At 34.0% G+C, this 72,089-nt stretch overlaps 4 protein-coding genes across 10 annotated transcripts in view; 1 reads left to right on the forward strand and 3 right to left on the reverse strand.

The window, feature by feature from the left end:
* Window positions 1-29,813: 29,813 nt before the first annotated feature.
* On the reverse strand, window positions 29,814-41,863 carry LOC131947793 (transformer-2 protein homolog beta). 5 transcript variants are annotated; one of them, XR_009387924.1, is made up of 10 exons: window positions 41,727-41,863; window positions 35,563-35,633; window positions 35,062-35,163; window positions 34,799-34,880; window positions 34,550-34,678; window positions 34,292-34,351; window positions 34,031-34,140; window positions 33,370-33,560; window positions 31,014-31,636; window positions 29,814-30,719 (listed from the first exon to the last, which is right to left on the reverse strand). XR_009387924.1 is itself a non-coding variant. In XM_059309116.1 (9 exons), exons 1-8 carry the CDS (start codon window positions 41,742-41,744, stop codon window positions 33,362-33,364), a joined length of 771 nt encoding a protein of 256 aa, XP_059165099.1. In that variant the 5' UTR covers window positions 41,745-41,863; the 3' UTR covers window positions 30,956-31,636; window position 33,361. The 5 variants fall into 5 exon arrangements, 3 of the variants coding, with proteins under 3 accessions (XP_059165099.1, XP_059165098.1, XP_059165097.1); XR_009387923.1 differs by having other exon boundaries at window positions 33,361-33,560; XM_059309116.1 differs by lacking the exon at window positions 29,814-30,719 and having other exon boundaries at window positions 30,956-31,636; window positions 33,361-33,560.
* Window positions 41,864-46,425: 4,562 nt separating this feature from the next.
* On the reverse strand, window positions 46,426-50,725 carry LOC131947803 (membrane protein FAM174A). The gene is made up of 3 exons (XM_059309135.1): window positions 49,921-50,725; window positions 48,909-49,052; window positions 46,426-48,798 (listed from the first exon to the last, which is right to left on the reverse strand). The coding sequence occupies exons 1-3, from the start codon at window positions 50,487-50,489 to the stop codon at window positions 48,795-48,797; spliced, it is 717 nt and encodes a 238-aa protein (XP_059165118.1). The 5' UTR covers window positions 50,490-50,725; the 3' UTR covers window positions 46,426-48,794.
* Window positions 50,726-51,139: 414 nt separating this feature from the next.
* On the forward strand, window positions 51,140-59,693 carry LOC131947779 (ras-related protein M-Ras). Of its 3 annotated transcripts, none has more exons than XM_059309080.1 (6): window positions 51,140-51,214; window positions 53,050-53,384; window positions 57,311-57,464; window positions 57,581-57,680; window positions 58,027-58,106; window positions 58,725-59,693. In XM_059309080.1, the coding sequence occupies exons 2-6, from the start codon at window positions 53,189-53,191 to the stop codon at window positions 58,783-58,785; spliced, it is 591 nt and encodes a 196-aa protein (XP_059165063.1). In that variant the 5' UTR covers window positions 51,140-51,214; window positions 53,050-53,188; the 3' UTR covers window positions 58,786-59,693. The 3 variants fall into 3 exon arrangements, with proteins under 3 accessions (XP_059165063.1, XP_059165064.1, XP_059165065.1); XM_059309081.1 differs by lacking the exon at window positions 51,140-51,214 and adding an exon at window positions 51,228-51,339; XM_059309082.1 differs by lacking the exon at window positions 51,140-51,214 and adding an exon at window positions 51,257-51,278.
* Window positions 59,694-66,647: 6,954 nt separating this feature from the next.
* LOC131947780 (calpain-8) overlaps window positions 66,648-72,089 on the reverse strand; it is a 19,873-nt gene continuing 14,431 nt past the window's right edge. The window contains exons 5-12 of the mRNA XM_059309083.1: window positions 71,849-72,042; window positions 71,091-71,259; window positions 70,727-70,890; window positions 69,586-69,758; window positions 69,287-69,400; window positions 68,638-68,765; window positions 68,039-68,256; window positions 66,648-67,824 (exon numbers count right to left, since the gene is read on the reverse strand). Coding sequence (XP_059165066.1) covers window positions 67,791-67,824; window positions 68,039-68,256; window positions 68,638-68,765; window positions 69,287-69,400; window positions 69,586-69,758; window positions 70,727-70,890; window positions 71,091-71,259; window positions 71,849-72,042 — 1,194 coding nt within the window. The 3' untranslated portion in view covers window positions 66,648-67,790. The remainder of the gene's footprint in view (window positions 67,825-68,038; window positions 68,257-68,637; window positions 68,766-69,286; window positions 69,401-69,585; window positions 69,759-70,726; window positions 70,891-71,090; window positions 71,260-71,848; window positions 72,043-72,089) is intronic.

Below are 72,089 nucleotides of genomic sequence, written 5' to 3' on the forward strand. Positions count from 1 at the left end.
GGTGTGATGGGCCAGCGGCTGCGATCAATACATTCCCATTAAAACGGGCAGCGGTGAGAAAACTTCGCGGGCGGGTCGATACGTAACAGCTGTGGCTGATCGTTATCTTTAATGGATGTTCTATGTTTGTAACGTTCGTTGTGGCGGAGAATTTAACCTGTTTTTTGTACACGGTCGTTGTAGGGGAGAATTTAAAACATACATACAACCAAATAAACAAACCAACAAATTAAACAACAAAGAAAAGAAATATATCAAATAAATAAATTAAACAAAGTAATTAAAATCAAATTACGTAACTAGTTAATAATAATTTAACTAATTATAAAATAAAATTAAATTAAAAATAAACAAAATAAAAATAATTAAAAAGTAAACAAATAATCAAATTACGTAACTCGTCAATAAAAATAATTAAAAAGTAAACAAATAAGCAAATTACGTAACTCGTTAATAAAAATTACACAATATAAACAAAGTAATTAAATTAAACAACAAGTAAACAAACAAATTAAACAAAATAAAAATACAATCAAAGTAATTAAATTACGTAACTCGATAATAAAAATTAATTAAAAATTTAAAAATTAAATTCAAACTAATTAAAAAACACATTAAAATTACGTAACTAGGTCAAAAATTAATTAAAATTTAAAAAACTCATTAAAAAACGCATTAAAATTACGTAACTAGGTCAATGATTACGTCACAAGGTCACCGGTGGTGACCTACTGACCTACTCCCCCACCTGCTCACCCACCCTAGGGTGGGTGAGTATTTTACTATATCTCATTGTACATCCTGCTCACCCACCCTCACCCACCTGCTCACCCAGGTGGGTGAGTATTTTACTATATGTCATTGTACATCCTGCTCACCCACCCTCACCCACCTTCACCCAGGTGGGTGAGTATTTTACTATATGTCGGTGTACCTCCTGCTCCCCCAGGGAGTATTTTACTATATGTCGTTGTACATCCTGCTCACCCACTCCACCCAGGTGGGTGAGTATTTTGCTATATGTCATTGTACCAGGCTGGGGGAGTATTTTCCTATATATCCTTTGCTCCTGCTCCTGCTCCTGCTCCTGCTCACCCAGCGCCTGCGCCTGCGGATACGACCCAAAAGTGACCTAATATACTACTAAGGTTTTACCGTCAGGTCAAAGATGCAAGAAATTTATTTTTTTAACTATAAAAAAATTATTATGGTCGGCTACGGGCCCCTAAATGGCGTGGGCTCCCCCGCATTGCGGGGTCTGGCGGCACTGTAGTTCCGCCCCTGGCGTGTACCTGTAAAAACATGTACCGGTCAGCAGGCAGTGGGCAAGCGAGATAGCCGGTTGCAGGATAATATAGATATGACTATTATGGCAACAGAAAGTATCAGATACGACAGCCGTCACTAGCCTAAGGTAGATATGGCAGCCAACAGTTAAGATCAACATGACAGCCAACAGCTAAGTAGCAAAGCTACCTTACTAGAAACATTTTAGTCCTAATCTAACTTTGACCTTGTCGAACTCCACCAACGAGCGCTAAGTTATCGGCCCTGACTACACCAACGCCCGCTAAGTTATCGGCCCTGACTTCACCAACGACCGCTAAGTTATCGGCCCTGACTTCACCAACGAGCGCTAAGTTATCGGCCTTAACTCCACCAACGCCCGCTAAGTTATCGGCCTTAACTCCACCAACGACCGCTCAGTTATCGGCCTTGACTCCACAACGACCGCTAAGTTATCGGCCTTAACTCCACCAACGACCGCTAAGTTATCGGCCTTGACTCCACAACGACCTTGACCCCCCACCACCGACCAGAAATGTATCGCTCGTGTAATTGTTAGATCCGATATAACCTTCTCATTAATTGAACAAGTCCTCGGTCTAATCAACCACAAAACCGGATCACCTGATCTACCACACTGTGCCGCTCGCCCGGAAAACTTAGAGCCCTGTTTAATAATGAATAGCTAATGCAGTAATGGTCTACCACCCAATGAGCCACTCCATCCAGGCACAAGTATCATCACCTACCACCTGCAGACCACAATTTCGATGCAGGCAATCAACAGCTGAGAGGATTAAATGGAGATCATTTTTTGGATAATCTCATGATTCTAGAACGACATTGATAACTTAATCATTCGGTTGGCTATTGAGTGAGTCACATGATTAGTCGAATCTAACAGTATATAAATTACATGATCAGCTGTACTATCAAGTGGAATCTACTAGTATATAAATTAAAAGCTACCAAGTAGAATCTATAAGTAAGTAGCTACATCAGGTATTCCTGAAAGTGAAACCAATTTACAGTCTACAAGCTCTGGGTCTGGGTCGTCTATAAAAGATGTCACACTCCTGTGGGAAGGGGGAGGTTCGAGGAAGAGGGATGAAGTCATGTGTGGGGGGGGGGGGGGTCTTGCTTTTTGTGCTGTGTGACGATGGTTATGGTGAGGTAAAAGTCGTCCCCAAAAAGCATGACGTCATTTATGTTAACCCTCTCACCCATCTAATACAGAGAACTTAAGTTTGGCTTAAGCACCCCCTCAAAATAACTTATAAATAAAATAAAAATTCTTAAGTAATATTTTTACCGACTTCTGGGGGGGGGGGGGGAGGGGTGGAGTAATCTAAATATGAAATACATGCATTTAATTCAGTTCTGAACTAGACAAAAACTAGAAAACTAAATAAGTTTAATTCTATTTCCCCAGATTTAATCGAAATTCTAAACCGTTAGGAGAAACAGGATATGCATTCATCACGCAGGCATCAAGTTGGTTATCATCTTACGCTTCCAATTGCATGCCGGAGTACTTTATTATTTGCAAATAGATGATCGACTTTCTTATTTCAGTTATTAATTATCTAATTTGTGTAGTACAGCGGTCTGTTATAGAATAAATAAAACACTGTCTATTCCACTCTTACTACAGCATCAATGTTTAAGTTAGAGGCTCAGATCTGACGTTAGGGAGGTTGACGGTTTTACTTTTGTAGGGTGGTGGGGGGGGGGGGGGGGGTGAGGCAACAAGGGATGTAACTCTACTCAAGGGACAGAAGCAGAGGGAGAACTCATGGATTGTCTCTTGTGTATTTAAACAACAGTGCAGTCTGCTGCCTGTGGTCAAGATATTTTAATCAATGTATGTACTTGCTCTGTTTCATGCTAAATGCTGATAGTGGTTTATATGTCGTTTTTGTTCTGTATAATGCGGTTTGTGTTCTGTATTATGCCGTTACTGTTTTGTATAATACCTTTTTTGTTCTAAATAATACCATTAAGGTTGCTTATAATACATTGCCGTTAATGTTATATATAATGCCGCCAATGCTCTATATAATTGGATTCCTATATTGTGTAATACCAGTGCACAGCTTTTATAAAGACACCTTAACTGCGTACTAAAGTGCGTACTATCTTTGTACAACCTGCATAATGATTCCTAAGCTGTGTACTATATCTACAGTTCACCTGTTGATTCTTAAAACTGTGTACAATCAGTTTATAGGTCTGTCTTTCGAGGATTCCTGAATTGTGTACTATTATCGTAAAACGCGCACGGGAATTCCTAAAGTGCGTACTATCAATCTAAGTCTCTGTTGAAGATTCCTACTGAAGAACCCCTAGCTTGAAATCATCAAGGCCGGTAAGAAAACTAGCCACTCCACTGACTAGCAAGTACCCTCTGTCACTCCAGCGTTAAAACAAACTGATGACGTCACACGAGCCTACTTTAATACACACGGTGAGTGGTGTCTCTGTTCTTTTGACAAGCTAATTTACTGGAGTGACGGACAACACAATGGGCGTGGTGATTGCTCTAGGGATTGGGTCACGTGATCGTCAACACATGCGCCAGTGTGTTCACAGTATGTTCACAGTGTTTACAGTGTGTTTACAGTGTGTTCACGGTGGTTCTCAACTTGTTTTACTAGAGGTCAGGTCACGTGATCGCCAACACATGCGTTAGTGTGTTCACGGTGTGTTCACATTGTGTTCACGGTGGTCCTCAACTTACTAGAGATCAGGTCACGTGATCGTCAACACATGCGTCCGTGTGTTCACGGTGTGTTCACGGTGTGTTCACATTGTGTTCACGGTGGTCCTCAACTTACTAGAGATCAGGTCACGTGATCGTCAACACATGCGTCAGTGTGTTCACGGTGGTTCTCAACCTGTTTTACATGTACATTATAGTCAAACCTTACACACCCAACTACTAAAACATACGATACCATGGGATCTGATATATAATTTTCAATTGATGGTAAACTTGAACAAGAATATTCAGTTGGAATGATATAAATATAGTGGTAATTAATAGAATAACTGATAGATGTAAACCTTAAACGAAACTTTTCAAAATGTTGCTTCCCTCAATAACTCGCCGGAATGAAAACATTATCATTACATTGTTCCTGGTTAAATGTACGTGACATTGTTCTGGCTATTGTCACGTGATAAAATAACTAGTTGGACACAGCAACTGAAAGAATATTTCTACAAACTGGTCTATGGCTTGTGTGATTGATGGCATACAGAGCTGAGTTGTTTTGTTTTTTTTACATATAGCTAACTACTGTATGAGCTAACAAATGCCGGAACTATCAGAAATCAGAATAATGTGCTGATCGATCTATCAGATGCCGGAACTATCTGATGTTGGAACTATATGGTGGAACTATCAGTTGCTGGAACTATCATATGAGGAATTATAAGCTTACGGAACTATCAGATGTCGGAATTATCCAATACCGGAAGTCTCAAATGCCGGAACTCTCAGAATCTGACAGTATCAGCTGCCAGATCTATCAGCTGCCGGAACTATCAGCTGCTGCAACCATAACTTGTAGGGGCAACCCATTAGGCAAAAACCGGTTGAAATAAATGGCAATTTTTTGCTGGAAAATGTCTGTTTTTAAAACTTAATTGCATTGACAACTTAATAGCAGGAACCAACGTAAAAAAAAAAATAACCACGCATTAACGTCATTGGAAAATTAATTTTCACCTTCTGTCCATGTTTATTTTAAAACTAGCGTAAAGATATTTTAGTCGATAAGAACTACAGAAATAACCGGGGAAAATAGTTTTTGCTAACGGAATAATTAAATTTGTAAGCGACGACAAACGGAAGAGTAAATTGATTCAAGTGAGACAAAATGGCGACTTTAGATAACCCATTTTTTGCATGCTGCCCTCAGTCACGTGACGCTGAAAGAGCCCTCGAGGCCCACACAATTACCCCAGACGGCTGTGGGGCAGCAGACGCGAGCCAAAAATCAAATCAATTTGAATGTTTCACTTCATTGGTTTACCGCCATTGAGTGGTCTGGCAGGGAGACAACTTGAAGGAGTGCTCTCGCTTTACACTGACATGGAGGGGAGATAACCCACAGTTTGGCGCCACTTCCTCGTCCCATCGTCTGCACTGCAGTAGAGTGCTATCGTATGTTTTACATCGTACGTTCTCTGTGACACTCAACATGATACATGTTCCCTGGACATTCAACATCATACATGTTCTTCCCTGTAACTGTGATTCTCAACATCATACATGTTCCCCCCTGTGACATTTAACATCATAAATGTTCCTTTCAGTGAAATTCAACATCATACATGTTTTGTGACACTCAACATCACACATTCATACATGTTCCCTCCTGTGACATTCAACATCAGACGTTTTAGTGAATTCAACATTCGATATGTTCCTTGATATCCTACACCATGCATGTTCCTCTGACATTCAACTCGATACATGTTCCTGTGACATTCAATATTTAAACAGCTTGATGCTGTTTTTAATGAGCTACAGAATTAAAACACAAAAAACTATCGCATTAGGTTACATGTAAGTCGTCCCTCATTACAATGTCTAAAAATACCCTGCAGCCTGTCTAAATAGAATGTGTTCCTGAAAAACTTGTCCATATATGTGGAAAAGAAATGTATTCAAGAATCAAATGTTGTCGTACTTGACTTCCAGCAATATATAAACGTCTTGTTTGAGTGAGTGATGACAGTTATGTGTAGCACTGAATGATGACAGGTGAAGCACTGAATGATGACAGATAAGTGAAACACTGAATGATGACAGATAAGTGTAGCACTGAATGATGACAGGTGTAGCACTGAATAATGACAGATAAGTGAAACACTGAATGATGACAGATAAGTGTAGCACTGAATGATGACAGGTGTAGCACTGAATAATGACAGATAAGTGTAGCACTAAATGATGACATATAGGTGTAGCACTAAATGACATATAGGTGTAGCACTGAATGATGACAGATAAGTGAAGCACTGATTGATGACAGATAAGTGTAGCACTAAATGATGACATATAGGTGTAGCACTAAATGATGACATATAAGTGTAGCACTGAATGATGACAGATAGGTGTAGCACTAAATGATGACATATAAGTGTAGCACTGAATGATGACAGATAGGTGTAGCACTGAATGATGACATATAAGTGTAGCACTGAATGATGACAGATAGGTGTAGCACTAAATGATGACATATAGGTGTAGCACTAAATGATGATATATAGGTGTAGCACTAAATGATGACATATAGATGTAGCACTAAATGATGATATTTAGGTGTAGCACTAAATGATGACATATAAGTGTAGCACTAAATGATGACATATAGGTGTAGCACTAAATGATGATATATAGGTGTAGCACTAAATGATGACATATAAGTGTAGCACTAAATGATGACATATAGGTGTAGCACTAAATGATGACATATAAGTGTAGCACTGAATGATGACAGATAGGTGTAGCACTAAATGATGACATATAAGTGTAGCACTGAATGATGACAGATAGGTGTAGCACTGAATGATGACATATAAGTGTAGCACTGAATGATGACAGATAGGTGTAGCACTAAATGATGATATATAGGTGTAGTACTAAATGAAGACATATAAGTGTAGCACTAAATGAAGACATATAAGTGTAGCACTAAATGAAGACATATAAGTGTAGCACTGAATGATGATATATAAGTGTAGCACTGAATGATGACATATAAGTGTAGCACTGAATGAAGACATATAAGTGTAGCACTAAATGAAGACATATAAGTGTAGCACTGAATGATGACAGATAGGTGTAGCACTAAATGATGATATATAGGTGTAGCACTGAATGATGACATATAAGTGTAGCACTGAATGATGACAGATAGGTGAAGCACTAAATGATATATAGGTGTAGCACTAAATGATGACATATAAGTGTAGCACTAAATGATGACAGATAGGTGTAGCACTAAATGATGATATATAGGTGTAGCACTGAATGATGACACATAAGTGTAGCACTGAATGATGACAGATAGGTGTAGCACTAAATGATGATATATAGGTGTAGTACTAAATGAAGACATATAGGTGTAGCACTAAATGAAGACATATAAGTGTAGCACTAAATGAAGACATATAAGTGTAGCACTGAATGATGACAGATAGGTGTAGCACTAAATGATGATATATAGGTGTAGCACTGAATGATGACATATAAGTGTAGCACTGAATGATGACAGATAGGTGTAGCACTAAATGAAGACATATAAGTGTAGCACTAAATGAAGACATATAAGTGTAGCACTAAATGAAGACATATAAGTGTAGCACTGAATGATGACAGATGTGAAGAGCTGGGTACTCCGTTACGTGAAGCATAGCGAACATGAGATTTTATAAGCGGCAGAATATGTTATGATACTACTTTTCGACTGTTTCAATTGTCTCCAAATGCTAATCAAATAAAAACATTACAATTAACATGGCGTTAGCGCGGGATTCGGTACTGCCTGAGTCTTCTAGGTTCTAGTGCTGTAATTTTCTCATCCCACTCTAGGGGTGGAGCCAGCGACAAACTGGGACGAGGGGATTCCGTGTGAGTCTTTAAGAGGTTCCGAGCCCACGCCTTGCTTTTGCCCCTAATCCTCTTGTTAGCAAACGCAATTAGTGCATGGACCGGTCGGACAAAAGCTAAAAGCACCCAACACTTTAGCACCCAACTGATTGACCCACTAGCCACAGTAATTTGGCCTCAGTTCGCTCGCTCAACGAGATTCAGTCCAGGTGATGTTCACGACTAACGTAGGTTAACGTTCATAAAAGTGGTTTACTCTTACACTTTCAGCCGCTTCTGTTAGTACAATTTGAAAGCTGTTATATATGGATATATATATATATATATATATATATATATATATATATATATATATATATATATATATATATATATATATATATATATATATATATATACATTTATACATATACATATATATTTGTGCGTATGTGTTTGTATATTTGCATGTGTATGTAAGTATATATGGTAATTGTAAAGTGATGTTAATTAAGCAAATCAATAATTACTTCATTAAGACCAATTTGATATTATCATTCTTAAAGAACGATGTTGACACATTTCAATAACAAAAGTACATGATTTATATACCGAGCCATTTATTTCCATTACTCGATGTTCAAGCCATTTAAATGCCATTATTTGTTAAATAAAATCTGACGCTAATCCGTGTCGTTACCAGAAATCCAGTTAAAGAAACATCTCATCCTTTCAAAAAGTCGTTAGAGTTTTAAACTGTTTTAAATTGTTTTAAACTTTAGAACTGTTACAAGAAAAAAAAAGAAAAATGATGAGCTTGTTTCTCTTCTTTGATAGACATTGCATTTAAAAATGGCGGACACAACAACGAAGTATATGATACATCAGGCTATCTTTTTCAAAAGCTGAAAATACTTGACCACAGTAAGAACGATAACTGACCAGTGAGTCTCTCTATGACATCAGGCTTCAGCCCGCTCACCTTCCAATCGAGAAATTAACTATTTAACATGTAGGTTCACATCGATAGTTTGCTCCGTTCGAGTTATTGATCTCAGCTATTGATTTCTTGTTGAACAAATAGGACTACGACTTAACCTCAAACATCAGAAGCCTGGGGCATTCAAAAGTCAAGACACCGTGACATACAGGGAAAATTAAAGAGTAATAAAAAAAACATTCGCGAAAACCTTCTTAAAACCAGATTTAAAGTCTATTAATAAAAATAAATAAACATAAATTTTATTTTGCTATATATTTGTAACAAAAAATAAAAGAATTTGCTTCCGACAGATACACAGGGAGATACTATGACGTAAGATAAACTAGTTAAAAAAAATCTGGAAAAAAAAAATTTTAAAAGTTTATGATTGGGAGTAGCGCTCAATGCAAGACATGAGTAATTCTATCATCTTCAGGCTAGGTCAGCCCAGCCTTTTCTCGAACTAAATCAAGACGGAACTCAATCGATGAAAGATCAACATAAACTAGGATTAGTTCACGCACGTTTGGGCACCCATCTTTCATCCCTTTCACTCCTAGCACCTAGCATCATCTCCCACCCCCTACAATCTTTCATCCCGCCTCCCCCATCCCATACTTACTTCAACCACCATCAATCTTTATCATCAAAACTGACTCATTCTAACGCCGCTTCTTATATATATATATATATATATATATATATATATATATATATATATATGTATATATATATATATGTATATATATATATATGTATATATATATATATATATGTATATATATATATATATTTATTTATTTATTTATATATATATATATATATATATATATATATATATATATATATATATATATATATATATATATATATCCATGTGTGCATATCAAATCCTCTCCAATATCTTTTTTTCTTTTTTTCCCCACTGGTATCGATGTTTAAAATAGCATTCAATTTCGGTTTTAAAGATCCACCCCCAAAACCCATTCTCGTTACAGACCCACCCACATGCGCACATACACACACACACACACGTATGAGAATCCTACGCTTTTACTGCTGACATTTGCGAACCTGTTCTTTTTTTTAAAGTAACCAATTATTATCGCAAATATAGAACGTGTTTTCTGTTAACGGTGTTTTTTTTTAACTTTTAATTTTCACATGTTTGCCGTATTGATCATTTGATTTCCCCAGTGAGATAAAACACATTCTTCAAATGACAATGTGTTAGAAGTGATCAAATAACACACAGCTTTTCACATTTTTGTTTTGTTTATTCCATTACCATAATAATAACACCCGTGTCATTAAACACGGGGAGTTATTTGATTTTAAAAGCTGGTTCTCTCCCTTCGTTAAAATGAGCACAGCAGTAATTACTAGTAATTCTAATTATTCTAATCGTTGTTTATAGATTAACATATTATTTCTAAAATGGTCCATACTAAAATTTCAAAATGTAATTATAATAACTTCTTAATTATAATTTGTAACTAATGAAGAACTATAATTAATTTTACTTCTTTTGACAAATACGCCAAAGATATATTCAAATATATCAACAACTAAAAAATCGTATTTTTACTTAAAAAACGATTTTAATATATTGCTTTTTTTATGATATGCAGGTCGACTGATATTCTATCTAAATGTTTTTCCCAAACGGAAATTTCCGTTTTTTCTTAAGTCCGTGACCAACTTCTCCATCCGATATCCCAACATGAAATCAATAAAAAACAAACAAGTACAAGCGTGTCCGCCGTTCCGCTGGCGAGTGAGCAACCACTCTAAGCCAAAGTTCGTTCCTTGTTAGGTTTTTGTTGAGTTTTTGTTACGTTTTTGTTGGGTTTTTGTTACGTTTTTGTTGGGTTTTTGTTACGTTTTTGTTGGGTTTTTGGGGCTTTAAAACTGGATGGGAGTTTTGTGTAGCACGCGATATACAAAAGACAAGTTCTTCGTGAAATATTGAACGCTGTTTTAAATGTACAAGTAGGATTTCGATTGTGTGAGTTTATCTAGAAAAGTTATTTGAATCTACAAAGAAAAGGCAATTGTGTTAAACTAAAAAAAAGTCATTTGAATGTAGAAGAAGAAAGGCAATTGTGTTAGCCTAAATAGTAAAGTTATTTGTATTTACAATGAGGAATGTAGTTGTGTTTAAAGCGCTTGTCAGAGGTATGTTTAAGGCACTAATGTTAGCTACTTCACTACACAATGATTTTTTTTTCTAAAACAATATTTATAGACAAAGTACTTTTAAAAGAAAACATTAATAGTTATTGCTAGCTATTTATCTAACGGAAATATGATTGTATTCGAGAAAACGCTGATCGTTCCATTATTTGTTTGACATTCAATTCCACCAGACAGTGAGCACAATTATGTTGATGAGAGTTGGAGAGCGAATAGACCTCGGGAGAGTTTAGGTGGGGGAGGGGGGGGGGAGTCTCAGATCTACACTCTAGCCCTAGTGGTCATCAGAGACAGCCCTAGCAAGAGACCTGGAGTTATCGGACTTTATTCACCCCTGAACCAGCAGCTGAGAAAGATCTTTCCGTTATTTTAGAAACCATTCATTCCCCCGCCCCCTCCCTTCCAAGAACTTACGCCCTATGTTTATTGAGCTTCTGTATGACCCACTGAAGCAGAAAACGTTTACTACATTACATTAACTGGAGTAGTGAGCAGAGTGAGCCAAGACTAACTAGTTAGAAGAGCGAGAGGAGACTCGGGTTATGTACAGTTAGAGTGATATCAAAGGCTGTGAAACAGGGTAATGTTAGAGTGATATCAAAGGCTGTGAAACAGGGTAATGTTAGAGTTATGGTCTGGAGATGGGCCTAGAGGGAGCGAATGTCAAATCTTATAACCATAGGGCGTTGATAGAAAAGTACACAAATACACATTTGGTCTGAAAACTATGAACTACACGCACAATCACACACAATTTGTCTGAAAGCTGTATGAAGTCAATTACATAAAGCTACACACACACACACACAAACACACACTCATACACGCACGCACTTTCTATCTGATGAAGTTTTACTTATATAGAAGGCTTACAGACACACGCTCATGCACATGTCTGAAAAATTTATGAAGTGTATTATTACAAGAGTACACACACACATACACACACACACACACCACATGCTACCAAACACACATTTTGAGTGATAACTTTATATAGTGTACTTTTATAGGAAGCTAAATACACGCACACACAAACATCCACTAATATTTTGCCCATAAATCACGTCAGACTCGGCGGTTTTGACTTTAGTGACGGTGTGGTGTTTTCAAATACTGTGTAACAGTGTTCCCGAGAACAACCTACGCTTTATAAATGCATTACAATTTACGCCATCAATATTTACAAGACGGTTTCTTCGTTGCACTTTCAACCATTTTTTAGCTGCCGAATCTGGCCACTCCGTGGTCCCAGTGGGAGAACCATTAAAAGTTGGCGGGGGAGGAACTGAAACTAAATTACATCTAGATTACCCCAAGTGTCGCACGGGCTATCTGTGAAAGATCACTTGTAAATAGTGCCGTGATTTTTAAATACGATATTGTGTCAAGTAAAAGTCTACAAGTCTACAGCGGGACGGGACGGAGACAGGGGAGGGGGGGGGGGGTACAGCGTGGTCTGGCAACACATTTAAAACAAACTTTCAAGATCATTGCCTGTGTTTGGTAGCCGTACTGTAATCCGCAACGCAACATAATTCCAATTATGTTTTTACATACATGTTCACTAACATTGATAGCAACAATTCGATCAAAAAATCAGATTCATTACATAAACTAATATTGATTGCAACAATCCCATCATAACATCATATTCATTACCAGTGTTTCTTCCAGACTTTTTCTCCGGGGGGGGGGGGGCACTTGAAATTTTCGGTGGGGCGGTAGACTTTTTTCGGGGGGGGGGGGGGGGCACTATTATAAGTATATATTTTCTATATAAATTTCATTTCGTTCGGGGGGGGGGGGGGGGCGGAAGACTTTCCTTGGGGGGGGGGGGGGGGCGGAGAGATGCCTGAAAGAAACTCTGTTCATTACATGCACTATCCTTGATGAAATGAAACAAACTACCCATGCCACTATCATTACACAACCACCATTTAGGTGAAGCTGATCAACAGTTCACCTTTCATCACCACCCCACAAAGCTACCAAACGGTGAGACAAGTCACCAACTGGCCGTTACGGTGACGTCCATTTATGTGGTATCCTGACAGGTCTGATTAATTTTTTAGTCACTCATTATCGAAATCTATTACTCGTTTAACTCATGCCCTTTTATTGAGTCAGTTATTTATAAGATCATGTTAGTGTCTCTATTTTGGTCTATGTGGTGTCTATTTTTGTCCAAATACATGGCATGAGGAAATGGCAAATATTATCTGTATTTTGTCAAGTGACTAGTGATATTTCCTGCTGGGTCGTTCAGTCTATACCAGGGAGAGGCTAAGGAGGGGGAGGGGGTGCGGACTTTGGGGGGGGGGGGGCGCAAAAGGCTTAATCAATAATATTTAAAAGAACACATTTTAAGCTGCATTACTAAATTCTACACAAAAATAGAAAGCTGTATGTCTTTACAGGCTGATTTAACTGTTTTCTGTATCGATTGTGTCGTAGCGAAATAAATATCAATAAGAACCAGTGACCGGTCCAAAAAAAACCTCCCACATTTTCCGGATTGGGATAGGGGGAGCGGTTTTTAGCCAATGTAAATTGTAAGGATTCCAAACGCTAGAATGTGTTGCCGCCTCTGTGAACTATATCATCGTCACATTTATTTATTCGGTAAACAAAGTTATAAATAGCCTAGATGGGAGAAACCAATGGGAGCCAAATGCAGTGGATATCTCGCTCGTTAACGTTTTGTAAGTGCTGGGTAACGAGATTCTCGTCTTAACGAATTTCTTATCTGAATTCATGTGGTAAGTGACAAAACAATGCTATACGTTACATCATTAGCAACTTGGCCATTTGTTTCATTCAACTCATCGAGTGCTTCAGTCAATGTGCTAGGATGTGTTGATACAATGCAGCGTATGTTTTAGTCAATGTGAAATAAAGTGTTAAACTTATAAGAACAGCCATAATCGTTGTTAATTAAAAGTGGACTTGAAAGCTTACACTTTTTTAATGTAGAGAAAATATAAGTTTGTCGCGACACACATTTTCTCTACATTTGTTGAAGAATTCGTCTCCGACTGCATACTATTCTTCATTCCAGAAAACACATCTTATCTTTGTAATGTAACTGAGATGCTTGCCAAGCTACCTCATACCGTTTAGGGGGATGGGGATTAAGCAATAATATTAAAAGTATTATATTTTCTGAAATGGAAATTTAAACCTATTTAGAAATTAGGTCAACCTGGCTCGAAGTATTAGAAATTTTCCGACTAATCAAACTTTTAGTCGATACTAGATCTAATTATAGCGTGTTAAAGTAATAGCCGGAGTGTGGCTTGGCGTCATTTAATAGCATAAGACACGATTTGTTGGACCGTACGACCGTCCAGTCAACAACGAACACAAACTTCACTTCCTAAAACAAAATACTTCGGACAGCTACGATAAATGGAATACTTAATAGATAGATAGATCAACTTACATTATCCACGTTCAGATGATTCGATCTAATTTGTGGAACATTTTGTAAACCTAATAAGGTTAAGGTAATCTAATACAACAAACAACGAATCACACCGAGAAATGTAGACGGGGGATTAAATTCAATATTTGCTAAATGCGTTAGTTTGTAGGAGAAGATTGAAACAGAAACCGCAAACATTTAGTCGGTGTTATACAAATATCATTAAAAGAATCAATATTAATGTAGCCTTCAACCCAAGCCGAGCTAAAAAAAAAACTGCAACTTGTTTTTTTTCTCACTTGGTGTGTAGGGCCGACATTTAAGAGCTCGGCTACATTAGTAAAGGGCTAGTTTTGTTTTGTTTGTAGTTCGGGTTTATTTCCCGTGTTTTCGGGAACATCTTGTAGATTCCAGATACACTATCTTCTACACTAGAACATCTTGTAGATTCTAGATACGCTATCTGCTACACTAGAACATCTTGTAGATTCTACATACACTATCTTATACACTGAAACATCTTGTAGATTCTAGATACACTATCTGCTACACTAGAACATCTTGTAGATTCTAGATACACTATCTCCTACACAAGATAGATAAAAATGGGAAGGCATGGTCTGGCAGCAGAGCACATGAATATTGACCCGTAAGTCTAGAGTTCTGTTCACTAGTTTATCATGACGTCGCTGAGTTCACCCAGCTCCAATAGATACCCGACATTAGTAGAGGAAAGTAAACCATAATCTTGTTTCAGATGTCCGATCACATGATGAATAAACAGATTATAAACACAAAAATTGTGCATAACTAAGAGATTATAAACACAACAAGTGTGTACCAGGACGAGAAAGCTGTATATGAAGGCAATAAGACACTCATGGAAGATATTACAACAGGAAACGAGTTTCAGTATAATTAGACTAGGAATAAAGTTGTAACGTTATTGAGAAAAAACGGACAGATTATATTCACGAAGATATAACCATATAGTTTTAGATTTCACCATTCGATTGTTCCTCTCCATATTTCAAGATTTTATGTATGGCTAAATGACTGCAAGTTTGTTTAAAGATTAGGTTGTATCAGTTACCACTGCCGAACTACCGATAGTTGGGTTTATTTTATTTTTTTGTTTTGTTTTAGCTGGGCTTTAATTTCCGTTAGATAAAATTTGTAAATTAAAATTAAATACAGACTTTACATTTTATAAAATATGTTCGTATGTAATTAGTATTAATTTAAAATTTTGCATATCACTTTTTTTCTAATATTAAAAATGCGGATAAATGCGAAACTTACCAAGAAGAGCTATGGCTAGAATCAGACATAGTGTGGAGATGTTGACCAGAGCAGAAGACATGGCGCGCTACTAGTGTTGTAACGGTGTGGAGAGCAAGTGTTCAGAGATCAATACCAGAGTTGCTTGTCTTGTCCTGGAGTTATCTCCCTTCTGCCCCTGACCGAAAGACTTGAAAGATGGACTGAGTCACGCGGTGAAACTCATAGCGCACATATAGGGGGCATTTATCTGTCTGTTTATAACATACAATCGAACTTAAAGCCCCTCCCACTGCACGTATTCCAGCTAATCCCTGGCCCGATGTTGCACCTAATCGCGGAGGAAAAATTAGCATAATGAGGAAGTGAGCTGGCCCGCCGGCCGAGACAAAGCGAGGGTTAAGCTGTAGTGTTCACGCGAACCCTGGCTTGATTGAAAAGAAATAGCCAGCACTTCATCAAAATTTAATGCGGAGAAAACGGCAAGAATGGTGTAAAGATACTAACAATTTACAGGTCAACCTTCATGAAATATTGGATACAAAATATATTGTTAGTGTGTGTGTGCGTGCGTGTGTGTGTATGTTTGTGTGTGGGGCGTATGATAAAAAGGACAACTACTAATACGAAAGTCTCGAGTTCGGTTCCATGAGTAAGAAGCTCGCCCTTGAGTCCACCCAGCTCTGATGGTTACTCACTCTTAGCTCACATCGTTATATGCCGAGGTCAGTGAAACAACTGTACTCTATTTGATCTGCCAGATGTGTCTTGGGCACTGACACGAATATATGGTACCAGCGTTAGATTTCAGTTGTGGACATCCACTCAGAGACCACCCCATTACCCGTCCACAAAAGCAAATTGTCTTTGTATGACTTACATGAATGAACACCTAAATTACTCATAGCGGCCCACAAGAACACTACTAACTATTAACGCACTTATGCATTTATATAACTTAATTAACCAGCTTCAATATCTCAGCTGCTTTTATATATATTTTTATATAGTTGTTTTATTTTTATTTTGTTTGTTTGTTCTTATATTTTTTGTCAGGTTTATTTCCCCTTAAAATGTAGTTTCCAATCAGTCTTATAATATCTATCAAGATGTACATTTTCCTACGTGTGTTATGGTAAATAACTCGTTACGAAAACAAACTCCATTTCGCTCAAGATGAAGCTGCTTAGGGTAGTTGATTACAAATGGAGACCTAACTTAGAAATATGTAAAGAGATTATATTACAGACTACAGTATCAGCGATGGTTTAAAAAAAAAAGATGTATACGACACACCCTTAACACCTCACTCCTCGACTTTCATCGCCAAAAATTTTTAATTGTCCCATCGGAAAAGTATGCCTGAAAGAAACCCTGAATAGACTTATATGTGACTATTATTTTTGTATTCGCGGATGACGATGCAGAAGAATATTGAGTTGTCTTCCACATTTACTTGATATAGTTCAATATGTGTAGCTTTAGTAGTGTTTGCACGACAAGATTTGTTCTATGGAGCTCACATAGCCTTGTGTAAGTTAGCTGAGACTCGGTGGAAGAATGACATTGCAATAGACTTACTTGAGTTTCTACAGGCTTGAGAATTTGATGAGACAGCAAGCGAGCATGTTACATTAAACTACGAAATGAAAGCCTTTCAGTTATTATAGTACAGGTCTGGATTTTCCCATTTTATATTAACATTGGATGGTAAACAAAATTATATACGTGGACACGAAATAATTTTCTGGCATTTAGAAGTTGGCTACATCTGGTGTATATCAATAAGAGCTGGATCTAAACTTGACAAGGCTCTAAGCTATTTCAAATATTAAACCCCACCCTAAGGAAAGATATTAAATACGTTAACAACGCTGTTTCAATGAGACAAATAACGGAGCAGTATATTTATGTATACTGACTACCGCTCACTCGGAAAGTTTAATTCATGGTGTATAGGAAATATTTCATTTCAACTTTTATTAGATCTACCTTTTTTTAAACTTAAAGATAAATACTTGATAAAGCTAAATATGCAATAAAAACTTTAGATACAAATAATACTTGAAAAAAAATGAACAAAACCAAAACCAGCAAAAGAACTGAGTATCGAGTTAGTGGTGTGGTTGTACCCCAGCCCGAGAACTGGAGCACAAATCATCAGCTTTAGGCTCTGTTGATAAAGTCATGGTTTTACCCACACCACCACGGCTCAGTCCGATAGCTGGCTTGTATTTGATAGTTTTATGTCTACGACACGAGTGTGGTGCAATATTTGCAGTCACACAAATAGAACGTTACTAATTTTCTAAATATATTTTGTAAGGGAGGTAGCTGAACATTTATAAGAAAACGAAGATTAGCCTCCCTTTGTAAATCTCCTGGCAAACATCCCCAGCCTAATTCCAGCCTAACTCTGCCATCATTAGTAGGCTTATAATTTGATTAAAGTAATAAAAATCAGAGACGATCGCCTTGGTATTTCATAGAAAACAATTTCGTAGGATTCGTGCATATGTTATAACGTAGGCCTAGGCAGGAGAAATTTGTAATTGTTTAGTTACAGGCCTATTCTGTTATATTTATAATGAGTTGGCTTACGGTACTAAGCAATGTCAAATAAATCTTTCTTTAAACTATACTTCAAAAATTGTTTAACCACCTCCAGCTGTATCCACACACGTATATGAGGATATACCTGAAAATTAAGGAGAACTCACTGTCGCTTTATTGTGGATGAAACTTGTTGAAATCATATTTGAAGCCTTCATTTATGATTTTGAAAAAGACATCAACAAAAAAAAAAAAAAAACAGGACAGTGCAATGTATTTTTTCTGCACATCTTCGTGATTAGCTCTCCAGTTTCCGCCTCCACCCCCCCCCCTCCCCCAAATAAAATATTAAAGTACTATAGTTTACCTTTCTTTATTCCTGTCTGTCCCACTCCTTCTATCGAATGTTTTAAACGCCCCCCCCCCCTACCCCCGCAGCAAAAAAGTCTTAACAGTGACCTTAACCATGGGGTAGCACAATTGATATATCGCAGTTCTCTCTAATTGTATTATCTTTTTTTCAATGGAATATTTGGTTCTTTTTTTACTGTAATTCCAGCCAAATGCTTCCTTTCTCTTACTCCGATTGTCTATGGCAAAATTATAAAAAGAAAATGTTCTGAACATAATTTAAAATCGAGTTTAAAAAAACAAGTTAATTAAAAAAGTCTAGTGACATTTGTGCGCAATTTCCTTATGTTATCTAACAGGGATGTGACCAGACCAGGAAAAAAAATTAGGAAATTTTCTTCGGATAATAACTCAATATGTTTTAGGATAATAACTCAATATGTTTTATCTACTTTTTATCGCGGTTAAGCAGATTCATACTGTTACTGTACTAATTAATTGTTTAATGAAGTTAATATTTTAAATACAAGAAGTTTATGTTACTCTAAAATAACATTGAAAGTCTTGTTTTATTGCAATTTAATGTTTACCTTATAAACAACTTTTTAAAATTACAATGTAACAAAAGTAGCAATTAAGTTTTATTTTACCATTAAGCTAATTTAAACTGTAGGCCTACTAATCTAGTGTAGACTAGATTTTTTTGTTTTTTGATTTTTTGGAATAGCTGTAAATTGTTAGGGGTCATCCACGTTTTTTTGACGATATTTACCTCCCCTCTATCCTACAAAATCCAGACCCCCCCTATAATGACGTCACACCTCAGCGCCCCCCCCCCCCCCCTCGAATTGAATTAGAATTTTTTTTAAAACATCGATTTTTTTTTCTAAAATATTGACTGAGGTCGACCAACATAGGGTATCTTATTCAATTTCTATGTTTTACAACAGTTTTCTAAAACTCGTAATAGCGGCTAAAATGCAGTTGTTTCTATCATTACTTTTTTTAATGCAAAAATATGACGTTACACTATCTTACAAGTGTGACGTTATTTATGTAAGACTCATTAAAAATTTAAAAACAGTCTGTACGTATTTTTTCTTCCACAAACAAGACACGGTCGTAGTCACGTTGAGTTTAGTATTTTTTTTTTAATCTGTAGGCCTACGAAGCATAGGTATTGCAAGAACAGCTATTTGAAATTGACTGTGACGTCATTTTTTTCCCCACAAGCAGTACCGAACACATTCTTGGGGTCAAGGTGAGGTCACAAGAGACACCGTTAGTACGAGGTGGGGCGGGTTAGTCTAGTCCTCATAGTCAATTTTAGCAAGGATTTCCATATTAATTTGAGATTGCGAAATAAAATAGAATCAGAGAGAAACTGTAGATTTAGGCGGGTTAAAATACCGATAGATAAATTAGGCTATATCGATGAGATGTAAGTTTTATTTGAATAACTGCATTATTTAAGATTACCTTTTCCCGTGTTTTTGATAATAGTTAACTAAAAATATCAGCAGAAAATTTGGACTAAAAAGTGTGCTTTGAAAAATTCGTAAGTCCGCCGAAATTCCGAATCTTAATCTACATTTAATCTTGATCTAGCACCGTCAGACCTAGCGCAATCGACCAATCGAAAAGAAATGCGCATATTCGAGTGTCCGTTTGACCTAAGAACAGTAGTTGTCGATTTAAATTTAAATACGAATAAGTGGAATGAGCATGTCGGCCCTTTCCGTAGAAGACATTTCCGTTTTTTTTCCTAATTTTTAAAACTTCGTAAAAAATCGACAAAAATTGAAAGTCGGCGGAAAAATTCGGCGAAAACTAAATCAGCGGAGGAAAAACGCAACTGAAACGGAAATATCGGATTTCCGCTAAAATTCGGAAAAGTCACATCCCTGTATCTAAAAATAGCTCTGCCGTATAATGTTGGGGTGCGTTCAAGCTAGAAGAACAATCGGTTTGTAGGTGTTTATGTAATTTTAAAATTTGTGACCGAACGAGAGAATATTTTTGAAAACTTTCTTCGGCAATATTGTTCTAAATTATGACAGGAATCGATTGGTACATGTTTCAAGTCGCTAAGTGGTCTGGTTGCCGAGATATGGGCCAAAAACTGCTTTTTTTCGAGATTTTTTGGCTTTTCTGGGAAATCCATGAAAGAAACCCGGAATTTTTATGGCCTATGTTCATCCTCGTAACTTGCTTAACATAATTGCTTTTGGAACTAGTCATCGATATTGCTTCGTTGAGGAGGAGATACGACTTAAAGCTGCGGACACACATTCATCCATCCATCCATCCATCCATCCAGAAATGACGGGTTAATAAACGCAATTCTCCAGAATGGAAATTGCGATAAAAACTTTAGTCATTGTCTTTTTTTATACAAAGGGAGGCTAATCTTTTTCTTATAAATGTTCAGCTACCTCCCTTACAAAATATATTTAGAAAATTAGTAACGTTCTATTTGTGTGACTGCAAGTATTGCACCACACTCGTGTCGTAGACATAAAACTATCAAATACAAGCCAGCTATCGGACTGAGCCGTGGTGGTGTGGGTAAAACCATGACTTTATCAACAGAGCCTAAAGCTGATGATTTGTGCTCCAGTTCTCGGGCTGGGGTACAACCACACCACTAACTCGATACTCAGTTCTTTTGCTGGTTTTGGTTTTGTTGATTTTTTTTTTCGAGTATTATTTGTATCTAAAGTTTTTCTTGCATATTTAACTTATCAAGTATGTCTCTTTAAATAAAAAAAGGTAGATCTAATAAAAGTTGAAATTAAGTAATTCCTATACATTATGAATTAAACAACCTTTATTCTAGCCTAATTCTGCCATCATTCATAGACTTATAATTTGATTACAATAATAAAAATTAGAGAAGATTGCCTTGGTATTTCATAGTAAACAATTTCGTAAGATTCGTGCACATGGCATAACGTAGTTCTACGCAGGAGAAATGGATTATTGTTTTAGTTACAGGCTTGTCTATAACTATACTTCAAATTTGTTTTACCACCTCCGGGTTTATTCGCACACGTATTATTTCTATAGGCAATCCCACTGGAAGAGCCATCCCAACACGTACATGATGATATACCTGAAAATTAAGGAGGACTCACTGCCGCTTTATTGTGGATAAGACTTGCTAAAATTATATTTGAAGCTTGTTTAAGTTTAAGCTTTTGAAAAAGACAAAAAAAAAAAAAAATAACCCACAGGACAGCGAAATGTATTTTTTTGGCATCTCTCCTTGATAATAGCTACCCCCCCCCCCCCCCCCCCATAAAGTATAAAAGTACCGTAGTTAACCTTTCATGAGTATTTCTGTCTGTTCCACAACATCTGTCGGTAGTTTTAAATGCACCCTTCCCCGATCAAAATGTCTAACAGAGACCTTAGGTAAGCACAATTATTATATCACAGTTTCTCTCTTTGTGTTATTATATTTTTCGTTCAATGGATTATTGGGTTCTTTGTTGAGTGAAATTCCATCCCAATGCTTCCTCTCTCTCTTACTCCGATTGTCTATGGCAAAATTTGAAAAAAAAAAGTTCTGAACATAATTTAAAATCGAGTTTAAAAAAAACAAACCTTCTGTCATCTTTTTTATACGAGCCTATATTGTATAATAAAACAGAATATTAAATTAAGGTAATTTTTGCCAACACTATACCCTGAATGCATTTGGGGGCGGGGTGTGGGTTTGCCAGGATATTTATAATGGGAGGCTAATCTTATTTTCCTTATAAATGTTCAGCTACCTCCCTTACAAAATATATTTAGAAAATTAGTAACGTTCTATTTGTGTGACTGCAAGTATTGCACCACACTCGTGTCGTAGACATAAAACTATCAAATACAAGCCAGCTATCGGACTGAGCCGTGGTGGTGTGGGTAAAACCATGACTTTATCAACAGAGCCTAAAGCTGATGATTTGTGCTCCAGTTCTCGGGCTGGGGTACAACCACACCACTAACTCGATACTCAGTTCTTTTGCTGGTTTTGTTTTTGTTGATTTTTTTTTAAAGCATTGTTTGTATCTAAAATTTGTATTGTATATTTAACATTATCAAGTAGGCCTATTTATCTTTAAATTTAAAAAAAAATAGATCTAATAACAGTTTAAATAAAGTATTTCCTATACACTATGAATTAAACACAACCTTTATTCCAGCCTAATTCCACCATCATTTCATAGGCTTATAATTTGATTAAAATAATAAAAATCAGAGACGATTTCCTGGTATTTTAAAGAAAAAAAATGTCGTTGGATTCGTGCACAGGTTATAAAATAATCTTACGTAGGAGAAATGGATTATTGTTCAGTTACAGGTCTATTCTGTTAAATGGATCAAGAGTTGGCTTGCGGTATTCAGCAATGTCAGATAAATCTGTCTATAAACTATAGTTCCAATTTTTTTTTACAACCTCCAGGTTTATTCGCACATGTACCACTTCTATAGGCTGTTCTACTGGAGGAGCCATCCACACACGTATATGAGGATATTCCTGAGAATTAAGGAGAACTCACTGCCGCTGAATTGTAGATGAGACTTGTTAAAATTATATTTAAATCCTCCATTTATGATTTTGAAAAAGATAACAAAAAAAACCCACACACAGGACAGTGCAATGTATTTTTTATGCAAATCTTCTTGAATAGCTCTCCACCACCCCCTTTTGCCCACCCAAATAAAATATTAAAGTAAGCCTGCTGTAGTTAACCTTTCTTTATTTCTGTCCGCCCCACTCCTACTATCGAAAGTTTTAAACGCCCCCCCCCCCGCCTCCCGCAGAGCAAAATGTCTTAACAGTGACCTTAGGGTAGCACAATTGATATATCACAGTTCAATCTCATTGTATTATCTTTTTTTTCAATGGAATATTGGGTTCTTTTTTACTGTAATTCCAGCCAAATGCTTCCTCTCTCTCTTACTCCGATTGTCTATGGCAAAATTATAAAAAGAAAATGTTCTCAACATAATTTAAAATCAAGTTTTTTCAAACAAAACTTTAGTCATTATCTTTTTTATACGAGACTATATATTGTATAATAAAACAGAATATCAAATTTTGGTCATAATTACCACAAACTATCCCAGAATACTTGGGGGTTTAGGAGGGGGGGGGGTGGGGATGTTTGCCAGGGGATTTACAAAGAGAGGATAGTCTTCTTTTTCTTATAAATGCTCAACCACACCACTAACTCGATACTCAGTTCTTTTGCTGGTTTTGATTTTGTTGATTTTTTTTTCAAGTATTATTTGTATCTAAAGTTTTTAATTGCATATTTAACTTTATCAAGTATGTCTCTTTAATTAAAAAAAGGTAGATCTAATAAAAGTTGAAATTAAGTATTTGCTATACATTATGAATTAAACAACCTTTATTCTAGCCTAATTCTGCCATCATTCATAGACTTATAATTTGATTACAATAATAAAAATTAGAGAAGATTGCCTTGGTATTTCATAGAAAACAATTTCGTAAGTTTCGTGCACATGGAATAACGTAGTCCTACGCAGGAGAAAAAGATTATTGTTTAGTTACAGGCTTGTCTATAACTATACTTCAAATTTTTTTTACCACCTCCGGGTTTATTCGCACACGTATTATTTCTATAGGCAATCCCACTGGAAGAGCCATCCCAACACGTACAAGAAGATATTCCTGAAAATTAAGGAGAACTCACTGCCGCTTTATTGTGGATAAGACTTGCTAAAATTATATTTGAAGTTTTGAAGCTTTAGTTTATGCTTTTGAAAAAGACAAAAATTTTTTTTTTATATCACAGTTTCTCTCTTTGTGTTGTATTTTTCTTTCAATGGATTATTTGGGTTCTTTGTTGACTGAAATTCCATCCTAATGCTTCCTCTCTCTCTTACACCGATTGTCTATGGCAAAATTTGAAAAAAAAAATGTTCTGAACATAATTTAAAATCGAGTTAAAAAAAAAACCTTCTGTCATCTTTTTTATACGAGCCTATATTGTATAATAAAACAGAATATCAAATTAAGGTAATTTTTGCCAACACTATACCCTGAATGCATTTGGGGGCGGGGTGTGGGTTTGCCAGGATATTTATAATGGGAGGCTAATCTTATTTTCCTTATAAATGTTCAGCTACCTCCCTTACAAAATATATTTAGAAAATTAGTAACGTTCTATTTGTGTGACTGCAAATATTGCACCACACTCGTGTCGTAGACATAAAACGATCAAATACAAGCCAGCTATCGGACTGAGCCGTGGTGGTGTGGGTAAAACCATGACTTTATCAACAGAGCCTAAAGCTGATGATTTGTGCTCCAGTTCTCGGGCTGGGGTACAACCACACTACTAACTCGATACTCAGTTCTTTTGCTGGTTTTGTTTTTGTTTATTTTTTTTAAAGCATTGTTTGTATCTAAAGTTTTTATTGTATATTTAACATTATCAAGTAGGCCTATTTATCTTTAAATTTAAAAAAAAATATAGATCTAATAACAGTTTAAATAAAGTATTTCCTATACACTATGCATTAAACACAACCTTTATTCCAGCCTAATTCCACCATCATTTCATAGGCTTATAATTTGATTAAAATAATAAAAATCAGAGACGATTTCCTGGTATTTTAAAGAAAAAAAATGTCGTTGGATTCGTGCACAGGTTATAAAATAATCTTACGTAGGAGAAATGGATTATTGTTCAGTTACAGGTCTATTCTGTTAAATGGATCAAGAGTTGGCTTGCGGTATTCAGCAATGTCAGATAAATCTGTCTATAAACTATAGTTCCAATTTTTTTTTACAACCTCCAGGTTTATTCGCACATGTACCACTTCTATAGGCTGTTCTACTGGAGGAGCCATCCACACACGTATATGAGGATATTCCTGAGAATTAAGGAGAACTCACTGCCGCTGAATTGTAGATGAGACTTGTTAAAATTATATTTAAATCCTCCATTTATGATTTTGAAAAAGATAACAAAAAAACCCACACACAGGACAGTGCAATGTATTTTTTATGCAAATCTTCTTGAATAGCTCTCCACCACCCCCTTTTGCCCACCCAAATAAAATATTAAAGTAAGCCTGCTGTAGTTAACCTTTCTTTATTTCTGTCCGCCCCACTCCTACTATCGAAAGTTTTAAACGCCCCCCCCCCCCACGGAGCAAAATGTCTTAACTTTAGGGTAGCACAATTGATATATCCCAGTTCTCTCATTGTATTATCTTTTTTTCAATGGAATATTGCGTTCTTTGTTGACTGAAATTCCAGCCCAAATGCGACCTCTCTATCTTACTCCGATTGTCTATTGCAAAATTCTAAAGAGCAAAATGCTCTCAACATAAATTTTTCAAAAAACTTTAGTCATTGCCTTTTCATACGAGACTATATATTGTATAATAAAACAGAATATCAAATTATATCATTATATAATTATCAAATAATTGCCAAAAACTCTACCCGGAATGCACTTGGGGGTTTCGGGGGGGGGGGGGGCTGTTTGCCAGATTTACAAAGGGAGGCTAATCTTTTTCCTTATAAATGTTCAGCTACCTCCCTTACAAAATATATTTAGAAAATTAGTAACGTTCTATTTGTGTGACTGCAAGTATTGCACCACACTCGTGTCGTAGGTATAAAACGATCAAATACAAGCCAGCTATCGGACTGAGCCGTGGTGGTGTGGGTAAAACCATGACTTTATCAACAGAGCCTAAAGCTGATGATTTGTGCTCCAGTTCTCGGGCTGGGGTACAACCACACCACTAACTCGATACTCAGTTCTTTTGCTTGTTTTGTTTGTGTTAATGTCTAAAAACAAACGTTGTACTATATTAATTTAATCCAACTTTATAAATAAAAGCTTATCGTAAGAAAAGAAAAGAAACTTGATTTTAAAAATGTAAGGACTTCAGTATCTAATTTGATTATGGCAATCCTTTATATTAATTTATTACCTCTAGGAAATCTGAATTTTTAAAAATCTATTCTATATATATAATTCTCTTCATGGAGACTATAGAAAACACCACGCAGCTAAGCCACCACCCTCATCCCCCACCTGTCAGGTGAGCTGTGTTTCACACCGAATGTTTACATTGTAAATTACAATCGTAGAGCCGGGTTAGTGACGGCCAGTGTTTCTTCCAGACTTTTTTCTCCGGGGGGGGGGGGGGGGGGGGGGGCACTTGAAATTTTCGGGGGGGGGGGGGGGGCGCTAGACTTTCTTCGGGGGAGCGGACACTGTTATAAGTATATATTTTCTGTATAAATTATACAAATTTCATTTCGTTCGGGGGGGGGGGGGGGCGGTAAAAAATTTTTCGGGGGGGCTTCGTCCCCCCCCCCCCCGAAGAGATGCCTGGAAGAAACTCTGGTGACGGCTATTACTATTAGGGGCAGATAATTTAGTATTAAACGATTTGAAACGAAGGGGAGGTAACAATTGCTGATTGATCTTTTCTTTGTCTGTAAACGGCTGCTTTCACTGGCCGGGGGGGGGGGGGGGTGGGGTGGGGGTAGAGTTGAAATCACAAATTATGAATTGCTGACAGGCAGAAAATAAAACTAGATGGCGGCGTATAGATCTACTACGTCGCGGGTATTCTCGTTTTAATTTAAATTACTTATTTTTTTTTGTGTGTTCGATTTTTAGTTACTCTTATTTACTTAGATTACAAAAGGCAGCAGTGCTTAAATTGCTTTATTTTTTAAGTATCTTCCGACCTCTGATTCAGAACTTAAAACGTATTCCAGTATCATTCTAATATTTATCTTATGTTAGTGAAAGTACTTACTTAAAAGAATCTACACCAGTAGGCTAATTATGAAAATTATTTTATTATGGCATGGGTGAATTTTAATTTGATTGGTTAAAATACATCTTTTTTGCTTTAGATGGAGGGGGTGGGGGGGGGGGGGGGGCAGCAGTGGAAGTGCTCCCGGAGGGGGTATCTGAAGAGATGCCTGGAACTCAGCAGAAGATACTCGTATCTTGTTAATATTGTTATACTTATTATGGTTATAGGCTACGGTCTATGTCGCCAGATTAGTCTACCTTGTTAACAAATACGTTTGCCAACGTAAACACAAAACTTATTTTTAATGCTTGCCAAAGAATAAATTAAATTATATTAAATTATCTTGTGATAATCATGTCTTTGAGTAGTAATTAGTAATTAGACTTGGTCTCACAGGTTTCAGAAAATACTTAAATAGTTCAGCTCTGTAGCTCTTTAATTTTATACACACATGTGACATTTTGAAGTTTAAGGTAACCTGTCTGGTTTACAGTGGGTTGAAACAACTTCAGGCCCGCAGTTCTATTGTACTGTAGTTTTGTAGCTAAGGTATCATAATAAAATTAATATTCTGTATTAAAAATATTAACTTCAGCCAGAAATGTGTGGAAATAATTATAGTTTATAAGTTATAATATTCTTAGTTATATATAGGCCTACTAATCTAACAGTAGGCCTATTTGAAGTGGATAACATTACAATTGGTTACAACTAATTACTAAGCCCGCAGACCATCTGTGCATCCATCAAGCTTGTGAGCTACACATAACTAACAGTTTATAATTTTCATACTATTTGGACCTTATACTTATTGGTAACTTCGTGCTTTTAATTTTTGTCTTATTCACTATGTATAGTAAGAATTCCTAATTTTTCCCCTAAAGTGGAACAAAGATATCACCTACTATACAACTTAGTTTTCATTTATTTTTAATACATAAGTAGGAAACTTCCGTTCTGAAAGTAAAATTGTGTGAATTGTAACGTAAAAAAGTGTATTGAATTTGAATGGACATCGATAATGTTAAGTTAATAGTATGAAGCATAACAAAATATGGCATTCAGGAGACGTACTTTTAAATGTATATATATATACATGTGTATATATATATTTACTATTAGGGCTTACGACTGCCAACCCGAAAGCCTTTAGTTTGGCTCCCAGACTTGAGCTCGTAGTACGTCAGTTCACACAACTGTGATGAACTCTACCTCATCTGTCCCATGGGTTTTGGGCACGAGCGTAGGGGAGGGAGGGGGAAAGATGTTAATTCCCATTACTCCAAAAATAATCAAACTTTTTATAATTAAACTTCACGTACTGACCCTTAATTGCAATAGCAAGTAACATTTCCAATGTACGGCCAGGGTTGGCTTAAATAATTTTAAAAGATAACGAAATAGATATTGATGGGTATGCACTTTTTTATTACCCTGAACTGACTAAGATACCAGTATCCAAGTTTTGCTCCGCTATGGTGAAATACAATAATTAACACTGGTTTACCAAGTGTAGATAGATAGGTTCATGAAGAACTTGCTAAACCTATAAACACTCAAATATTCAAGTTAGTGTATATATTATAATTATACTGTCCAGTATAGTAATGTCTATATTGTTATTTCTATTGAATGAACTTACTATTCAACTGAAATTGCATTGTGAGTTTAACAAATTTTGTATGGGTGGTCAGGGTGTTGTGTATTTTGAAAGTACCTGCCTCAATATCACCTGATGGTTTGCAGAAAGTGATTTGGCTGCAAAAATCAGAAATTCACCTTTTGGTAGTGTACTCAAATTTTAAGAAATGATTGCAGCTTGTCTGTCCTGATACCTGGAAAACTATTTTTTTACTGACCCATATATTATTAATGCATATATAGACTACTTATAGTTATTATATACAACACACTAAACCTTAAGTAGAAATCTACCCAGCTCAATTATGTTTGACAATAACAGTTTCATGCTTGTAATACAGACCATTAGCCAAGCAGTTGCATCTTGAAACAGCTACTGTTTTTTACATCTGTTTTTACTAACACTGTGTGATCACGCTTTACCTTTTTGAAGCATTCAACGTTCATAAATGTGAAATAAATTTATAAAGCTAATATTAGATATAGCAATCTATTTTTGACATGTCTTTTAAACAAGAGCACTGCCATTTTATGGTTTCTATGGATGTATTTTCATGTTACTCTTGTATTTTTAATACTTGGACATGCATATGGACCAGTAAACCAACCACCCCCTATAGAAACAGTACATGTGCAAATAAATCTGAAGGTGGTAACCCCCCCCCCCCCCCTCCCGAAATCATTGAAATTTAAATTTATTTAAGTGAATCCAAACTGACACTGCATTTACACATAATATAATTACTGTTACCAAAGTTAAATATAAACGTTTTTATAATCTGGTTGAACCATAGAGACATCGATACACAGAAAAAGCTTTTAAGTGTTGAAACCTACCTGAAGATTAACCTTAAAATCCTACTAATTCAAAAATAATTTAAGTAATATAAATACGAGAAATTATTTTACTGCACAATATGTAATTACCAATAAAAAAAATTCTAAAGTCTTATTTTAAATAGTCTAATCTGAATTATTAATATTAACCAACAACATGTGACAAAATATGCAGGAAAATAAAGATCTGAGTGCTAGTTAAGTCCTATACATAAAGATAGACAATAATCATGAAAAAATTATTTATTTAACCCTTTACAGTCATTAAAACATTTTTATATTTCATATACTGCCAAGTCAACAGCCCATGCGTTTTTCAAAGATACTAAAAATATATATATATAAAGTTGAGAAAATAAATTGAAAAAAAAATAGACAAGAAAATCGAATTAGAGTTTATGCTTGAGTCTAAATAGCTTAACCTAAATAGATATAAGCGGTTTACGATAAAAGGTCACTCCAGTTATTAAAAAAAACTAACCCCTCATCTAATTTTTTATACTTAAATATTTAAAATGCTTAAAAAATAAAACATTTAAAAAAATAAAACATCACTGGAAATACTTATTTTTCAAATATGTTTATCATTCTATTGTATCCATTGTCTGCAGTATGTCAAACAAAATACTATACTATGTAGAAAGTTAACCACAAGTGAGAAAAAAAATTGACATGAACAAAACTCAGTTCTTGTCTTTTGCCAGTATCTTCCAAATATTGTTACCAAAATGACTTCCATTACTATGCTGAAATGAAAGTACTATATTTAGTTTATTGCATTAAAGAAAATTACCAGGAACAAAGGACTGTAAAGGGTTAAGTGGCAAGATATTGACCCATAAAGGAGTCTTTGGAGAGGTATTAAAATTATATTTTCTGTATATCAAATATTAAATTTTATTTGATAGTTTAAAAAATTATTGAAGTAATTTTTGTGTTATTTTATTCAATGCAAATGGTTTTTTATCCAATTTTTATCTTAACCCATACAACACTGACTGCTATAAAAAACTGTTTAACTGTCATTAAAAAATACTTACCTGAGTTCATTATAAAGGACTGCATCACTTGAATTAGTGAATTAACAGATTTCCAAAACGTTTGTCAACTTCCTCTTCTTTGTAGATTTCTTATCTTCACCTAATGAAACGTTTTTTTGCATACCATTGTACCATCCACCTAAATAACTTCTGGAGGTTTAAAAGAACATTTGAGATGTAACATTACAAAGAGCAATTAGAGCTTTCAAATTTAGCGAAGAAACCAGCTGAAGAACTATTTTGCACCAAATGTTCAGCTCAAATACTGATATTTCACTACTTCCACTTCAGGTTATTCTTTAGGAAAATTGATATTTTGTAACCTGAGCTTTTTCTCATTTCAGATGAAGAAAGCCAACACTTCATCACATACCAGTAACTATGCTAATTTTTCTTTATATTCATTCCTCTTCTCATTTCCATTTGTGCTTCTATAATTCTTTCTTCATTCATTTTCTGTTATAAATTCATTTTTCAGAGATGAACATTGCTAAAATTCTCTTTACATTTGTTGTGACTTGTCAAGACTTCAAGTATTTTCATTTATACTTGTTAGTTCTTTCTTCATTTCAAATGTATCATCTTCAATGTTCAACATCTAAGACTTCATATGAGCATTCACCCTTAACAGAAAGATAAAAAAAAGAAACTGAAGATTATTCACAATCTCAGAAAAAAAATTTAATAACCAGTAACATTTCTTCAACAAGACAGATTACACAATTTTATTATTTATTTCTTTTAAAATGTGTTTAAAATTTTTAAAATTGGGCAAACAAAATATATGGATGTATAATTAAATAGAACAACTCTGCGCCAAATCAGCAATCTAGATATTTAGTCATATTTCTGCAAAATGGAAACTTTGCATTTCCTGCAGATCAATTAATAAAGAGTATACTAAGGAAAAACAAAACAAAATATGTACGGTACTATAAAATATTGAACAATGACAACTGACTATTTACATTATTTTTGCAAAGTAAGCAAGTATTTACATACAAGAAATTGTAGCTATTATAACTTTTTAAAGGGATCTGCTAGATCTCGAATGGTCAATTATTAGAGGCCCCTTTTAAGATTTATTTTTTTAGGGAAAAAAAATTAAAATAAAATACCCAAGTTTACTACAATGATTACATAATGTATATTACATGTTATAGACTTTTAGAGATTGGAAATTTAAATATTTTAACAAAGCAACAAAAATGTGTTATGTAGATAAAAAAGTTAACATAAAAATTAAAACAATTAAAATGAAAACAGTAAAATCTTGACAATTCTGTTGTTTGTCTGTACCAGGGGATTAGTGGCGACCTGTAAAAACGGATGCATAATCTATATCACTGAGATATTTAAGTTTTTAATTTCATTTTTTAAAAACTTATTATCTTCATCATTGCAAAGTATGCTATATTGAATTTTTAAGGAAGTAAAATTCATTTTATAATTTTTGTAGTTTACACATGAAGAACAACAAAAAATTAAGATGAGTTAAAAATTATAAAAGCAAATGAGTGCAGCTTAGAGATGTTTTTGTTTGTTTTTGAACTCTCAATATTTTTTGTTAAGATGGAAAACTAATACTAATTAAAAAAAATAATCAACATTTTAAATCTTTTTGATTTTTAATATTTAAAATATTTGCTTCTTTTATTTTCATCTTAAAATGAGTTAACTATTGTTTCTTCAGGTTAATTGCAGATACTTAGATAAACAAATAAAAAGCAAGCTTTAAGTTAAGTCATTTAATGTAATTTTATGGTAAAAAAGTGTTTTGTTTTGAAAATGACAGATAAATCTTGGTATATTGCTATTCAACTTGAAGATTCCAAAATATGAATAATTTGCAATACTGAGCTCCTAAAAGATAAAACGATAACTATGACAAATTGTATTTTATTTAGAAAAAGATAATATAATAAGTTTGTTTGTTAAGGCATTGTAATGCTTATTGACAGTTTTGATGAGTCATGTGACCAGACAATGGCAGATTAAATAAATAAGGCACAGACAGTTAATGTAGTTTTGTTATATAATACATATTAAGAACTGTGTGCAAGTTTCAGTGGGTATTTGAGGTTTGTTGGTATAAATTATATGCAATACAGGAATATGACAGGGGACATACAACATTGCTCTAATTATAGAAAAAATGAACTTGTATTTTAAGTGCAAAAAAAAATATTTTGTGGAAACGAATGCTGTAATAGCTGGTTGCATGGAAATAAGTCCATCTTCACCCATTCATTAGCAACAGTACTTGTAAGAAAAACATGCAAGGACATCAGTATGGACTTAACAAAAGTCTATTTTAATAATATATCAACAGATGATATCGACTTACTTTACTTACGTGAATATGGAGAATATCGTCTGGATGATCGCCTGGATGAGTAGCTTTCCTCATACTCATCACGGTATTCATCTCTGTCATAGTCACAATAGTGCTGCCTGTCGCGATAACTCCCTCTGCGACCACTGTCACGGTAGCTTGGACGATCTTCATAGTCACCATTATCATGGCTGTAATATTTGTCCAGATCCCTGCTGGTCCTCAAGTGAAGGGTAGAAAGCATAAATGATTAAAAAAGGTAAAATAATAAACCTGAAAAGCAGGCAAATATAATGTTCCAGTATGGACCATAGTGAACAGAAGATGCAATATTCTTAAACTGGAAATATCCAGCTTTCAAAAGAAGCAAATATATTGTGTTAGTCAATTTAGATAACGTACATTATTATAAAAAAAAGTTTTAAAATATATAGTTAAGGTTACAGAGAGGGAGATGTGGATAACAAAAGAATAAGGAAAAATTGATCTGTAGTAGTATATTCATGAGTGCTGTGCATGTGTCTGCATAGTTCATAAAATATACTTTCTAATAAAGTTATCTTTTTTTTTTGTTGGAAAAAATAATAGATTTTTTTTTCTGCACAGCCTACAAACAGAAAAAAAAAAACAGGATAAAAAAGTAGCTATGATCATTACAGAAAATTTTAAAAAGAATGCGCACCTTCTACCCATGTATCTGCCAGGAGTTGGTGAATGTGGCCGGGTTGTGAATGAATAATCAACTCTAATAGGTCGTCGATCCAGGACTAATCCTTGAGTCTCTCGGCGTGCCTAAAATAAAATGTTCATCTCATTAAAAAGTCACCCAATGATTCAATTTAAAGTATTTCAGGTCATTAATAGAGTAAAAATTATCACTTATTGCAATACAGAAGCAACCCAGAGAAGATTAAAAATTCTGCCATAAACTTCTTAAACAAACCTCAACAGCATCAGATGTTGATTTGAAGTAAACAAATCCATATCCTTTAGAATGTCCACTCTGTAAATAAATAAAATAGCAATTTAAATGATGTGTTACCTGTAAAAATTATTTTGAGTAGTGCACAGGTTGAAATATTAAAATCCACTGACAAAGGCTCACTTATGGTTTTATTAATTTAAATGCTTTTAAATTTAATGTTTCAAAGTTTTTAAGTAAAGCAAGAATTTTATACACAGTATCAAACCAACATCTTACTTGACGATCATAAATAATACAAATGTCATCAATAGGTCCATATTTTCCAAACACTTCTCTCAGATCCTTTTCTTGTGTATAGCTGCTGAGTCCAAAAACTCCAAGACAGTGGCAAACATTAGGGTCATCCTATAGAAAATTACAAAATATAAATATTCTTCATGGAATTAAACTTGATGAAAATATCAGGAGAAAGAATGGAATGTTCTAATCACTTCCAAACCATCACTTGTGTAACAAATATCTTACTCTGCTATCGCCACCATCTTTGCGATATGCAGTAGGAGTGCGGCTCCTTGATCTATCATCTCGCCCTCTGCTAGTCTTCTCACTTAAAATATAAAATAAAATTTCTTAATTACACTACAGTTGATACAAAGAAGTAATGATTAAAACAGCAATGAGGTGGACTGCAAATTCAATTAATATATAATTATATATTGTAAGTTTCTTCATTTTAAAAATAAAATAAAGACAAAAAGATGATTCAAAAAAAAAAAAAAAGGATCTACTTCTTTTTCATCCTATGTTTTTCTGAAGGACTTGCAGATCTAGATGACAATGGACTTCTGTGAGAGCTGCTTGAGCTTCTACGCTTTCCTTTGTGACGAGGACTATGAAAATGAATTAAATGAAACACTCATATGACTGTGACATTTTTAATAATTACATTTAAAAGGGCCATTTAAAGTAAAAATTTAGTTTAAAAATTTTAAAAAGTCAAATTTGGACTTAGAAATATTAATTTGAATTTGCTTTGAATAAAATTAAAGAGAATAATTATTTTTAAATAATGTAAACTGGCTATCCTTTGGGAGCAATATAAAATGACTAAAACAAGTTTTCACTTCTGGGGCCATCTTTTATAGCTCAGTTACAGTATTAACAATGATTTAACTGTAGCAAGTATTAGTCAATGGCATATACCGTTTATTTTTATGGTAAATTTTTTTTAGAAATGTAATTAAAACATGACTTCTACTTTAAACAGCATATTATTGACATTTTGTTACCTCTGATCACGAGAACTTAATTTTCTATGCTTCTTTCTGTCATCCATTTGCCTTGATCTGCTGGGTGATGTCTGTGAAAAATATTGTTAAAAGAAAAATGTACTTATTGCTATTTTTGAAAGTAGAATCATAATTAGACATTCACAATGTACAGCCCCTGCAGCAGGCTGCTTTAGTAAAAATTTTGGGTTGGATAGTTTGACGATTTTCCTTTAAAGGTAGTTACGGAGCAGTACAACAAGTCACATTGCATTCATCAATACATCATTTGATAGAGCAAATTTGTTTTTTTCAACACAATTTAAAAGGATATTATTAATTTATGGTTTTGTTTTTATGTGTCATTGTTAATATTATTAATGTATGTTTGCGATTTCTAATCTCATAGCATCTCTGTTTTTCACACACCAACACTTAAAATTGAAAACTTGAGTATGGGATTCCAGTTCATTTATTTCAGGTCTAAACTACGATTAATGAAAACACAAGCTGGTCTAGTTCAATCTGAGGATTTTTTTAATGCAGTACTATAAATGTCAGAACTACTTGAGTCCAAAATTAAGACAAGTACTTCTTTGAGGAATTGTTTCTCCTAAAAACAGAAAAGCCGTTTCAATTTTGAATGTACTGGGTTGCCATCTCAGGGCAATAATGTACAACTTACATAATTTGTTTAAAATATATTTTCTAAAACTCACTCTGCAAAAATTAGTGATCAGATAAATAAATTTTTAAAGATTTATGGCAGAAAACAAGATTTTGACAGCAAAAGGCATATTCAATCTTTGCCATTCATAGTCTTCTTAACCAGACATCATCAGGTTATTTTGTTGCTATTAATAGACAGAGCTTTGTCTTTTGAAACTTAATAGGCAATATATTTGAGGAATTTGTTTTTTAACAATATTTTATGCAACTCCGACGGACGCAAAGTATGCAAATCATGACCTTGTTTGAAGATGTACTTCTAAAATACCTAGGCAATAATACTTTTTATAATTACAGGGTTCCTACACAAAAGTGAACTTGAAATTCCAGGAGAATTCCAGGAGTTTTCCAGGAGAAAAACCAAAATTCCAGGACATAATTTAACCTATTAAAAAGCAACAACGACTTAACCCCGCGCTGAATGGAAGGGAATTTGACATTCCTTAATTAGGAAGTGGTCTTTATAAAATGCTATGTAGCATAGCATTTGTAATTTTTAAAAGTAACTGTTTCTAAACCATTTAGTTTAGTTAAAGTAGATTCAATTTTGCACCCCACCCCTCCCATTTATAAATTGTTATTCATAAAATTGCTATCTCCTCTCCCCCCCCCCTTTGGAAAATGTGGTGGCACTTTTTACCAGTCACTATCCTGTAACAATTTTTATCTTTGTACTACACAATTGAGGTAGAGAAAATTTGAATCAGTGTGTAGTCTTGTAGCAGTTTATTTTCTTAACTTTGAATGTGTATGATTCAATACCTCAGCATAAAATGAGCTTTTTGTAAACAAAATTTTTATCCCTTTTCATCAGCCCCCCCCCCCCCCCCCCCCGCTTATGCCAATGAGTAGTGAAATATATAAATGTGACACTTCTTAAACAACTAAATAACAGTTCTTCTTTATTATCCCCCCCCCCCCCCCCAAAAAAAAAGAGTAAAATTTCACAACTTAAAAAATATTAGAAAACAATTTCAGCAATAAACTAATTTAAAATGTTAATCAATTATATGTTTGCACTTTTGTTTTCAATTCAATGATTACTGAAATAGTGTGAGTAAATTCACTTAGTAAAATAATTATAAATTAATTCAGATGTTTGCTACTGAGAAACATATTGAGCCTAGCAATCATAGCTACATCCCAGTGTCAAGTGACTTAACCCCTCACCAATGTCATCAACGGTACTAACAATGTCAATTATAAACAAACAGAACAGCTGCAACTATGTCTTGTCTTTTAAAAATGGAAATGGCATTGTGATTTAATGGAAGTCTTTAACAGTTAATAGCCTAACTGTAATTTTAACTTGTTATCATTTAATGAACAAGTAGACCAACCTGAGTAGCTTAGATTTGTCCTACTAAAAATAAACTGTATTTTGGAAATAACGTCGCGCTTTTTTGACGATTTTACCCCCCCCCCCGCATCACACACCGTCACAAAATTATGTGCCCCCCCCCCCCCTACGAGTGTGATGTCATTTATGGACGACCCCTAATACTTGAAAAATTAAAAATATTTCAGCCAAAAATAGAATTTCAGATAGTTGTTTTTTTTTAATTGCCAGTAGCGTATTTTTTTCCTCCAGCTAGACACCGTCGCGCTGGGTCAGTTTGAGTTCATCTAAGCTTACAGTTGGCCTGTAGTATACTGCTGATGACATCACTAGCGGGTTACACAGGGTTCACTTCATATACCCAACCAGCGGTCCTCCCTCCACCACCCTGTCGTGGGAAAGAAACTGAGATGCGGGATGGGAGGGTGGTAGTATTACAACTCGCATGTAAAAATAGAAAGTAAATCTAGAGCCTATCGGACTGTAGATTCAAATTAGCTGCGCAAAACTAGATTTTGGCCTAGGCCTACTCGAAATTTCCAATTTTAAAAAAGTCAGGCCTATTAAACAGAGCCGCACACATAGAAAGACGTGAGAAAAAAAATTAAACCAAACCCACATGTTAAAGACAGCTTTGAGTCTATATTTTAAAATGTGTGCCTTGTAACGCGAAGAATTGAAAAGGCAGAACATTTTTACTTGGGCAGTCAGATCTGATTACCTAGAAATCTAACGCAGGAAAAAAATATTCGCTAAAATTATCGATGCGAGTAAAATTCCAGGAGAAATGGTAAAATTCCAGGAGAAATGTTAAAATTCCAGGAGAATTCCAGGACTTTTCTGGTTTTTTGAAATTCCAGGAGAATTCCAGGACATCCTGGAATTTCAGGAGGCCGCAGGAACCCTGTAATTAGATCACTCTAACCGAATTATTTTTTTAAATAAAGAGATGAATGCTGTAAATAACAAATGAATAGGCCTAACAAAAAAGTTATTTTTACTATTTGTTAGCTTTTATATGGAATAAAAATGCATACAATGCGTCATGGAAAACAATATAGCAAACAGACCCAATACATGACTTTCGACGTTTTTTTGCCTTAGTTAAGTTCCAGAGACCTTCTTAGAATTACTTTTAAAAAATGTTTACCACGAGCGAAAAATCCGGTTTTCACGTTATAAAAACAAGCAATAGGTGGCAGGGCTAAATATGCGAGAAAAGTATTTTAAAATTTGCTTTGGAGAATGAAGGCTAATTTAAAAGTTGGTGTCATTAAAAATCATAGAACTTTTTAAATATCAACCCAGGGAGTACAAAAATGAATTGGAGTCTGTAGAACTATTAGGTTTATCAGTCTATGAAAAAAAATGACAACCAAATTTATGTTTTTAAACCATGTGACCGCTATTTGGTTATCACTAGTGAGGAACTCTGGTGCATAGCCAATTAAAAAGTCAAACCGGTTGCATGGTTTGCCTTTGCTTCAAACGTAAGAGTGATATAACAAGTGTTGTCATGGAGAGGCACATTGTGCATGGCAGTGAGTAACAATAAATATTAAATTAAGTAGGCCCTTAGGCCTAATTTAGTTTAAAACTAATTAAAAACTTCAAAATTAGTGCCTAATGGATTAAATATGGATGTCTATCATTCAGTGGTCATGTTTAACTTGAAAATTGAGTGGCCTAAATTTTAGATTTAGTAAGAAAATCTAAAATTAGTCATTAGTGAACTGATTAGTGTTGTGTATTTTCCATAGTTTAACTTTTTATTAGGCCTAACATTGTTTCTTTATGATATTTTTCTATTTGTTTCATGTGACGTCCTCCAGGCTAGCGAACTAATTCAGTGATCATGTTTAAATTGAAAATTGAGTTACCTAAATATTAGATTTAGCAATTTCTAAGACTAAATTTAGGCTTTTTGATGAGAATTACAGAATGATTTTTTTTATTAAAAATGTATCAATAATAGCTAGAACACTAGTAAACTAAGCTAAGTTAGCATATTTTAACTTTCTGTGCAAAGTCATTATTACTGAAAAAAAATCCAAACATGTGCTTAATCTTACCCAATAAGTGATAAAAATTTGAAAATTAATTTTAATTACTGTTGTAAAGTGAGATAAACAGCTTAATAAACACGTGTTTTCTAGAGGGGGTGTATGATTGGATTCTTGCGCGGCACACATTTTCCTGCGCCTCGTTTTCACCAAACAAGATTATAATAAAATTACATTATTGGGGAGTGATCGTTTTCCCACAAACATATCTCATAAACCCAAGAAATTATTACCAGTTAATTGTAATGTGTGTTAAATTAATAGTTTAAAGTTTTCAAGGAACATAGGCTGGTTTTTAAGGAAAGCGATATTTCAGAGTTATTTGATTTAAAAGACAAGAATACATAGAGCTATTATCACTTGCGCGCCGCTTGCGAGACAAACAAAGAAATTAGGTCAAAAGTACATCTGGGAATTCTTAAATAACAGACTGAAATAGAAACGGATAGTTCCGTTTTCTAAAATTAACGATGGCATCGTAATCAATAGTTTTATCCCTCTACCGTTTAGAGAAAGCGAAACTGGTCGCCATTTTAGTAAGCGAATGAGCCGTGAGATGCCATGAAAATGACAAACCCGGAAGTGCAGAGGCGTAGCGACACATCCCGGCGCCCGGGGACAAACTTTCAATTTGGCGCCCCCCTCGGGAGCAACCTTTCAATTTTTGATTTGCACTCCCCTCAAACTTTCGATTTGCACCCCCCCCGAACATTCGATTTGCACACCCCCTTATATATATTTTATATTTATAAAGCAAAAATGCAGCTAAAATGAGATTTTAATTTGTTTTTTCAACCCATTTTGGCGCCCCCTAAGATCGGCGCCGGGGGACATATGTACCCCCCTGCCCCCCTTTGCTACGCCTCTGCGGAAGTGTTGAATCGAACGGCCTACTAAATTAATAAAATAATGCAGATAGTCTTAGTAGTCTTAGGCCCAATATGTAATAATAAGGTAATCTATCGTTTTAGGTACGTAAAATCGCCCACGACTAGTAATGTGAAAAACAGGTGACTCCTTAAATTTTAATAGGCCTAATTATTTCACATTTTGAGGAGGATTTATGTTTTGAAAAATACAAAAATGTTTCCTTGTTTCATATATGTACCTGTTTTTAAACAACTGAATTTAAAAATTTCAGTAATAAATGAAGACTTGCGATGTTTCCAACAGATGCAACCATGCTCATTTACTATAGCAGCCATCTTGTTTATTATTTTGTATTGTAAACTTTTTATATAGCAAATCCTGCTCGAGAACACTGCTGTTTAAAGTTAATTTCTTGCCTATATTGATATATTTAGCCATTGATTTAGGTTTATTATTCATTTATCTATAATATTTGACACAAATATATCACAAAATACTTCTATTGAAGCCTTGACAATGAGGTAACTTTTTCGTACATCATTAGCCGCTGGCGATTTTACGTACCTAAAACGATAGATTACCAATCTTCTTCTTCTTCGTTCTTAATTATTAGTGTTGAAGGGGATCGAGATTTATCTGCCAGTGGGTTTGAACTCGAGACTTTGTTCGAATTTATCAATCATGAGCTTTTTGCCGACTCGACCACGCCTCCAACACAATTAAGCGTTACGTGTCAACTGGTTATGCGCCATTGAGGCCATTGACTCCTTCAGCCTGCTTTTCTTTTTGGATTTGCTTCCATAGCCTTTGTCCAACCAAGAACATACTACAAGGCAGCAGTTGTTTAATTTTGGAGTTGTCTCTCCTAGAAGAGTGGCTGTCCCCAGCTAACGAGCCTCATCTGCCCGAGAGATTACCAATAATAATTATGTTCCATGCACAAATCAAGAATTACTGAAGTAAACTGTAAAGTACTGACAGTACTGTTCAGTGAAGCCGGCTAAGTCTAATTACAATTTTGCGAGAAAGTGAAAAGCAATGAAAGAAAACCACAAAGCGTCTGATTCAGATCAGAGGCCAGACTAGACCTGGACCTCGCTCTGCCTCCAAACAGATCTTAAGTTCCAGTTCAAGTAATCAACTCATAAAGAAAGATAAGTTCTCTTTTAATAAAAGATGTTTACCTCTTTATCACTAGCCATTTCAACTGACACTGATTATATGAAAATATGGTAAACTTGTAATTATTTTATTGGTCGGGTCAAAACTTGACTTTACTTCTCAGTTCAGCTAGGCAGCGGAAGTTGACTTTAAGTGGGCTACAGACTTCACGCAACCCAAAATGTGGAATGATGTGAAATTATTAGATCTAGATCTTAAACAAATTAGCATTACTAGCTGAAAGCTTAGTACTATAAACTATATTAAAATATGTTTATATAATTTAAAAATAAAGTATAGTTAAGTACAGTTAATGGTCCAAATTTAACTGAGTATTTGTATTGTTAGTTTCATAAAAACAGGAAGGTCGATGTCTATTTTAATTCACTGCGCAACACCACGAACGCCCCACTAAAGAGCTAGATCTAGATCTAAGCCCAACTGAATATAAAGTATAAAGGAAGATTTTTATTCTAATGTAACTTGGAAAAGAATCTAGATCCTAAATCGATTTTTGAAGGCTTCGCTAAACTGTCGCTGTTTGCAATAGTGCTTGTAGCCAGCTTTTCCGTGCAAATATATGTCCACCCCCCTGCGGGGGGGGGAGATGTTTAAAAGAAACACTGGCTTATGAAATACAATTAACTGAATGACTTCACACTCTTCGACGACATCTGCCCCGATTTTGACCCCACCCCACATTGCCACAAAAAATGTCAGAATACTGAACATCACACCACCTAAGAACACTAAAACTAATCAAGTGCAAGGTTCCATACATTGATTAATTTTTTTAATTAATAATTTACAAAAATTGTCTTCAAAACAAGCAAAATGACTGCAAAAAAAGTAATGTTAAAATGTACATTTTGAAAAAATGTCAATCTTTCTAAATACCTGTTTCTATTCGTCACAAAAGTCGACCTCTTCTCTCTCTGGAAGTGGCTTAACCAAGTCGACGTTGTGGCTTATAAGGACGACCACTTTATGCCTACACAATTAAGGACATTATTTGATACACAGCCATGCTATAAAGTGAAAGAAGCCTACTCGTGTTTACTTGAGAATGAAAGTATTTGCGCAACGATATATTTTTGATAACATACGAATAAAGGTTGTACATTTATTTTTAAGCTATTTGAAGAACAACAGCGTATTATGAATAGTGTTGACGTTTTGTGCAATGATGTCGTTGTCAGTAATTACTAATTCGATCTAGATTTAGGTGGTGTTAGAAAGAGTTTTCCTCCAGAATGAAGCAATAATGTTCGAGAAAGAATCTCGTCTTGGTAGTCGTATTGAAAGCAGCCTTCACATGTGTCGTGGAAATTGTATCTTTGTGTGACTTGAGCTAATAAACTTGTGCACTTATGAAGAATTTGCTCTTTTCAATCATCTTCTACTGTGACGTCCTGTGTGTTATAAGTTAAATAAAGTAGAAGACCTAATGATTCATTTTTAAAAAGGTTGTGATAACACTTTTGGAGTTACTACTCTCACAAACCCGATACAATATGCTAAGTTTTTTTTTTTGTTTTTTTTTTAAAATAATGAAAATCTCATTACTTGTTAACCAATAGCTTAGTTGTTGCCATTATTATTCAACCCGATACAATATGCTAAGTTTTTTCTTTTAAATAATGAAAATCTCATTACTTGTTAACCAATAGCTTAGTTGCTGCCATTATTATTCATTGTAAAAAATCCTTATATATTGTGTCAAAAAATGTTTAAGCTAGCACTTAGCCGTGTCACCATTTCCCCAACTATTCTAAATGAAAATAACAGTATAACATACTTTATCAAAAATATAAATAAGTAAAAATCAAAGATAGTGTTGGAAACAATCTTGCAAAATGATAAGTGTAACCGCCCCTTAAAGTATTTATATAGAAAATATATACTTTGATCAGTTGAGTGTCGACGTCCCCCCCTCCCCACCCTTCCTGGAAGAAAGTCTGAAATGAACACTGGTTACAGCCAGTGTTTCTTCCAGACTTTTTTCTCCGGGGGGGGGGGCACTTGAAAATTTCGGGGGGCGGTAGCTTTCTTCGGGGGGGGGGGACACTGTTAAAAGTATATATTTTCTATATAAATTATATAAATTTCATTTCGTTCGGCAAGCCCCCCCCCCCCCCCGAAGAGATGCCTGGAAGAAACTCTGGTTACAGCCTTATAATGTGCACGACCTCCTACCAAAAAAAAATCGATAAAATTGATATTTCATTAAGGTATAGAGGCCTACGTTTCAACAAATTATAAGCTATATTCAAAATCACTTTTATTGCGTTAGTCTTTCCAGCAGATTCCAGGTTACGGTAAACAGCAGTGGCGTCACAAGCCGGGGGTGAGGGGGTGCAGTCCGTACCGGTGACACCATTTAGGGGTGACACCACGACGAAAAATCCTGTTAAGATAACAAAATAGGAAGAGAGCGGTGACACCGAATCGGAAATGCAAAACTGTTTGGAAGGGGTGTAGTGAGAACATCAGTTACTGCACCGGCAGTGTTTCTTCCAGACTTTTTTCTCCGTGGGTGCACTTGAAATTTTCGGGGGGGGGGGGGGGAAGGACAACAATTTCCGGGGGGAGGTCACTGTCAAAAGTATATATTTTCTATATAAATTCCATTTCGTTCGGGGGGAGGGGGGGGGGGAAGCGGTAGACTTTCTTCGGGGTGGGGTGGGGGGTGGGGGGGCACCTGAAGATATGCCTGGAAGAAACTCTGTGCACCGGATGACTGGTCCGGTCCAGATAACACTAAGGCCCCAACACTAACGCAAAAAGTGCACGCGCATAGAAAACTACGAAGCGCTCGACTCCTAAGCGTAATGTGTTACGTTCAGATCTCCCTGTAGGACGTCATTGAGTTAACCCAGCTGTTAGACCAGAGCACACCACCTCTTCACATGCCGAGGTCAAGAAAAATGTTAGCTATTACTTCTTCAGCCCCATGAATCGTTAGGTCTGAAAGGTTAACTTTACATTTTTTTTAACGCCTCATAAACCACTCTCCCAAACCTATTCCATCCTTTCTTCACACAAGAACTCCCAACCAGTCCTTTCTTAACATAGACTTACCTAATTCAGTGTAAAAGTGTATTCTTACTGAGTATTTCGCTGTTTTCCAATGAATAGAATATTACCGGGAAGTTGTTGAGCAGACCCCAGAAGAGGTAGTCGCCATGAAAAAAATGTAATTAAAATATCGGAGTGGCGACAGGATGCGATTTAGCATGAAGTTACCCAGCGGCTATTTTAGCACTTGCTGTCTGTTAATTGGGCGTCGTGCACAGTTGGTCAGAGGTACTACTTGATTCAACGGTCAAGTGACCCTGTGCGCCCAGCTCCGCCAAAGAGCGTCCTACACTATGAATGCGGTTGGCTACTACAATTGAATTTGATGACTAAATCGAACCTCCGGCGCACCGTTTACATCAGTGGTTCTTAACCTTTTTGGAGGTAAGAACACCACCAGTTTCATATGCGCATTCCCTGATCCCTTCTCAATAGTTCTATCGTACGTACTGACTAATGCCGATCGTAAATCGTTGGAGTCAGGTGTGTCTTGTCCTCCGCTGAACACCTGAGATTGACTCACCGAATCCAGGTTAAGGACCACAGGCTTACATTCAAATACTCCGTTCTAGAAAACAAGGTCACACATCTAAAATACCGACTGGCACACGTTGATGAAACTCTCACAAAAGGTCTTATAACTTTGAATTTCCTTTCTACTGACATTACAGCAGCGTGCGTCGGGTACACTTGTAAGGTGGACTGGCTGTCCGGCTTAAAATTTTTCAATGCATACATTTTGCGTCACAGAGTATGAAGGAAGGGAAATAGTAACATGGAAAAAGCACACACATCTGTTAAATGTAGTTTTTACCCCCTACATAACATCTCCGACTCATAGACCACCAGAACTTTTTAGGACTCCTACAATTCTGAACCATGACACAAAAATAAATAGTGCGGTTTTAAAAAATATGGGGGATTAGACAATTTTAATAAACAAGTTAATTAAAAAAGTCTAGTGACATTTGTGCGCAATTTCCTTATGTTATCTAAAAATAGCTCTGACGTATAATGTTGGGGTGCGTTCAAGCTAGAAGAACAATCGGTTTGTAGGTGTTTATGTAATTTTAAAATTTGTGACCGAACGAGAGAATATTTTTGAAAACTTTCTTCGGCAATATTGTTCTAAATTATGACAGGAATCGATTGGTACATGTTTCAAGTCGCTAAGTGGTCTGGTTGCCGAGATATGGGCCAAAAACTGCATTTTTTCGAGGTTTTTTGGCTTTTCCGGGAAATACATGAAAGAAACCCGGAATTTTTATGGCCTATGCTCATTCTCGTAACTTGCTTAACATAATTGCTTTTGGAACTATTCATCGATATTGCTTCGTTGAGGAGGAGATACGACTTAAAGCCCGGACACACATTCATCCATCCATCCATCCATTCCCAGAAATGACGAGTTAATAAACGCAATTCTCCAGAATGGAAATTGCGCTAAAAATAGTGTTACATCTTTATTCCAGACAGTTGAGAAGACAAAACAGTTGAATTTTGTGTTAAGCATCATCTCATTTATCAAGCCACTATAAATGAAGGTAGTAGACAGTTTGTGAAAATTAAATACAATTAAATAAAAGCAGTGTTATAACAAGGTTATAAATGTAAACTATTTGAACTAAAAAACTAGAAATAACATTTGTAGGAGGAGAAAACTTTTTATTTATTTTTAAAGGGTTCACAAGTAAATACATATATATTTGCACAGACTCTTAAAATACAAGTGTTTACGGCTACAGGATCAGACCATACCTTATACATCAACCAAATAAACTTTCATTTTGACTATTAAAAAAAATGGTTTTAAGACGTATTTGATGCATTTTAATGTTCGTTTCCAAGATGAAGCGACAACTCAATTTTTTTTTTGCTGAAACTATAAACTATAATCTATTTATACCAGTCAAACACGATTACAAACACATTGTTATTTTGAATTCTTCACATTAATTAATCAGGATTTAGGTGGTAATTAAGAAAAAAGGAATAATAAATGTGTGTAGGAAAAGTTACCAAGCAAAAACTCCCAAATATTTAAATACTGTTTAAATCTGAACAGTAACTTAGAAGATATAAGCATAATGATCTGTAAAATCAATTTATAATTGAAAAAAGAGGACAAAACAACAGTAAAATCTTTACTGCTATAGGTAAAATGTTAGATTAATAATACTTTTATAAACATGTTCAACAAAATGTGTATGACACTGTGTTTATATAATTTCTATTTGATTATTATATAATTACCATTGTAATTATTTTGTGTATCAACAGTGTTCCATTAAAATCCTCTAACCATAACCTAACTTTTAAACTAAAACTAAAAAAAATTCCTTTCACTAATTACCCTAGGAATTGCCTGTATCATTTTGTATTTGAGATTCAGAAAAAAAAAACCTACCCCAAATTTGTGTCACCAACCATATTTAAAAGAGCTGTCAAAACACCTGAGACACATTACATTGTTCCCAATTTTATCTGACAAAAAAAAAAGCCTACTCAAGAGTCTAAGAAAATATAGAGGCTAAGACTAAAACTGTGTTGCAACAAGGTGACCTAACTAGCACCCAAAATGTTTGGTCCCATACAGTGTGCTTGGGGAAAAATATCAAGTTAGTCATTACACAAAGCAGGAACTATATTTACTGAATGTTTAAAAAAATAAAGCTGGTATTTATGCAAGGAGATGGCATTGTTTAGTAAATGACATTGTTGATTATAAGTTATAATGACGTTTTTACAAATATTGCACAGCACAAGATAGGAATGTAAAGATAAAAGAAAAAACTGACAAAAATGAAGAATAAATTGATAAATATATAGATATAATCCTTGATAATTATTTATTACTGTATACAAGAAACATCAATAAAGGCACTTTTATAGAATCATTACTTAAAGACCAGACATAATTGTTGATTAAAGTTCAAGTGAATAAAGTGACATCATGTAGGTCTGATATTTAATTTTAAAAAGAATGAATATGTAGATTTTAACAAAAGTATTTTTATAATCAACACATCCACCTTTAACTTAAAAAAAAACAAGCCTACAGAACACAATCAGTTTAAAACTAATTCAACCAGTTGAATGAATTATGGTAAAACAAAATTTCAGAAAGAAGTTCCAATATAAATTATGTTAAAAAAACAACAAAGAAATCTTACTTATAAGTAAACAAAGCTTATCTTTATTTACTATCTACCCCTTAGAGCTGAGCGAACTCAAGTTCAGGTTCAAAACACAAGACTTTCGGGTTTTCAATCGTACGCATTGCCACATTTAAGTTCACAGCATATGCCATTATTTTACAAATTGGAACATATAAGATGTCAACTGTCATACATTTGAATTTGAACACATGGTCCCACTAACAACAAACATTCAAAATCAATGATTTAATAAATGGAAAAAAAAAATCCTATACAGTATATTTTAAAAATTAGCCTTAACTAATGAATACTGCTATACAATTATTATAATAATTGAATTTTAAATGCTTTTAATCAAAATATGTTTTTAAAAATAGTTATTCTGATAAATTTAATCAGAAGAATATAACCAAAAGTTGTGTGTTGTTTCTATTTAGTTTAGTATTTGGATGATGTTTCTGGAATGGGTGTTGGGTAGCAAATAGGTTATTAGTTAATGAAAAAAAAAATAAAAAAATAAATAGTTCACTTTAAAAATTTTAAAATTTTTCTACACTTTCGAGTGTCACATTCTGAGTCATAAGATGGGGAAAAAATTCCAGACTCATGAAATTCATGTAAATTTAAAAGAACATTTTTAAAATGAATGTAGCAGAATAACAAACTCTCAACAAAATGTTTTAAAATCAACTCAAACACAATATGACCTCTTTACAGGTATCACAAAAAAAGTGTTACTTGTCTTATTAGCTTGCCAAATACAAGTTGACTATACATTGTTCCCACATTCATTATCAAATTATAAATAAAGCAAAATAGTAAAATAACCCTGGATTGTAGATGAAAACACTGAGATTACCTGAAAAGAAATTAAAAAAAAAATAACATGATAATAGACAGTAAAAATAGAATATTTATCAATGCCAAAAATACTTTAACTATTAACAAGAATGTAAAGTGCATGATTACTTTTTGTGACCGTTGACTTCAAATACGGTATAGTCTTCTTCTTCATCATCCCCTGCACCCAATGGTTCCATTTCCATATCTCCATGATCACCTTGCTGAGTGATGATACCATACTTTCTAGACTTGGTTCTTTTTCTCCTCAATCTGACCAATACATAAGAACAAAAATTTAAGATTTAAAATAGATATAAGGAAAGTAATGGATGTGCCTATAAGGACACATATACAAAAACTATTTTCAAGTTCAAGAAATTACTGCAAAACAACATCAATTATTAATTAAAGTAGCAAAACTTTTTGACTTTGGAAAAAGGGATGGGCTAAAAATATCCATTAAAAAAAAAAAGCTATTTATTTGCTTCACATAAAGTCTAAAATCATGTCTAATCAACTAAACTGTATGCCACATAAATAACTTTTCTTTTAATAGCTATCTCCTTAAAAGCTGTTCTTAGTTAAGAGCTAAAAGGTAAGTATAAAAGTCTGATGCAACACAGGTTTTAAAAAAACCCTAAATTGCACTGTAATTTAGGCTAATTAAACCTAGGGTATTTTCTGTGTATAGTAGTAAATTACTGTAAATATAGCCTATTACTTATATGCATTCACTATGCAGAAAGTGTAGACAAGCAAGGCATTTCTGAATTGTGTGAAATGCTATATAAAAATAGGTATTATTTGAGGGAACACGATACCTGCTTAATTTTTGAATAAAGTTATGTGCATGTGAAGCCTTGGGTTATAACACACATTTTCAAATTTTGTTTTCACTTGTTTCTGTTTTCATTTTTTACATACAAATATAATTTTAGATTTTTCTGATAATTTTTGTATTCTAACAAACTTTGAAAATATTTTTTTAATGTTGTCAATTTATCATGCATTATGGAACAGTAGGCTATCTATCTTTAGTTTTCACATTCGACTGAGTATTTTGAGGACAAGCGTGTTCCGCCCAATTGCTTGTTATTTAAATTTATATTAGGCCAGTAAAATTTCTTTTTACTTTTACCTGACGGCTCTGATGATAAAATACACCACAACTATTCCAGTTACTCCTAATGTAACATACATTGTCCTCATTAGCATGTCCTTGTTATCTTTCATTTGAGTAAATATGGATGTGGCTTCACTATTTTCCTCATTGTGAGAAGTATTATTTTTTGTTTCATTCTCAGTATGATTACTCGCCTTTATGTCATCCTTATTGCTAACTGATGGTTTACTGTTACCAGCAGTGTCACTGGTGGAGCTCAAATTAGGGGAATCATTCTTTAAAATTGGGGTATCTACATCAGCTTTTTTAAATCTGACTTCTTTTATAGCAGCCTCATCAATCATGGAAGCCTCAACATGCACGCACATTTCTGACAAGAGTAGTGTAGTATAAAACAATGCTATTGCAATGATGTTGAACTTTGATTTTGGAGTGAGTCTGTAACTAGACCTAGATTTGGTTTCTCTAGCACTACATCTAGATGTTGTCATCAGAGAACAATAATCAAATGATTTTGAACTGGAGTTAAAAAATTGACGTAAGGTGAAATAAAACTCAATCATTTTTTTGAAATTTTTTGTCATTTATCTTTGTGATATCGATCTCTATTGTAAAGTATTTTCTTAAAACAACCACTTTTTATAAAAGATTATCATCAGTCATATGGATCTAGATTTGAACCTAGATCTAGATAGAATCTTGATCTATCTAGGATCTATAATCTATATTCTAAACATCAGTACTAAGTACACTCATCCAAAAATTTAATGTTATGTTGTCACTACGCAGAATAGACTGTCTAACTAACATTTCCGGTTATGCATATGCCTGATAATTATTGAATCTTTTGATAAAGATAGTATAATTAAAACAAAATACAAAATGCAATTATTTAAGCACCGCAAACACATAGCTGAAAGTTTTTACAATATATATGTATGCATTAACAATACTTTAGATATTAAAATAAAGTTACATTTTAATCTAGCTATACTTTGTAAAATAGTTTAGCAAACGAAGAACAAATTCAAGATCTAAGCTCGTCAAATTCAAATGAAGTTTAATTTTATTTATCACAGTTCTAAAAACAATCAAATTCACTACATACACTACATATTATGTATAACTGTATAATAATTTTAAATATAATATGTTCAACAACTATTAATGTTAATAATATTATGGAAAATTTCTTTATTTTCTTACTTGGGCCAACCAGGCAAAAGGGCGAACTTTAAGGTTAAGGCCAGTTAGTGGTTGGTTGTATCGGAAGAAAGATAAAAATACATGCTTAGCTCTTGTTTTACATGTAAATAATAAATAAAATCTAGTCTAGAAAATAGACTCTAGATTCTAGATCTATTTTCTTTTTAGTGCGTTTATTTTTAGACTTTCTTTATTTAGCCCAAGTTACGGCATATATAAGTAGTTTGAGTGGGTGCTTAAATTTATTCTTAGGATTAGAATTCTAGATCTGGGATGTAGAAAAATGTATTGACTATTGAATGTATTTTAATTTTATCATCTTTATGTATTATTTTAATATGTATTGTCACATTGTGTAGTAGATCTAGATCTAGAATCTAGATCTATTTCTGTATTAATTATTTCAATATCTGGTCTGAGTATTCATCAATCAATAATCAATATTCAATAAATTAGAATTCAATATTAGAATATATAATCTATTGATGATTTTGTGTTAGGGCCTATCTATTTATTAATTTAAATTTAAAAAATATATTATTAACCTTATTCATTAGGCCCCTAAGTCATTTGACATTTAGTATTTAGTATTTAGGCTTTACTTTAAATTTAATTAAGGCTTATGAATCTAGATCTAGAAAGTCTAGATCCTACTACTACTACTAGTAACTAGAGTCTACTACTAGGCTAAGTAATGAGTAGAGGCTAATACTTACTAAACTTAGTAGTAAGTAGTCTAGTAGTCAACTTAATTTTAAGTGACTACTTAACTTAACTAAATAACTATTAACTAGGACTTTAACTTAATTTTAAATTTACTATGTAGGCCTAGGCCTATGTCTTATTAATTTTAAAATCTACTACAAACGAAACCTTCAGACTTCAGTGTTTGTTTGTTTATGAAGTCATGGACTAAGCAAGTCAGGAATAATCAAATCAATCAAATAATGTTATCTTAAAAGTTAAATAAAGCTATGGTTTTTAATCTTTTATTAAAATGGTGGTGGGGGTTCTAAGGTTACTGATTAATTTAAAAAAAAAAAGTAAGCTGACATTAACTTTAAGCTGTATTTAGTTAGATGTAGCCTAGAGACTAGCTTTATTTAACTTAAGGCCTACCATACACTATACTGTGACTATACCTATGTTTGTATGTATGCTACAGTGTATATATTTAATGAAATTATACACTAAATACTATATAGTGTATAATGATTATACTATAATTTCTCATAATGTCATTAGACTTTCACTTAGCTCTATGTATTATGTATTGTTATTTTTGACTTAGTAAAGTAGCATCCACACATGTTCCTCTTTATGACTTAGATTCCTCTTTTTAAGTATGACTGTTCCTACAGTTTTGGTTGACAGGGGTGGGCATGTCTGCCTATTCGGTAGAAACTGTACTAAAATTATCGGTTGTTCGAGGTTATTGAAAATTGGAAGTTATTAAAGTAGGCCTATAAGTTCTTATACTTCCATAAGAAATTTCGTCTTCTATACTTAATGTATAGTGTTCCCACGAAAATATAGTCAAATTCAAATATCACATCTGATTACAGAAATCTGTTCAAAAGTTACTGGCTTTTGAGAAACCGGAAATTCCTCAAAAGTTAATACAAACTATATAATAGATAGGATATGATAGCTTTTAATTTACAAGATTTTGAGTTTAGATATTAATTAGTTGGTGGTAGGCCTGATTTGTTAATAAGTTAAGGCCTATTTACTAAATAAATGTTATTTTAAGGTTATGTCGGAGGGGGGGGGGGGAGGGGGAAGGGGAGGGTTCAGTATGCTTAGTGACCAAATTGTGTAAGGGAAAAAATTAGTCTATACATTGATATATTTGAATTACCATTTGCTTTATTTTTAAGGTTAAATATATTAACTGTTATTGAGACCTAATATAAATATTGTTTTTTAAACAATCAGGTGCAGTGATGGGCCATCTGAGCTTACAACTACAAGCATAACACAAGATGAGACCAGATTTTAGATTGATTTATTAACATATTGCGAGAAACCTATTTTTTTTTAACATCACTACAGACAGAAACATAATACACATAGAATGTCATCTTCTAAGCCAGTTAATGCAGAAAATGCTCATACATACAAACTAGTTGTTGTGGGAGATGGTGGTGTTGGAAAATCTGCCCTAACTATTCAATTTTTTCAAAAATTATTTGTGCAAGATTATGATCCAACCATAGAAGACTCTTATATTCAATATACTGAAATTGATGGTCAATGGTGTATCTTGGATGGTGAGTATAAATAGTGCACAATTTATTTGAAATTTTTGTTAATTTGATTAAGTGTGATTTGATATTGTGTGAGTGAGTAACCAAGAAAAAAATATATATACATATATATATATATATATATATATATATATATATATATATATATATATATATATATATATATATATATATATATATATATATACTAGCTGCATCCCGTGCTCTGCCACGGTAAATCTTTTTTAAATGTACCAACTTGGGAACAGAACAAAACTAAACACAACACAAACGAACGCAAAAAACACAAACGAAAAAACAAACACAACACTCATAAAATAAACACAATTTAAATGCAATTATAAAAGCATATTGCTCACAGTCTATCCCGTAGCGCCAAATGGCGCCCTTTCCGAGCGCCGGCGGACGCGTCTGACACAGTGAATGACTATAAAACAGAGGCGTAGCGACCCTTTCCAGCGCCCGGGAACAAACTTTCAATTTGCACCCCCCCCCTCAGACTTGCACCACTTTTGATTTGAAATTCCCCCCGCTCAAACTTTTGATTTGCACCCCTCAAACTTTCGATTTGCGCCCCCCCCCCCTCCGGTCCTAAAACTTTCGATTTCCACCCCCCTCGCAAATTTTTTCCAACCGACTTTGGCGCCCCCTAAGGTCGGCACCCGGGGACATATTCCCCCCCCCCCCCTGCTATGTCTCTCCTATAAAACCCCCAGCTTGTCCGCAAACCGAAAGATAGAATAATAATTAGTAAACAGTATAAATAATAGGCAGTATTTAAAATATCCGTGTTTTACCTACCATATATCACTTTATCAATTCACACATTTTTTTCCCAGTACTTTAAATTTTAAAAATTTACAATAGAGTTTCATAACTAAAGCCATTGCGCACCTAATGAACGTGATGACGCGTCTATAATAGTGCGGAATAGTTGATTAAAAATTATAAGTAATAAACAGTACATTCAGTGAATAAAATAAATAAAAGATTGCCTTTTATCAATCCATGCTAATTATAATTTTCTAACAATAATTTCCTCTTACACATCCGCATAATTTTTATTCACATTTTGCTAATTATATTATTGCAACACTAATTCCTTTTATGACGACCGTATATTTGCATTCACATTTTTTATTAGCGTGAGTTTAATTTTTTTTTTAATTACCTCCTTTGTTATTAATTAGAAAAAAAAGTTAAATTTATTTGATTTTTCTACCGTACTGTTATTATCTTATTAAAATGTATCCACTTTTTTTTGGAATATAAACGAAAATGATATTTGACATTGATCTTTTTAATATGTTTTAGCAATGTGCGTATATTCAATATTTTCTTTACGTTATGCGAAAAAGAAAAAACAGTGGCAATTATAAAAATAGCTCTATGTCGTTATATAAACAAACCCTACTCTATTACTTATATTAAGACACTGCGGTGCACTGAAAAGCACAGCATGGTGCGATGTTTACTTTTATGGTTCTAAAATCTATAGCGATGACAGAAGGAAGGAAGGAAGGACTGACACACTACTTGCCCGCTTATATTATAGATTTATTATATATAATATAGACTCTATATTTAATATATAATATATATATATGTTACGGTCAAAGCCCGAAGTGCGGCCAAAGCGCGCATTGGCCGGCTCTCTTGGCCAAAGCCCGAAAAACTTAGCACTAAGATCGTATTTCGTACATTGGCCGGCCAATGCGCGCACTGGCCGGGACGTACTGGCCAAAGTCCGAAGCGGTTAAACTTGACAGCGTATTTTGTCGATTGGCCGGCCAATGCGCGCACTGGCCGGGATGTCCTGGCCAATGTTCTATCTAGACTAAGTTGTGATCGCGTTTTCATTATTCTGGGTGCGGTTTCATTGTGAGTAACGTATTGTTTAGCTCTTGTTTGTATAGCATTCTATATGCAAGGCGACATGGATCAAAAGGGCGGTCAGACCATGAGACCGACATAGCAGATGGCTGTCAAAAGAAAAAAAATGTAAATCCATGTTAGTTTCCATATATGGGCTACAACTGTATGTGACAGCCTCCTCCATGACTACGAGGTGAGACAATCATCAAAGAACAAAATCAAAGACAATCGGCGTCACCGATCACGTGCAACAAGACGGAACGTTCAAAAGACTTTGCCGCGTTCCTTGTAAGTTGAACAATAGTGTCCAAGCGACTTGAGATGGCGTGGGCGTCAGAAACCACTTCAAATCTACCAAGAGAGGCTCTTGATAAAATAGTTACTGAGGAAGATCTTGAGAACATTGAACAAGAAATGGAGGTTGCCATAAATGCAACGACATCCTCAGCTAACACATCTGCTGCCGTGGCGGAACGTCCAGACCAGTTGCGTGATAATAATGTGGCCAACCGATTCTGTATAGATTGTGAAAAACATTGTAGTGCAGCTCATTCTTGTGGATCCTGTGGCAACGATGTCCATGCTATGTGTTGAATACCCAATGAAGCAGACGAAGGATATCGAGGGAACATTACCTGCAGATTGTGTCACAACAAACAAGACATCGTGGAACACAGGTCAGCACCTCATACTGGCTTGCAAACTCAAGGTGCTAAGATGCTTAAAACATCAAATACAAAATTTAAAGATGTTGAAGTGGGTGACAATGTACGCATCCGTGTTCCAGATGTTGACAGAGATCGCGGTGATCCCCAAAGCGTGATTGCAGTTGTCATGAGCGTCGAGGGCGGTTTCTACAAATTAGGAAGGAAACATGGTGTTCTAAAACAACTGTATGCTAGAAGTGAGTTTTCAATTCTTCACGAAAAACTGCTCTTATTGTCGTCAGTTGGCACTGAGGAAAAATCACATCGCATCTTCACAATCATTGACTTGGGGCCAAGGCTACACTCGCTGCAATTGCACAACTAAGTGCACAACACATCGCTGCAAGTGTAAAAATAACAAGCTGCTATGTAATTCTAAATGCCATAAAAGTTTAACTTGTTGTAACAAATGATAATATTGATAGATTGAGACTATAGTACAATAAAAAAAAAATTGAATGCTTCTGTCATTTACTTTAATTAATAATCAATAAAGACTTAATTTCATGATCCTTACGGCATAAAAAAAAACCAAAATCTGCTCATGATCTTCTAATTCGGACTTTGGCCGGTCGTCTCTAGCCAGATGATCTGCTAATTACGTCTTTGGCCGGTCCACCATGGCCAGTCCGCGGATTGGCCGGCCAAAGGCCGAAATCAAGCAAAGTTTCGGACTTTGACCGACCTATGGGAGGCGATATTGGCCAATGCGCGGATTGGCCGGCCAATCCTAGCATTGGCCGACTTCGGGCTTTGACCGTAACATATATATAAATAAATGTCAATATACATTAAATGTATGTTGTTCAATGGACCAACCATTTTATGAAAATCCTCCATCATACTGTTGGCATGGATGAAAATCATAAAAATAATAAAAAAAACTTCAGCATGAAAAAAATTTCAAGCATTGATTGATTTACAGTACTGAGTACAAAAACTCAGTCGTCAATCTTCTATAAAACCCTCCTTTTTAATAATTTGTATTAAAAAATTTGCTAATTAATTTTTTAAATAAAATTATGCTTATTTAAAACACAAGGCCTAGTTATGCCATATTTATTTACATTATGACAAAATTAAACAACAGAAAATATTTAAAAAATCAAATACATCCAATCTTTACTAAAGTCTTACAAAAACCATATTTTGTAATCATATTTACGTTATTAACATTGTGCATGATGTTTAAAATATTTTATGGCGCTTTCCAATAATTTCAAGACTATTAGTATTCTCGTTGGTGTCTATTAAAGTGCTAGATTTTCATTGAACTGAGAAGACCTAGAACATATCTTGTTGTTATATGATTACTTGGCATTGAATTGTATTATTATAACATTACAGTTTTGGACACAGCTGGTCAGGAAGAGTTCAGTGCAATGAGAGAACAATACATGAGGAAAGGCGATGGTTTTTTACTAGTGTATTCAGTCACTGACAGACAGAGTTTTGAGAACATAAGTAATTTTCACACACAGATTTTACGAGTAAAGGACAGGTAAATCTTTCTTTGCTTCTCTAAAATAATTTAATATATTGGCAAGTAATTTCTTGACGAAAATGTATGATGCAAGTTAGAGTGAACTTGAAAAAAATTCTTTGACCCTTTTGCAGAGATACATTTCCAATGATAATAGCAGCAAATAAAGTAGACCTCCTTCATCAGAGACTTGTAACAGAAGAGCAAGGACTGCATTTGGCTGCTAACCTTAGGGTAATAATATAGTATCTTAAGGGCATTTAAAGATTTGTAGCGCTAAAAGAAATGGTGTAATTTAACCCTATTTATGACATTTTTTCTAATGGTTCATAGCCAGTCAAAACTAATAAAAGTGTAACAAAGACTTTTGATTGATAATATTGCAATAATCTTTAACATTGTTACTTTTTAATAATTATTTTGAACTTAAAAAATAAGCATAAGAGCGTCAAAAGCAGTTTTTATTTTCAAATTCTTTAATGGTGTTGATGTAACAACTTATACATCTATTTAATTTGGTCAGTAATTAATCAACTATTGAAATATGAATTTTAGATTGACATTACTTTTTTAAAAATAGGTAACTTACATAGAGACAAGTGCAAAAGATCCTCCACTAAATGTAGATCGTGCATTCCATGAAGTTGTTCGGGTAATACGGTAAGAGTGGGACTAAATTATCTTTTAACTAGCATTATTTTCTTCAACTCAATCATAATTCAACTGTGTTGTACGGATTGTAAATTCTTTTCATAGTGCAGATACCTTGATGTTTAGCAATTTTAAATGATTTAGAATAAAAACAGAAAGTTCGTGTGTAAATTGTATATTAAAAATTGGCTTTGGTGAGATAAACTAAGTAATTCGATGTCCTATATATCTGTATCAAAAAGAGGCATTTTCATATTGTTTGATATGAACTCCGGTCTTTACAAGCAGAATTGATGACTTTTGATCTGTTTGTTTCCCTGTGTAGAACATGTGCTTGTGTGAGTGATTAGACTCCCCTCGAATTCATTGCATTCAAGCTTTTATTATTTGTAATTTATGGGATTCATGCATTTGTGATTGTCATCATTATGTTGTCATGTGTTGTTGATTTTGTGTTATTTGTGATGTGTATATGTAAAAGTAGCAGTAATGCCAAGATGATCTCACTGACCAAAGAAAATCTGTTTTTAATACTTATGATTATATTGCTATATTAATATTATCATTCAGTAATTTTCAATTAACAATATATTTCTATTTTAGTCAATTTTTATATTTAATTTTCAGTCGACAACCATCTCCTAAGAAGAAGAAGCCCTCCGGTGGATGGCGCTGTATGGTGCTGTAATAGGTGAATTATTTTTCTAGCTAAGTCATCATTACTAAGGTACACTTTTGCATTGAAAATAATGCAATGCTAGATAACAATTTATCAGCTTTTTTCATAAAGAAATTAGGCAATGTAAAATTGTTAAACCTTTCTATGGTTTTTGCACTCAAAGCTAACATGAATAAATGAACAAATGGTTTGTGGCATAATTTTGCTAGCATCGAACAACTGTCACACAAAGGTATATTATGAGATAACAAAATGAAATCACAGCTCACGTGTACTCAACCAAGATTATTTTTCAGTCAAAACTTGTGGAAAAAAGTTATTGCATATTTTAAAATTATATATCCTTTATTTTGTATTTTTTTGACTGAAGGATATTTATAGGTGTACTGCAGATATGTTATTTACATGTGATCATTTCAAAGGCTTAAATTAGATGGGGTGATGTTGTTCTCTGAAGTTTCACATTCAATAGATGCTGTCTGATAAAGTAGTGGTCAGCCTAAATTTTGTAAAGCATATGAGTTAGATTTTGGTTGTATACAAGTTTTAATCTCACTTGTAACTGCACTTTGTAATCAGCTCTCCCTCACTTTAACTTTAAGCTATCTTGTAAGTACAACTGAAACAATTTTTATTTTAGAAGTGTTTTTTAGTTCATGTTCTCACTATAGTTTTTAAAAAATTGTTTAAACAGTTGTAAAACTATAAAATTTAAAATATATTTATTGAGGATAGAAAATGTAATTAGTTTTAGACAAGAAAAATTAACATCTGTTCACTTTGAAAGTGAACATTTTTTAGTTGTGAGAGAAGGAAATATGTTAGTTTTGTTACAAATTTAAACATAAATATTTTTGATCCTCAAATTGTGAGTTATTTTGATATTTCTTTAATCTTGCACTTAGAGCAATACCAAATCATATACAATTTGGATTGTGATTGTTAGTTTATTTTATATCAGGTCACCTGTATTTACCTACAAACTACACTAACAGAATTTTTTGCTGCTCATTTTTTATGGAGTCATGTATAAAATTGTACCCTGGTTGTTGTATTACAAATTCCACGGTAAGGAAATAGATATGCTCAGCTCACTATAAATGTTTTTTTTATTTGCGTACATTTTCATTAAATTCTAATTCACATTTATGAAACTATTTTGCGAGCTGTTCTAATCTATTTTAAATTTTTCAATCACTTCTCTGCTACACATTTAATAGTCAAATCTAGTCACAGTGGAGTCTTGTTTTAGTGTTAAACTACACAGTATATTTATCATTTGAATCTTTAGTTACTGTTTTAATACTAGTGCACACTAAAGTTAATTATATGTGATATTTGAAAGATTGTGATTACTTAAAAAAGGCCTATATCATTCTGAAAATTTAAAATACTGAAATATATTAGTAGGTAGTGAGTAAATTTTATTAAAAAGTTTAATTTGAATTGTAAACATGCTGTAAATCACTACCTCAGTTTTTACTTGTAGGCTATTTGTTTTATAGCCCTAGTTTCACACACATTAAATTGTCATTGTTTTCTCAACTGTTACTTAATTCCTTTTTTTTAAATTTTAGCATGAACATTCCATGACAAATGTTTTTTCATTTCTTTCCATTTATATATAGAAACTATCAAAACAAATAATTTGTTGTTTACTTAGCTTGTAAACAATTTTTTAGCTACACCATGTTGTATTATTAATTTCACTGAATAGTTATCAAGCAAGTGCCTGCACTTTTTTTACCTAAAATTTGGCTCTTATTTTATTTTTATATATCTCATTGTATTACAAAATTGTAAGGTTTTGCTTTCAATAAAATGTCTAAAGTTTACTGTGGTGAATCGTGATGTACTTTAAACTTAAATGATAAAAACACAATATGTAGTTTGTACCTAATTGTTTACTTTATTGTCCGAATGGCTACCCTATAATGGTAGATTATATGTATATAAAGATAAATATGCCTGTATCCTCCTGAAGTATTAAAAAAAATTAGTTCATTCCATTTTAAAAACAAAATTCTGTATGCTGTACTGGTATACCAGACTTTTTTTTATTTGTCATGATGTGTACACACAGTAAACAAAAACATTTCTCCAGTTTAATCTTGATAACAGTATTACACTAACAGGATTTATGGGAGGCTTATTGTGGCATTGAGTCATTTTTCTATTTTGTAACATAGTGTTTTAAAGTAAATCAGCCTGGTTGTAAATTTTGTGATTTATAAGCTTTTTGTGCCATCATTTTATTGTGCACAAATGGTTTGCAATAATGTGCCAATGGACATTTTACAGCATAATTGTAGATACTCTTTCTCTCTACACCAGTGTTGTGTGGCTAACAGATCTTGTTTTTTTTTATTCTACAAAAAAATGAAAAGTATCATAAATGTGACTACAATTTTGACAAACCATCACTGAATCATCAATTATACTCAATATTATCAATAATAAAGAATTTAGTTTTTCTAATATTTGTAAGTTATTAAATAAAAATTTTAAAATGCTACAGTTAACATTAGTAAAAGTTTAATGTAAAATGTGAGTTTTTTTATTGTCATCACAATTGTAGCAGAAGCTATATATTACAAACACGTAACACTTGTATTAACATTATTGTATCTCTATGTTTAATAACAAGAAACAAGGATAGCTAAACTAATATTTATTTGTTTGTGGGATTTTTTTATTTCCGAGTTTATATTTATACTGGATAGTTTTGGTGTGGTATTTTTTAAGAAATATGTACATTATAAACAAGAAAATGTTAATAATATATTTCATTACCTTGGTTATTATTTGATTTAAATTGGCTGGTAAAATGTTATTTTCAGTTAATTATAACATTCGTGTAAGTAAAATTGTTATTAAAAACATTTAGAATATCCTTGCACAGTGCCTCTCTCAAATGTAAATACCAGTCATTCTAGCTAGCCTGTGTCCCGGCCAACTAGAGTTGTGCATTTTTCTTATGGGTGTTTGCTTAGACGCAGATTTTGACACTTTCGATTGGACTATGGAATAAATTTGTCCCATGAAACTCAGCAAAGATTGCCTCAACACACTGACTTCATAAGCACATGTTCCAATGAGTGAATGACCCAGCCTATTACATTATAGTTTATATTTTTGGTTTTTAACACTCTGATATTAGGTACTGATGAACAATTTTTTTTTGGTTTCCGAAATTGTCAATGTTTTAAAAAAAAATTTGACAATTCCAACAGCTGATTTTTAACAACAACTTTAAATCAAACAGCCTATTTACTCAAATTGCTTTTTTACTACTGAAATATCAGGTTTTGACAATTCTGATTAATTTGTCATTGAAATTATCTTATAATTTTAAAACTATCCAAATAAAAAAAACAATTTATTCAGTTACATATTAACACTGTAATATGTTTTTAGAAAATGAAATATAACTACTGTAATTTAGTAAAACATCATACAGTGAATTTTTTTTTACAGTTATATAATGCATTTGGGTTAATCATGAAATAAGCATATATGAATTATGAGTTTATTATTATTATGTACTTCCTCAAAATCAAAATTTGCCTATTAGCTTAGCTTTCTTGTAAACTCAATTTAAGCTAGTAAGTTTTGAGACAATTTCTACTGCATTTTGTAGTTAAGTAACGGGGTGGTAAAATATTTATGAAACCATGCTGCATTGACCATGTTACTTTTTACAGTCTATATCGAAGTGCATTTCTTAAAATATTTTTTCCTCTTTCTTACGCATCTTAAAATGTCACATGATTCTAACATCAAATTTCAGCAGTCTTTTCTCATTGGCATTTATATTACGAGGTTTAATCAAACTCAAAGGATCAACTATAATTAGAGATTTTAACCTCAATCTACTAACACCATGTGTCACAAGATTGTTTGGAAACTAACACAGTTTTAACTTAAATTTTCTTCTTTTTTAGTTTTTCAAATATTTTTATGGTTATATTTATTTTAAAGATTCAATATGTAGGCGAATTTCTTTAATTAATTTCATAAAAGAAATTTGATTTTGTTTGTAGTGAAAGTTTGTGAAATGATAGTCTTAACATATCTGTTTTATATATTGCAGTTAACATATAATCTGATCTTGCAAAGAATGTCAAAGTTTGAGTCAATATCAAAATATTAACAGATAGCTTAATTTAGTTTTTGTTTGGTTAAACAATTTACACTAAACAAACATACATCTTTTAAAAAGCTTATTTGGACCTTAACACATATTGAATTTGATTTAAGTATATCCATAGACTTAATTTACAACTGTTATATTAGAAGTAGATTTTGGTAGTTTTTAGATGCTTTGTTATTATATCCATCCTGGTATTTCAGCTTATAATTTTTTTCTTGAATATGTTTTATTCTTTGGTATGTATACATCAAAGTGTAGAATGTACAATTTAATCAGTAAAAATTCCTGTTATGATATAAATTGTTTTCATTTTGATTAAAAACTGAACAAAAAATTCTAAATTAATTCACCAATATATAATTAGATAACCATAAGTCTTAAGGAAATATGATTGATGGTAAAATAAAACAATTGCCCTTAAAACTGTGTTATTTTAATTTTTTGTTTGTTTGTATAAAATAATAATCTTGATACAGACATTTAAAAAGACATTACATAGTAAAAATATAAAACACTTGTGAAAGTCATTCAGTTCATTATTTAATGTAGTTAAATATCTCTATAAAATATATATACACAATTGTAAAATGGCTAATAAAAACTTAGATCATGTGAAAAGCAAAACATTAACAAGTATTCAAAGCAAAGCTGATGAAACAATCAGAAAGAAATACCTTTTAAAAATTGATAATTTTTTTTGTTGATTAGTAATGATTGTGGTAATTTATTCTCATGCACAGGCATAATAAAAACATAGAAGGTAATAGTTAAAAACTGTCATTAGACTTAGGATCAATAATAAATGTGTTTCCCTATGAAGGAAACTACCAAAAAAATATTGTATGTTAAACAAGATGTAAACTGAACACAAGCAGGCCTTTCTAGTAAATAGGCTTTATTATATAGGCTTTATAGGCTTGAGAAATTTATAAACACAATTTCAGCTAACAAATTTACAAAAAAGTTTTCCCAACAAATTAAAATAAGTTTAAATCAAATATGAATACACATCTGCAAAAGAATATTTAATAAACCGGGAGTGATCTCCCCTAAACTTTCTCGAATATTCTTATATAAAATAACAGGGGATGGGAACTCGGGCTATAGACATGATTTTTAACCCATATTATCCCAAGGTCTCAAATTTTTATAATTTTTTGATATGGTTTAGCTTTTGGGCACTGAATGAAGGAATGACTATGGATTTTTTTTTTAAATCAATACTTTTTTAAATATCGATTTTTTAAAAAACGTCCCATAAATGGGACGCTAGCAACGAACGGCCCCATGTACATTTATTGAAAAATAAAATCATCTTTCACGAAATATGGCTAATCACGCGAAAATTAAGCTGTGTACTGATCTTGTATTGTTAGACCAATGATTTAATTGTTTAGGACAGCTAAAAATACTGATAATGATCAATTGGGTTAGCCATACCATGGTCTAAAATGCAGAAATTATGTTCAAAAGTCTAGTTTTCTTTCAATCTAGCATCCATCAAAGTGAACAACACTTGGACATAAGTAAAGCTGTGACTAGTACATCTAATTATACACACATGATCACAAATACTGTTATTATTCATCGAAACTGTAATATAATTAAATATAAATAATTGATTTTTTTTGGGGGCGTACTTGAAATTTTCAGGGGTGGGGACTTAAATTTCAGGGGAAGGGTGGACATTGGTAAAAGTATGTTTTGTATATAAATTCTATTTTCTTCTGGGGGCAGAGCCCCCCACCCTCCTCCGAAATGATGCCTGAAAGAAACTCTGCCCTTAGTGAATTTGCAAAAGATGTTCCGGTCCAGTCCCAGATGTCATCCAGCCATCTTCTCTTTTGTTACCCTCGCTATTTCCCCCCTCCCCCACAGACGTACATTAGGACATCAGACATCTTATTTCTAGGGCACGGATCCGTCTCTGGGGGCTTGTATTGAGTGTTCATGGCTCTCATCCATGTATGCACCTCACTATGCGAACAGCTCCCAATCTAACACCAGGAATCTCCTTAAAAAGTTAACAAAGTAAAGCTGGTATCGGTAACCTTTGGAGGGGGATATTATTGGGGCATGACAACTGTACACAGCTAATTCACATTTCTGCTATATGTAGCTTAAGCCCTCTTATATGAAGAGAGTTAACCAACCCCCATGACTGAATCATTTCACCTAAATCGTGGCCATTGTTATTATTCTGGTTTGTTATAATTTTAATATCACGCGCTAGTAAATTTACAGCAATACTAAATTAGTTTGTATTCAATGGTATTAAATACTTCAGTAAGTGTAATTTTGAAAACTTAAAAATAAAATGTAATTTTTTCAATATTTGCAATTTTCTAACACAATAATATATAAGAAAATATAGCTCAAGGTCATAATTAAATATCTATAAATACTACTTAACACCCCAAAGTCAACAGTTAACAAAGTCAACAATTGTTTCACCATAAATAACCATTTAACATAAATATTTGCATCTGTGTTTCACGCTAGTGTCCAATAAATGTGACGTTTGTGTAACAATCTGCATAAATATAGGTCAAGGTCATAATTAAATATCTATACATACTACTTAACACCCCAAATTCAGCAGTTAACAAAGTCAACAATTGTTTCACCATAAATAACCATTTAACATAAACATTTGCATCTTTGTTTCTCGCTAGTGTCCAATAAATGTGACGTTTGTGTAACAATCTACATGGGGCCATTCGTTGCTAGCGTCCCACTTATGGGACGCTTGTTGTACACTTGATATAACGAAGTGGTAAAAAAAAATTGTTATTTTTTAATTTTTATCAGATAGAAATATGGTACTGCTACAAGTTTCAAATGTATTTTGCACTTAAAATGTTAATATTTTAGAAGATATGCATTATCCTGTGCGCATGTTTTCTTTTTTCCGCCATTTTGACAAGTCCTGCAAATCCGGCACTATAACATTTTTCTAAATTAATTTTTTTCACAAAACACACACAAATTCAATAGTTTAGCCATTTTCAAATTCAATGAAACATAATTTGTGTTTTAACTAGTATTTAATAAATTTTAGCAATTTTTTTACCAAGCGTCCCATAAGTGGGACGCTAGCAGAATATGGGTTAATCCATTTTAAATACTTAAAGTTTTAAAAATAGAATAAAATCTCGTAGACAAATTAATTGCACACCAAGTGAACGCGAATAAAAAAGCGCATAATAGTGCGCAATATTATTAGTACTTTTAAAATTTACATTAGTTTTTTGAGAAATCGGAAGTAGCGTAAATAAGTACTTCCAGTCAACGAAAAATTCTCAAAATTTGACAGAAGGTAGAGAATTAGATCTTTTACTTACATATCAAATTTCATTTATCTATCTGAAATAGTACTCAAGTTATAGGCTTTTGAAAAATTCAAAGTAGAAAAAGTACCACTTCCGGTTATCCGAAATCGCTCAAAAGTTGATACGGATCTACGATTTTGATAAAATACTTGTATATGAAATTTCATCAACCTAGCTGTAACGGTACTCAAGTTATCGTGTTTACACACGGACACACACACACACACACAGACACACAGACATACGGACAAGATTGCAAAATTATGTTTTTCCGTATCAGTGAGATGTAAAACGTCGAGATTTGCAAAAATCTCGATTTTTTTTTTTTGCACGATTACAAGACTTTCTCTATACTTCGTATATACGAGAAAGTAAAAATGGTTTGTATAAAAACAACAATCAAATGCACTATATACATATATACATATACTTATTGTGGAATAAAATATAACATGCATTTTTTCAATAAAAATAGTATCACAGCTGCTCTTTTCAGTTGCATTAATATAAAATCATATAATAACACATCCATCAGATTAATAAATGCTAGTCATAAAGATTCAATAAATATTGAAACTAAGGGTCATCCATGTATGACATCAATATGGTCTGGGTATATGTGAACATCCACTATGAATTGAACATGCTTGTATATTACAACAAACACAAAGCCTTTAATTAGCATATAAAAAAAAATATGTTAGTACAAAAACAGCTAAGTGGGTCATTAAATCACTACCTATGTGTATAAAATGAGTACCTTTGTGAGGGATTACAAAACAGACAAGCCTCATGAACTTCTGGGGGCCTTAGGACATATAATGCTGTAAAATAATAATACTTGTAAAACTTCTAAGTAATAAATAAATGTTTAATACCCTTCATCAATTTTTCTTGATTTGGAAATAAAAACCATCAAATTAAATGAAGAACTTATCTATCAAACTCATATAGCAGGAATGACACAAAACTGGATGCCTAAAAAAAAAGAAAACGGAAGGCCAAGGGAGGCACACTGCGAGGAAGCAGATTACAGAGACAGGATTGTCCTAGGGGCCTGAGAGGAAAATTACTGGAGACTCACCTGTTTTGGTCACAAAAGGGAAAAGATGATGATGAGTTATCAGTTATCATTTGTTCATAATTTTTAAAATTGCGAAGCTGTGGTTGAGGAGGTTCATCTAAAGTTATCATGGGGTGGTTAAAAATTTTAAAATGTTTGTGTGGAAGACCCCTAAATGAAAAATGTTAGCTAATTTAGACAGCCAGTAAAATGTGGTAGTCAGACAGATCTAAGTGAGAAGAGTGAAAAAAATACCAACAAGAATGTGAATCTAAGAGAGAGAAATGTGTGAGAATTAGTATTTACAAGAATGTGAATCTAAGGGAGAGAAATGTGTGAGAATAAGTATCAACATGAATGTGAATCTAAGAGAGAGAAATGTGTGAGAATTAGTATCAACAAGAATGTCAATCTAAGTGAGACAAATGAGTGACAAAAAATATCAACAGGAGCGTGAATCCGCATGCTAAGAGCTTGTGGACGTTAAATTTCCTACACATCTGAAATAGAAAATCAGAAACAAAAATTTAAATGATTAGCACGCATACATTTTTAATTATTTTATTTTTGTTTAACTAAACATATTGTTAATTTATCCTAAGAAACATTGATTTGCTATGGTATTTGTTCTGCATATTTTATGGATGTATGTAGTAAATATATTGTACATATCCTACAGAGTTCAATAAAAAAAAAACCTGTGGACATACTTACATACATTCTATCTTGCTAACAGAGAAGAGTCTGAAGAGATATTCCCTGGATTTCCCAGGTTCATGAGTGGATGGAACCAGTAAGTAGTCTCCGGGTTGTAAAAAAAACCTTCCAGAAGTCTCTCTGTACTTGGCATAGGTTTCCTCATTCTCCGGCATCAGTGGGTCTATAGCTTGGAAGAAGTCTGCACCCAAGGGGCTGATTGGCACACCGGGTAGCTAGAATTCATTGAAAAATAAAATATTTAACTAGGAAAATATAAAAATGCAACAGAACACTTAATGCATTCTATTGAAGAAATTTAAATATTCCGACATGCATTAGAAAAGTGAGGCTTAAAATCACTATTTTGCTTATTTTAAAAAAATTGAACCCTATACTCATATGATTGAGCAAGAAGCAACACATACATTTATAAAAAAAATGAAACAAATAAGGTGAAATTAACTTTTTAAAATTTTTTCTCCGATAATGAAAAAAGTCTAGTTTAAATGAGAATTCTGTTAAAATTAAATAATGCATTAATAAAAAGTAATTTAAATCCCTTGTCCTACTTCAGTAACAATGATTATTCAGTTAAAGTCAAGTATAATATTTACCTGGAATAATTCAAACCCAATGGCATAAAGTCCATCATCTTCTGAGGCTTTTGGAGTTCCTCTTTTATAAACTTGTAACAAGGAAATCACAACAGGAAGACGGCCACTGTATCGACGTTGAACTAAAACTTTGAAACAAAAAAAAAAACCAACATTAAGGCCTATTGATTTTAAAATTAACATTTTATAATTTCAGATAATTTATTTTATTTTATGAGTAAAATTTCTCAACAGAATAAATTCAATAATAAATTTTGGCACTTATTTTACTTTAACCAATTTAGAAAGTTGAGTCTCTTAACCCTAGATCCATCCTCCCTTGCATGTGGTCAAGTTCCCCCTTCAGACCTAATAATCCATAGGGCAGATGAAGTATAGTTCATCTATTTCTAGACCATGGGATATGACTAGATGGTGTGGTTAGCATTATGCCCAACTGCGTTTACTTTACCTAACATGAGTCAGGTACCCATCAGAGCTGGATGTACTCAAGAACTGTTTACAAAACCAGTGTTATTTTTAAAGCCAGATGTGAATGTGCGCTGAGTTTTGATTTTAAAACTGATCTAACCGGATACTGTCCACATCTAGTGACAGCCAGAGAAACAAAATTATGCAAGTAGTGATGTGTGAATGTAACTTTACTTACCATCACTATGTATAACCACGTGATACTGAGGGTTTAGATGAAAAGTGTCACACTCAATCCACCCACCAGCATTCAGACCAGCAGTCCAGTTACCATGGAGATGAACCTGATACTCTGAAATTAAAAAAAAAAAATTTAGTGTGGGAAATTTATGACAAAATATGTCTATATTTTATAGGAAATAAATAAAAATATCAGCATTTAAAAAGGGAATGTCGAGTGTTTTTAAGATTTAAAAGGACACACAAGTAAGAAACATTATTCTAATCGTGGTTTTAGCTAATCTACATAACACTGACCTGCTTTATCACTAATACCATCATGGTCAAAGTCTGGAGACATATTGCAAATTATCATATTACAATATTCCCTTTTGAAATCATTGAAAGACATCCAGAACTCCCCATCATCCTGAGCTGTAACATTTAATTCTCTTTTGACTGCTTCAGGCACCCTGTTCCACTCATCACCACTATACAAAAATACAGAACAAGATTTATTTAAATGAATGGGTAGTGAAGTGTTATAAAATAATAAAACAAATTCTTGTAGCTTCAAATAGGCAAAGATAAGTTTAACTAAACAAGTATCTGCTATATGAAAGTATGTAATGTGAACCGGCTCACCCATCAAACCGTGCGTTCATCTTACCACTCTACCCACCCATCACACCACCAACGCTGGACTGGCTGCATCCAGGCAGCCCAGGAAATAAATAAAAGTCACCCTAACAGACTTAATTTTCACTATATCTTCTAAGACTGAGGTAGGATGTCTACAAAGTCACAGGTTACTTTACACATTGCAATATAGATCTAGTTCAATATATAATAACAAAATGACAAATAGGATGGATAATTAATTAAATTATTCAATGAGCAAATTTAAAAAAAAAAATTACGGCCTAATGCAGTACTGAACCTTGTGGTTCCTGATATACAGGCAGCCCACTGAAATTTTCCTAGGTTTCCATCTGCCCCCACACCACACCACTACTCACACACCACACCACTACTAACCCCCACACCATTACTCACCCATCACACCACTCCCCCACATCACACCACTCCCCGCACACCACACCACTCCCCCCACATCACACCACTACTAACCCCCACACCATTACTCACCCATCACACCACTACTAACCCCCACACCACACCTCACCTATCACACCACTACTAACCCCCACACCACTCCCCCCACATCACACCACTACTAACCCCCACACCACACCACTACTAACCCCCACACCACACCTCACCTATCACACCACTACTAACCCCCACACCACTCCCCCAACATCACACCACTACTAACCCCCACACCACTCCCCCCACATCACACCACTACTAACCCCCACATCACACCACTACTAACCCCCACATCACACCACTACTCACACACCACACCACTACTAACCCCCACACCATTACTCACCCATCACACCACTCCCCTTGCCATTCTGTATCCCCCCATGGATTTCGGACTCTGATTATTTTAGCTGCTCTGTCAAGGTAGGGAACTTCCTCAATACCAGTAACTACATAGGAGTGATTTGACACCATACCTTTCTCATCTTTAGCTACAGAGTTGTTTCTGTCCTAAATATATAAAAAAAAATTAAATTGTTAAGTATCAAACATTTGATTGGAAAATTGTATTAAAAAGTTAAAGCTAAAGTTGTTCAATGAATGTAGAACAGCTTCAGCAGTTAAAAAAAATCTTTTCTGAAGTTTATAAAAAATAATTGTGGAATAGCTTTTAACTTAAGTAGTTAAAATTTAGAACATGTCCAGCTTACAAGACTAAGACAGCCAATGACAGCTCCGCACTGAAAAGCTGCCCTCATGAGGTAAAAGTCGTTCTCTCTGAGGTCAGCAGGCGTGTACCACTCAGCCAGACCCCCTGTCAGGTCAGTGTAAGCGTCAGCTTCAAAGCCGTATTCAAGAGCTGCATAGGATTTGTTCAACCTGAAGTTTGGCAAAAGTATCCTTTTACTTATTCTTCAACTTTACATTAAGTTTATAACAAATGGTATACCACAAGTTCTTAAATAAATGGAGCATTAAAAATATCTTCTTATATGAAAAGTAGGTTAATACACTCATATGGAGCTGATATTCTACAGGGCTGATGTTGTAGAGGTACGTGAGCATATGGAGTCTTTAGCTTTGGTTGGGTTAGGTAGCTATTAGAGTTGGGTGGACAGGGACCACATTTAAGTCTTTAGCCAAAATATTATTACAACACATATTAGCATTTCCATACTATACGACCACGTATACCACCCCATTAATTTTCTAACTTTGGAAGAATCTCCTTAGCATTTAGTTTTCCAACTCGAACATACCATACCACCCTAATCTTGTAAACAATTAAAATCACGATTTACTTAGCATACGCTTTTCCACCAAGGAGACCCAATATTGATACAATACCACCCTAATCTTCTAAACAATTAAAATCACGATTTACTTAGCATAGGCTTTTCCCACCAAGGAGACCCAATATTCACACCATACCACCCTAATCTTCTAAACAATTAAAATCACGATTTACTTAGCGTAGGCTTTTTCCACCAAGGAGACCCAATATTCATTGGGGTCAGACGACCTGGCAAACAGCAGGTTTCCATCCACGGTAGGCAGCAAGTCGTCAACGTAAACGTCCACCCAGCTTCCGAACTGCCAAAAGCGGCAGTGAAACCTCCCATTGTACTCACTCGTACCAAAGCTGGTGTCTTCCGGTATGATCTACAAAAAGGAATTCAATAATTGTTGAATTTTGAAATCACAGAATC

This window comes from Physella acuta, unplaced genomic scaffold, assembly GCF_028476545.2.
Source record: "Physella acuta isolate Inbredline_101_S28 unplaced genomic scaffold, ASM2847654v3 ptg000607l, whole genome shotgun sequence".
Classification (NCBI taxonomy): domain Eukaryota; kingdom Metazoa; phylum Mollusca; class Gastropoda; family Physidae; genus Physella; species Physella acuta.

Bases quoted from the DNA above. Each gene is read 5' to 3' on its own strand.
- LOC131947793 (XM_059309114.1), bottom strand. The intron at 34,679-34,798 runs GTAAGATATTTG...AATTTTCTATAG, and splicing joins AAGATGGTGGCGATAGCAGA to GATGACCCTAATGTTTGCCA. The intron at 33,561-34,030 runs GTGCGCATTCTT...GAGGACCAGCAG, and splicing joins GGCAGATACATGGGTAGAAG to GGATCTGGACAAATATTACA.
- LOC131947779 (XM_059309080.1), top strand. From the start codon at position 53,189: ATGTCATCTTCTAAGCCAGTTAATGCAGAAAATGCTCATACATACAAA. The intron at 53,385-57,310 runs GTGAGTATAAAT...ATAACATTACAG, and splicing joins TCAATGGTGTATCTTGGATG to TTTTGGACACAGCTGGTCAG. The intron at 57,681-58,026 runs GTAATAATATAG...TTTTAAAAATAG, and splicing joins ATTTGGCTGCTAACCTTAGG to GTAACTTACATAGAGACAAG.
- LOC131947803 (XM_059309135.1), bottom strand. From the start codon at position 50,489: ATGACAAAAAATTTCAAAAAAATGATTGAGTTTTATTTCACCTTACGT. The intron at 49,053-49,920 runs GTAAAAGTAAAA...TGTATTGGTCAG, and splicing joins TTTATCATCAGAGCCGTCAG to ATTGAGGAGAAAAAGAACCA.